Source organism: Lissotriton vulgaris, chromosome 5 (assembly GCF_964263255.1).
Source record: "Lissotriton vulgaris chromosome 5, aLisVul1.2, whole genome shotgun sequence".
Taxonomy (NCBI): domain Eukaryota; kingdom Metazoa; phylum Chordata; class Amphibia; order Caudata; family Salamandridae; genus Lissotriton; species Lissotriton vulgaris.
In genome coordinates this window covers 2,016,990,021-2,017,062,109 of record NC_141693.1, presented here as the reverse complement: position 1 = coordinate 2,017,062,109, position 72,089 = coordinate 2,016,990,021, and positions in this window count along the sequence as shown.

Below are 72,089 nucleotides of genomic sequence, written 5' to 3'. Positions count from 1 at the left end.
GTGGGGTGCAGTGCAGCCCTCTCTAGTGTGCTGTAGCCGCTCTGATGGGGTGCAGTGCAGCCCTCTCTTGTGTGCTGTAGCCTCTCTGGTGGGGTGCAGTGCAGACCTCTCTAGTGTGCTGTAGCCGCTCTGATGGGGTGCAGTGTAGCCCTCTCTTGTGTGCTGTTGCCTCTCTGATGGGGTGCAGTGCAGACCTCTCTTGTATGCTGTTGCCTTTATGGTGGGGTGCAGTGCAGCCCTCGCTTGTGTGCTGTAGCCTCTCTGGTGGGGTGCAGTGCAGACCTCTCTAGTGTGCTGTAGCCGCTCTGATGGGGTGCAGTGCAGCCCTCTCTAGTGTGCTGTAGCCGCTCTGATGGGGTGCAGTGTAGCCCTCTCTTGTGTGCTGTTGCCTCTCTGATGGGGTGCAGTGCAGACCTCTCTTGTATGCTGTAGCCTTTATGGTGGGGTGCAGTGCAGACCTCTCTAGTGTGCTGTAGCTGCTCTGATGGGGTGCAGTGTAGCCCTCTCTTGTGTGCTGTTGCCTCTCTGGTGGGGTGCAGTGCAGCCCTCTCTTGTATGCTGTAGCCTTCACGGTGGGGTGCAGTGCAGCCCTCTCTTGTGTGCTGTAGCCTCTCTGGTGGGGTGCAGTGCAGCCCTCTCTTGTGTGCTGTAGCTGCTCTGGTGGGGTGCAGTGCAGCCCTCTCTTGTGTGCTGTAGCCTCTCTTGTGGGGTGCAGTGTAGCCCTCTCTTGTATGCTGTAGCCTCTCTGGTGGGGTGCAGTGCAGCCCTCTCTTGTGTACTGTCGCCTCTCTGGTGGGGTGCAGTGCAGACCTCTCTGGTGGGGTGCAGTGCAGCCCTCTCTTGTGTGTTGTAGCCTCTATGGTGGGGTGCAGTGCAGCCCTCTCTAGTGTGCTGTAGCCGCTCTGATGGGGTGCAGTGCAGCCCTCTCTTGTATGCTGTAGCCTTTACGGTGGGGTGCAGTGCAGCCCTCTCTTGTGTGCTGTAGCCTCTCTGGTGGGGTGCAGTGCAGCCCTCTCTTGTGTGCTGTAGCCGCTCTGGTGGGGTGCAGTGCAGCCCTCTCTTGTGTGCTGTAGCCTCTCTGGTGGGGTGCAGTGTAGCCCTCTCTTGTATGCTGTAGCCTCTCTGGTGGGGTGCAGTGCAGCCCTCTCTTGTGTACTGTCGCCTCTCTGGTGGGGTGCAGTGCAGACCTCTCTGGTGGGGTGCAGTGCAGCCCTCTCTTGTGTGCTGTAGCCGCTCTGATGGGGTGCAGTGCAGCCCTCTCTAGTGTGCTGTAGCCGCTCTGATGGGGTGCAGTGCAGCCCTCTCTTGTGTGCTGTAGCCTCTCTGGTGGGGTGCAGTGCAGCCCTCTCTAGTGTGCTGTAGCCGCTCTGATGGGGTGCAGTGCAGCCCTCTCTGGTGGGGTGCAGTGCAGCCCTTTCTGGTGGGGTGCAGTGCAGCCCTCTCTAGTGTGCTGTAGCCGCTCTGATGGGGTGCAGTGCAGCCCTCTCTTGTGTGCTGTAGCCGCTCTGATGGGGTGCAGTGCAGCCCTCTCATGTGTGCTGTAGCCTCTCTGGTGGGGAGCAGTGCAGCCCTCTCTGGTGGGGTGCAGTGCAGCCCTCTCTTGTGTGCTGTAGCCTCTGGTGGGGAGCAGTGCAGCCCTCTCTGGTGCAATGCAGCCCTCTCTGGTGGGGTGCAGTGCAGCCCTCTCTTGTGTGCTGTCGCCTCTCTGGTGGGGTGCAGTGCAGCCCTCTCTTGTGTGCTGTAGCCGCTCTGATGGGGTGCAGTGCAGCCCTCTCATGTGTGCTGTAGCCTCTCTGGTGGGGAGCAGTGCAGCCCTCTCTGGTGGGGTGCAGTGCAGCCCTCTCTTGTGTGCTGTAGCCTCTGATGGGGAGCAGTGCAGCCCTCTCTGGTGCAATGCAGCCCTCTCTGGTGGGGTGCAGTGCAGCCCTCTCTTGTGTGCTGTCGCCTCTCTGGTGGGGTGCAGTACAGCCCTCTCTTGTGTGCTGTAGCCTCTTTGGTGGGGAGCAGTGCAGCCCTCTCTGGTGCAGTGCAGCCCTCTCTGGTGGGGTGCAGTGCAGACCTCTCTAGTGTGCTGTAGCCGCTCTGATGTGGTGCAGTGCAGCCCTCTCTTGTGTGCTGTCGCCTCTCTGGTGGGGTGCAGTGCAGCCCTCTCTGATGGGGTGCAGTGCAGCCCTCTCTAGTATGCTGTAGCCGCTCTGATGGGGTGCAGTGCAGCCCTCTCTTGTGTGCTGTAGCCTCTCTGGTGGGGTGCAGTGCAGCCCTCTCTTGTGTGCTGTAGCCTCTCTGGTGGGGTGCAGTGCAGCCCTCTCTGGTGGGGTGCAGTACAGCCCTCTCATGTGTGCTGTAGCCTCTCTGGTGGGGTGCAGTGCAGCCCTCTCTGGTGGGGTGCAGTGCAGCCCTCTCTGGTGGGGTGCAGTGCAGCCCTCTCTTGTGTGCTGTAGCCTCTCTGGTGGGGTGCAGTGCAGCCCTCTCTGGTGGGGTGCAGTGCAGCCATCTCATGTGTGCTGTAGCCTCTCTGGTGGGGAGCAGTGCAGCCCTTTCTGGTGGGGTGCAGTGCAGCCCTCTCTGGTGGGGTGCAGTGCAGCCGTCTCTTGTGTGCTGTAGCCTCTGGTGGGGAGCAGTGCAGCCCTCTCTGGTGCAATGCAGCCCTCTCTGGTGGGGTGCAGTGCAGCCCTCTCTTGTGTGCTGTCACCTCTCTGGTGGGGTGCAGTACAGCCCTCTCTTGTGTGCTGTAGCCTCTTTGGTGGGGAGCAGTGCAGCCCTCTCTGGTGCAGTGCAGCCCCCTCTGGTGGGGTGCAGTGCAGACCTCTCTAGTGTTCTGTAGCCGCTCTGATGTGGTGCAGTGCAGCCCTCTCTTGTGTGCTGTCGCCTCTCTGGTGGGGTGCAGTGCAGCCCTCTCTGATGGGGTGCAGTGCAGCCCCCTCTAGTGTGCTGTAGCCGCTCTGATGGGGTGCAGTGCAGCCCTCTCTTGTGTGCTGTCGCCTCTCTGGTGGGGTGCAGTGCAGCCCTCTCTGATGGGGTGCAGTGCAGCCCTCTCTAGTGTGCTGTAGCCTCTCTGATGGGGTGCAGTGCAGCCCTCTCTTGTGTGCTGTAGCCTCTCTGGTGGGGTGCAGTGCAGCCCTCTCTTGTGTGCTGTAGCCTCTCTGGTGGGGTGCAGTGCAGCCCTCTCTGGTGGGGTGCAGTACAGCCCTCTCATGTGAGCTGTAGCCTCTCTGGTGGGGTGCAGTGCAGCCCTCTCTGGTGGGGTGCAGTGCAGCCCTCTCTTGTGTGCTGTAGCCTCTCTGGTGGGGTGCAGTGCAGCCCTCTCTGGTGGGGTGCAGTGCAGCCCTCTCATGTGTGCTGTAGCCTCTCCGGTGGGGAGCAGTCCAGCCCTCTCTGGTGGGGTGTTAGTGCAGTCCTCTCTGGTGGGGTGCAGTGCAGCCCTCTCTTGTGTGCTGTAGCCTCTGGTGGGGAGCAGTGCAGCCCTCTCTGGTGGGGTGCAGTGCAGCCCTCTCTGGTGGGGAGCAGTGCAGCCCTCTCTGGTGCAGTGTAGCCCTCTCTTGTGTGCTGTCGCCTCTCTAGTGGGGTGCAGTGCAGCCCTCTCTTGTATGCTGTAGCCTCTATGGTGGGGTGCAGTGCAGCCCTCTCTTGTGCGCTGTAGCCTCTCTGGTGGGGTGCAGTGCAGCCCTCTCTAGTGTGCTGTAGCCGCTCTGATGGGGTGCAGTGCAGCCCTCTCTTGTGTGCTGTAGCCTCTCTGGTGGGGTGCAGTGCAGACCTCTCTAGTGTGCTGTAGCCGCTCTGATGGGGTGCAGTGTAGCCCTCTCTTGTGTGCTGTTGCCTCTCTGATGGGGTGCAGTGCAGACCTCTCTTGTATGCTGTTGCCTTTATGGTGGGGTGCAGTGCAGCCCTCGCTTGTGTGCTGTAGCCTCTCTGGTGGGGTGCAGTGCAGACCTCTCTAGTGTGCTGTAGCCGCTCTGATGGGGTGCAGTGCAGCCCTCTCTAGTGTGCTGTAGCCGCTCTGATGGGGTGCAGTGTAGCCCTCTCTTGTGTGCTGTTGCCTCTCTGATGGGGTGCAGTGCAGACCTCTCTTGTATGCTGTAGCCTTTATGGTGGGGTGCAGTGCCGACCTCTCTAGTGTGCTGTAGCTGCTCTGATGGGGTGCAGGGTAGCCCTCTCTTGTGTGCTGTTGCCTCTCTGGTGGGGTGCAGTGCAGCCCTCTCTTGTATGCTGTAGCCTCTTTGGTGGGGAGCAGTGCAGCCCTCTCTGGTGCAGTGCAGCCCCCTCTGGTGGGGTGCAGTGCAGACCTCTCTAGTGTTCTGTAGCCGCTCTGATGTGGTGCAGTGCAGCCCTCTCTTGTGTGCTGTCGCCTCTCTGGTGGGGTGCAGTGCAGCCCTCTCTGATGGGGTGCAGTGCAGCCCCCTCTAGTGTGCTGTAGCCGCTCTGATGGGGTGCAGTGCAGCCCTCTCTTGTGTGCTGTCGCCTCTCTGGTGGGGTGCAGTGCAGCCCTCTCTGATGGGGTGCAGTGCAGCCCTCTCTAGTGTGCTGTAGCCTCTCTGATGGGGTGCAGTGCAGCCCTCTCTTGTGTGCTGTAGCCTCTCTGGTGGGGTGCAGTGCAGCCCTCTCTTGTGTGCTGTAGCCTCTCTGGTGGGGTGCAGTGCAGCCCTCTCTGGTGGGGTGCAGTACAGCCCTCTCATGTGAGCTGTAGCCTCTCTGGTGGGGTGCAGTGCAGCCCTCTCTGGTGGGGTGCAGTGCAGCCCTCTCTTGTGTGCTGTAGCCTCTCTGGTGGGGTGCAGTGCAGCCCTCTCTGGTGGGGTGCAGTGCAGCCCTCTCATGTGTGCTGTAGCCTCTCCGGTGGGGAGCAGTCCAGCCCTCTCTGGTGGGGTGTTAGTGCAGTCCTCTCTGGTGGGGTGCAGTGCAGCCCTCTCTTGTGTGCTGTAGCCTCTGGTGGGGAGCAGTGCAGCCCTCTCTGGTGGGGTGCAGTGCAGCCCTCTCTGGTGGGGAGCAGTGCAGCCCTCTCTGGTGCAGTGTAGCCCTCTCTTGTGTGCTGTCGCCTCTCTAGTGGGGTGCAGTGCAGCCCTCTCTTGTATGCTGTAGCCTCTATGGTGGGGTGCAGTGCAGCCCTCTCTTGTGCGCTGTAGCCTCTCTGGTGGGGTGCAGTGCAGCCCTCTCTAGTGTGCTGTAGCCGCTCTGATGGGGTGCAGTGCAGCCCTCTCTTGTGTGCTGTAGCCTCTCTGGTGGGGTGCAGTGCAGACCTCTCTAGTGTGCTGTAGCCGCTCTGATGGGGTGCAGTGCAGCCCTCTCTTGTGTGCTGTAGCCTCTCTGGTGGGGTGCAGTGCAGCCCTCTCTGGTGGGGTGCAGTGCAGCCCTCTCTGGTGGGGTGCAGTGCAGCCCTCTCTTGTGTGCTGTAGCCTCTCTGGTGGGGTGCAGTGCAGACCTCTCTAGTGTGCTGTAGCCGCTCTGATGTGGTGCAGTGCAGCCCTCTCTTGTGTGCTGTCGCCTCTCTGGTGGGGTGCAGTGCAGCCCTCTCTGATGGGGTGCAGTGCAGCCCTCTCTAGTGTGCTGTAGCCGCTCTGATGGGGTGCAGTGCAGCCCTCTCTTGTGTGCTGTAGCCTCTCTGGTGGGGTGCAGTGCAGCCCTCTCTTGTGTGCTGTAGCCTCTCTGGTGGGGTGCAGTGCAGCCCTCTCTGGTGGGGTGCAGTACAGCCCTCTCATGTGTGCTGTAGCCTCTCTGGTGGGGTGCAGTGCAGCCCTCTCTGGTGGGGTGCAGTGCAGCCCTCTCTGGTGGGGTGCAGTGCAGCCCTCTCTTGTGTGCTGTAGCCTCTCTGGTGGGGTGCAGTGCAGCCCTCTCTGGTGGGGTGCAGTGCAGCCCTCTCATGTGTGCTGTAGCCTCTCTGGTGGGGAGCAGTGCAGCCCTCTCTGGTGGGGTGCAGTGCAGCCCTCTCTGGTGGGGTGCAGTGCAGCCCTCTCTTGTGTGCTGTAGCCTCTTTGGTGGGGAGCAGTGCAGCCCTCTCTGGTGCAGTGCAGCCCTCTCTGGTGGGGTGCAGTGCAGACCTCTCTAGTGTGCTGTAGCCGCTCTGATGTGGTGCAGTGCAGCCCTCTCTTGTGTGCTGTCGCCTCTCTGGTGGGGTGCAGTGCAGCCCTCTCTGATGGGGTGCAGTGCAGCCCTCTCTAGTGTGCTGTAGCCGCTCTGATGGGGTGCAGTGCAGCCCTCTCTTGTGTGCTGTAGCCTCTCTGGTGGGGTTCAGTGCAGCCCTCTCTTGTGTGCTGTAGCCTCTCTGGTGGGGTGCAGTGCAGCCCTCTCTGGTGGGGTGCAGTACAGCCCTCTCATGTGTGCTGTAGCCTCTCTGGTGGGCTGCAGTGCAGCCCTCTCTGGTGGGGTGCAGTGCAGCCCTCTCTTGTGTGCTGTAGCCTCTCTGGTGGGGTGCAGTGCAGCCCTCTCTGGTGGGGTGCAGTGCAGCCCTCTCATGTGTGCTGTAGCCTCTCTGGTGGGGAGCAGTGCAGCCCTTTCTGGTGGGGTGCAGTGCAGCCCTCTCTGGTGGGGTGCAGTACAGCCCTCTCTTGTGTGCTGTAGCCTCTGGTGGGGAGCAGTGCAGCCCTCTCTGGTGGGGTGCAGTGCAGCCCTCTCTTGTGTGCTGTCGCCTCTCTGGTGGGGTGCAGTACAGCCCTCTCTTGTGTGCTGTAGCCTCTTTGGTGGGGAGCAGTGCAGCCCTCTCTGGTGCAGTGCAGCCCTCTCTGGTGGGGTGCAGTGCAGACCTCTCTAGTGTGCTGTAGCCGCTCTGATGTGGTGCAGTGCAGCCCTCTCTTGTGTGCTGTCGCCTCTCTGGTGGGGTGCAGTGCAGCCCTCTCTGATGGGGTGCAGTGCAGCCCCCTCTAGTGTGCTGTAGCCGCTCTGATGGGGTGCAGTGCAGCCCTCTCTTGTGTGCTGTCGCCTCTCTGGTGGGGTGCAGTGCAGCCCTCTCTGATGGGGTGCAGTGCAGCCCTCTCTAGTGTGCTGTAGCCTCTCTGATGGGGTGCAGTGCAGCCCTCTCTTGTGTGCTGTAGCCTCTCTGGTGGGGTGCAGTGCAGCCCTCTCTTGTGTGCTGTAGCCTCTCTGGTGGGGTGCAGTGCAGCCCTCTCTGGTGGGGTGCAGTACAGCCCTCTCATGTGTGCTGTAGCCTCTCTGGTGGGGTGCAGTGCAGCCCTCTCTGGTGGGGTGCAGTGCAGCCCTCTCTTGTGTGCTGTAGCCTCTCTGGTGGGGTGCAGTGCAGCCCTCTCTGGTGGGGTGCAGTGCAGCCCTCTCATGTGTGCTGTAGCCTCTCTGGTGGGGAGCAGTCCAGCCCTCTCTGGTGGGGTGTTAGTGCAGTCCTCTCTGGTGGGGTGCAGTGCAGCCCTCTCTTGTGTGCTGTAGCCTCTGGTGGGGAGCAGTGCAGCCCTCTCTGGTGCAGTGCAGCCCTCTCTGGTGGGGTGCAGTGCAGCCCTCTCTGGTGGGGAGCAGTGCAGCCCTCTCTGGTGCAGTGCAGCCCTCTCTGGTGGGGTGCAGTGTAGCCCTCTCTTGTGTGCTGTCGCCTCTCTAGTGGGGTGCAGTGCAGCCCTCTCTTGTATGCTGTAGCCTCTATGGTGGGGTGCAGTGCAGCCCTCTCTTGTGTGCTGTAGCCTCTGTGGTGGGGTGCAGTGCAGCCCTCTCTAGTGTGCTGTAGCCGCTCTGATGGGGTGCAGTGCAGCCCTCTCTTGTGTGCTGTAGCCTCTCTGGTGGGGTGCAGTGCAGACCTCTCTAGTGTGCTGTAGCCGCTCTGATGGGGTGCAGTGTAGCCCTCTCTTGTGTGCTGTTGCCTCTCTGATGGGGTGCAGTGCAGACCTCTCTTGTATGCTGTTGCCTTTATGGTGGGGTGCAGTGCAGCCCTCGCTTGTGTGCTGTAGCCTCTCTGGTGGGGTGCAGTGCAGACCTCTCTAGTGTGCTGTAGCCGCTCTGATGGGGTGCAGTGCAGCCCTCTCTAGTGTGCTGTAGCCGCTCTGATGGGGTGCAGTGTAGCCCTCTCTTGTGTGCTGTTGCCTCTCTGATGGGGTGCAGTGCAGACCTCTCTTGTATGCTGTAGCCTTTATGGTGGGGTGCAGTGCAGACCTCTCTAGTGTGCTGTAGCTGCTCTGATGGGGTGCAGTGTAGCCCTCTCTTGTGTGCTGTTGCCTCTCTGGTGGGGTGCAGTGCAGCCCTCTCTTGTATGCTGTAGCCTTCACGGTGGGGTGCAGTGCAGCCCTCTCTTGTGTGCTGTAGCCTCTCTGGTGGGGTGCAGTGCAGCCCTCTCTTGTGTGCTGTAGCCGCTCTGGTGGGGTGCAGTGCAGCCCTCTCTTGTGTGCTGTAGCCTCTCTTGTGGGGTGCAGTGTAGCCCTCTCTTGTATGCTGTAGCCTCTCTGGTGGGGTGCAGTGCAGCCCTCTCTTGTGTACTGTCGCCTCTCTGGTGGGGTGCAGTGCAGACCTCTCTGGTGGGGTGCAGTGCAGCCCTCTCTTGTGTGTTGTAGCCTCTATGGTGGGGTGCAGTGCAGCCCTCTCTAGTGTGCTGTAGCCGCTCTGATGGGGTGCAGTGCAGCCCTCTCTTGTATGCTGTAGCCTTTACGGTGGGGTGCAGTGCAGCCCTCTCTTGTGTGCTGTAGCCTCTCTGGTGGGGTGCAGTGCAGCCCTCTCTTGTGTGCTGTAGCCGCTCTGGTGGGGTGCAGTGCAGCCCTCTCTTGTGTGCTGTAGCCTCTCTGGTGGGGTGCAGTGTAGCCCTCTCTTGTATGCTGTAGCCTCTCTGGTGGGGTGCAGTGCAGCCCTCTCTTGTGTACTGTCGCCTCTCTGGTGGGGTGCAGTGCAGACCTCTCTGGTGGGGTGCAGTGCAGCCCTCTCTTGTGTGCTGTAGCCGCTCTGATGGGGTGCAGTGCAGCCCTCTCTAGTGTGCTGTAGCCGCTCTGATGGGGTGCAGTGCAGCCCTCTCTAGTGTGCTGTAGCCGCTCTGATGGGGTGCAGTGCAGCCCTCTCTGGTGGGGTGCAGTGCAGCCCTTTCTGGTGGGGTGCAGTGCAGCCCTCTCTAGTGTGCTGTAGCCGCTCTGATGGGGTGCAGTGCAGCCCTCTCTTGTGTGCTGTAGCCGCTCTGATGGGGTGCAGTGCAGCCCTCTCATGTGTGCTGTAGCCTCTCTGGTGGGGAGCAGTGCAGCCCTCTCTGGTGGGGTGCAGTGCAGCCCTCTCTGGTGGGGTGCAGTGCAGCCCTCTCTTGTGTGCTGTAGCCTCTGGTGGGGAGCAGTGCAGCCCTCTCTGGTGCAATGCAGCCCTCTCTGGTGGGGTGCAGTGCAGCCCTCTCTTGTGTGCTGTCGCCTCTCTGGTGGGGTGCAGTGCAGCCCTCTCTTGTGTGCTGTAGCCGCTCTGATGGGGTGCAGTGCAGCCCTCTCATGTGTGCTGTAGCCTCTCTGGTGGGGAGCAGTGCAGCCCTCTCTGGTGGGGTGCAGTGCAGCCCTCTCTTGTGTGCTGTAGCCTCTGATGGGGAGCAGTGCAGCCCTCTCTGGTGCAATGCAGCCCTCTCTGGTGGGGTGCAGTGCAGCCCTCTCTTGTGTGCTGTCGCCTCTCTGGTGGGGTGCAGTACAGCCCTCTCTTGTGTGCTGTAGCCTCTTTGGTGGGGAGCAGTGCAGCCCTCTCTGGTGCAGTGCAGCCCTCTCTGGTGGGGTGCAGTGCAGACCTCTCTAGTGTGCTGTAGCCGCTCTGATGTGGTGCAGTGCAGCCCTCTCTTGTGTGCTGTCGCCTCTCTGGTGGGGTGCAGTGCAGCCCTCTCTGATGGGGTGCAGTGCAGCCCTCTCTAGTATGCTGTAGCCGCTCTGATGGGGTGCAGTGCAGCCCTCTCTTGTGTGCTGTAGCCTCTCTGGTGGGGTGCAGTGCAGCCCTCTCTTGTGTGCTGTAGCCTCTCTGGTGGGGTGCAGTGCAGCCCTCTCTGGTGGGGTGCAGTACAGCCCTCTCATGTGTGCTGTAGCCTCTCTGGTGGGGTGCAGTGCAGCCCTCTCTGGTGGGGTGCAGTGCAGCCCTCTCTGGTGGGGTGCAGTGCAGCCCTCTCTTGTGTGCTGTAGCCTCTCTGGTGGGGTGCAGTGCAGCCCTCTCTGGTGGGGTGCAGTGCAGCCATCTCATGTGTGCTGTAGCCTCTCTGGTGGGGAGCAGTGCAGCCCTTTCTGGTGGGGTGCAGTGCAGCCCTCTCTGGTGGGGTGCAGTGCAGCCGTCTCTTGTGTGCTGTAGCCTCTGGTGGGGAGCAGTGCAGCCCTCTCTGGTGCAATGCAGCCCTCTCTGGTGGGGTGCAGTGCAGCCCTCTCTTGTGTGCTGTCACCTCTCTGGTGGGGTGCAGTACAGCCCTCTCTTGTGTGCTGTAGCCTCTTTGGTGGGGAGCAGTGCAGCCCTCTCTGGTGCAGTGCAGCCCCCTCTGGTGGGGTGCAGTGCAGACCTCTCTAGTGTTCTGTAGCCGCTCTGATGTGGTGCAGTGCAACCCTCTCTTGTGTGCTGTCGCCTCTCTGGTGGGGTGCAGTGCAGCCCTCTCTGATGGGGTGCAGTGCAGCCCCCTCTAGTGTGCTGTAGCCGCTCTGATGGGGTGCAGTGCAGCCCTCTCTTGTGTGCTGTCGCCTCTCTGGTGGGGTGCAGTGCAGCCCTCTCTGATGGGGTGCAGTGCAGCCCTCTCTAGTGTGCTGTAGCCTCTCTGATGGGGTGCAGTGCAGCCCTCTCTTGTGTGCTGTAGCCTCTCTGGTGGGGTGCAGTGCAGCCCTCTCTTGTGTGCTGTAGCCTCTCTGGTGGGGTGCAGTGCAGCCCTCTCTGGTGGGGTGCAGTACAGCCCTCTCATGTGAGCTGTAGCCTCTCTGGTGGGGTGCAGTGCAGCCCTCTCTGGTGGGGTGCAGTGCAGCCCTCTCTTGTGTGCTGTAGCCTCTCTGGTGGGGTGCAGTGCAGCCCTCTCTGGTGGGGTGCAGTGCAGCCCTCTCATGTGTGCTGTAGCCTCTCCGGTGGGGAGCAGTCCAGCCCTCTCTGGTGGGGTGTTAGTGCAGTCCTCTCTGGTGGGGTGCAGTGCAGCCCTCTCTTGTGTGCTGTAGCCTCTGGTGGGGAGCAGTGCAGCCCTCTCTGGTGGGGTGCAGTGCAGCCCTCTCTGGTGGGGAGCAGTGCAGCCCTCTCTGGTGCAGTGTAGCCCTCTCTTGTGTGCTGTCGCCTCTCTAGTGGGGTGCAGTGCAGCCCTCTCTTGTATGCTGTAGCCTCTATGGTGGGGTGCAGTGCAGCCCTCTCTTGTGCGCTGTAGCCTCTCTGGTGGGGTGCAGTGCAGCCCTCTCTAGTGTGCTGTAGCCGCTCTGATGGGGTGCAGTGCAGCCCTCTCTTGTGTGCTGTAGCCTCTCTGGTGGGGTGCAGTGCAGACCTCTCTAGTGTGCTGTAGCCGCTCTGATGGGGTGCAGTGTAGCCCTCTCTTGTGTGCTGTTGCCTCTCTGATGGGGTGCAGTGCAGACCTCTCTTGTATGCTGTTGCCTTTATGGTGGGGTGCAGTGCAGCCCTCGCTTGTGTGCTGTAGCCTCTCTGGTGGGGTGCAGTGCAGACCTCTCTAGTGTGCTGTAGCCGCTCTGATGGGGTGCAGTGCAGCCCTCTCTAGTGTGCTGTAGCCGCTCTGATGGGGTGCAGTGTAGCCCTCTCTTGTGTGCTGTTGCCTCTCTGATGGGGTGCAGTGCAGACCTCTCTTGTATGCTGTAGCCTTTATGGTGGGGTGCAGTGCCGACCTCTCTAGTGTGCTGTAGCTGCTCTGATGGGGTGCAGGGTAGCCCTCTCTTGTGTGCTGTTGCCTCTCTGGTGGGGTGCAGTGCAGCCCTCTCTTGTATGCTGTAGCCTTCACGGTGGGGTGCAGTGCAGCCCTCTCTTGTGTGCTGTAGCCTCTCTGGTGGGGTGCAGTGCAGCCCTCTCTTGTGTGCTGTAGCCGCTCTGGTGGGGTGCAGTGCAGCCCTCTCTTGTGTGCTGTAGCCTCTCTGGTGGGGTGCAGTGTAGCCCTCTCTTGTATGCTGTAGCCTCTCTGGTGGGGTGCAGTGCAGCCCTCTCTTGTGTACTGTCGCTTCTCTGGTGGGGTGCAGTGCAGACCTCTCTGGTGGGGTGCAGTGCAGCCCTCTCTTGTGTGTTGTAGCCTCTATGGTGGGGTGCAGTGCAGCCCTCTCTAGTGTGCTGTAGCCGCTCTGATGGGGTGCAGTGCAGCCCTCTCTTGTATGCTGTAGCCTTTACCGTGGGGTGCAGTGCAGCCCTCTCTTGTGTGCTGTAGCCTCTCTGGTGGGGTGCAGTGCAGCCCTCTCTTGTGTGCTGTAGCCGCTCTGGTGGGGTGCAGTGCAGCCCTCTCTTGTGTGCTGTAGCCTCTCTGGTGGGGTGCAGTGTAGCCCTCTCTTGTATGCTGTAGCCTCTCTGGTGGGGTGCAGTGCAGCCCTCTCTTGTGTACTGTCGCCTCTCTGGTGGGGTGCAGTGCAGACCTCTCTGGTGGGGTGCAGTGCAGCCCTCTCTTGTGTGCTGTAGCCGCTCTGATGGGGTGCAGTGCAGCCCTCTCTAGTGTGCTGTAGCCGCTCTGATGGGGTGCAGTGCAGCCCTCTCTTGTGTGCTGTAGCCTCTCTGGTGGGGTGCAGTGCAGCCCTCTCTAGTGTGCTGTAGCCGCTCTGATGGGGTGCAGTGCAGCCCTCTCTGGTGGGGTGCAGTGCAGCCCTTTCTGGTGGGGTGCAGTGCAGCCCTCTCTAGTGTGCTGTAGCCGCTCTGATGGGGTGCAGTGCAGCCCTCTGTGGTGGGGTGTAGTGCAGCCCTCTGTGGTGCAGTGCAGCCCTCTATGGTGGGGTGCAGTGCAGCCCTCTGTGGTGGGGTGCAGTGCAGCCCTCTGTGGTGGGGTGCAGTGCAGCCCTCTCTGGTGGGGTGCAGTGCAGCCCTCTCTTGTGTGCTGTAGCCGCTCTGGTGGGGTGCAGTGCAGCCCTCTGTGGTGGGGTGCAGTGCAGCCCTCTGTGGTGGGGTGCAGTGCAGCCCTCTCTGGTGGGGTGCAGTGCAGCCCTCTGTGGTGGGGTGCAGTGCAGCCCTCTGTGGTGGGGTGCAGTGCAGCCCTCTCTGGTGGGGTGCAGCCCTCTGTGGTGGGGTGCAGTGCAGCCCTCTCTGGTGGGGAGCAGTGCAGCCCTCTCTTGTGTGCTGTAGCCGCTCTGGTGGGGTGCAGTGCAGCCCTCTCTTGTGTGCTGTAGCCGCTCTGGTGGGGTGCAGTGCAGCCCTCTCTTGTGTGCTGTAGCCTCTCTGGTGGGGTGCAGTGCAGCCCTCTCTTGTGTGCTGTAGCCGCTCTGGTGGGGTGCAGTGCAGCCCTCTCTTGTGTGCTGTAGCCTCTCTGGTGGGGTGCAGTGCAGCCCTCTCTTGTGTGCTGTAGCCTCTCTGGTGGGGTGCAGTGCAGCCCTCTCTTGTGTGCTGTAGCCTCTCTGGTGGGGTGCAGTGCAGCCCTCTCTTGTGTGCTGTAGCCTCTCTGGTGGGGTGCAGTGCAGCCCTCTCTTGTGTGCTGTAGCCGCTCTGGTGGGGTGCAGTGCAGCCCTCTCTTGTGTGCTGTAGCCTCTCTGGTGGGGTGCAGTGCAGCCCTCTCTTGTGTGCTGTAGCCTCTCTGGTGGGGTGCAGTGCAGCCCTCTCTTGTGTGCTGTAGCCTCTCTGGTGGGGTGCAGTGCAGCCCTCTCTTGTGTGCTGTAGCCTCTCTGGTGGGGTGCAGTGCAGCCCTCTCTTGTGTGCTGTAGCCGCTCTGGTGGGGTGCAGTGCAGCCCTCTCTTGTGTGCTGTAGCCTCTCTGGTGGGGTGCAGTGCAGCCCTCTCTTGTGTGCTGTAGCCTCTCTGGTGGGGTGCAGTGCAGCCCTCTCTTGTGTGCTGTAGCCTCTCTGGTGGGGTGCAGTGCAGCCCTCTCTTGTGTGCTGTAGCCTCTCTGGTGGGGTGCAGTGCAGCCCTCTCTTGTGTGCTGTAGCCTCTCTGGTGGGGTGCAGTGCAGCCCTCTCTTGTGTGCTGTAGCCTCTCTGGTGGGGTGCAGTGCAGCCCTCTCTTGTGTGCTGTAGCCTCTCTGGTGAGTAAATGTACAGGAATTTATATAGCGCAAATCACCACTGGTTTCTAAGCGCTTGCTTAGGGAACCCGTCCTGGTATTCCCCTGTGAGATAACCCTGGCAGGGTATCCGCAAGGTGAAAGCCAGGCATCCCGCCACGAGGGGCTGTTGTGGAGATTAAGCAAGCTATTGCCCAGAGTCGCAGAGTGTGAACCCGTGAGTCGAGTAGGCACCAGAGCGAGAATTGTCGAGTCCGTGGACATTTTAGGACTCAAGACCCCGCCGAGCCGGGAATTGAACCCTGGTCCCGGGCTGACCTCTGCTTCCAGGGCTGCCTCCTCTAACCAGTGAGCTACCCTGTATTTATTTATTTCTTTATTTATGCGTTTTTTTATGTAGCGCGGACTCTACCCGAAGGTGTCAGACGCTTCACAAAAGGAACAGTAATGATACAAAAGAACATTACAAGTGAACATGTTACAAAAGCAAACGTTACATTAAATGAAGCAAAAAAGACAATCGTGAGCAAACAAAATCCAAGAGGAGCAAACGGTGCATTACAGGAGGACAGAGTGACGTGTGTGCAGGTTACAAAAGCGAACAAAAGTACAAGTAGAGGTATAATACTGCAATAAGTGGAGGACACTCAAACACAAAAACAAACACTAGTACGTAACGTAGGCAATGGTGGCACTTGTGCAAGTATCGAAAGCAAACAAAATGTAAGAGGAGCAAACAGTGTTACAAGAGAAAAGAGACGTGTAGTTCAGCATTGCAGTGTCTCTTATGGGGTAGCCACGAGGGGGGCATTATTTGCTGTCTGGGCCCAGCCTGGGGGGCACCGGGCCACTGTGCACATTCCAGTATGGCCCCCTCGCCCCCTCCCTCCAGGAATAGGAAGGGTGTCTGGGCAGACACGGCCGTCGCCCTCCCCCACCCTAGAGCGAGACGCGTGGCTTCTGGAGGCCCCTGGGGGCCCTCTGGGGGGTCAGTGTGATAAACCCTTCTGCTCCGGGTCAGGGGGGCTTCCTGTGGTGTGAGGCGCGGCTGCTTTTAATTGAATCTGGTGATGAGATCAGGGCGCCCTATAGCGTTAATGCAAGGAGGGGGCGGGCTCAGACCCGGGGGTGTAACGCGGCCCCCACCCCGCGCCCCTGCCCTGATCTCTTCAGAGATGTGTCTCTGGGGGCAGTAATCCCACCCCGAGGCATCCATTACTGGCTCAGGCACTAATGCCAGCTCTAGGTACACACACACGTACATACACAGCCCACCCCTCACTCTCACACATAGCCACGCAGCCCAACCTCTCACTCTCTCTCACACACACACACACACAGCCCATCCTCTCACAATCTCTCCCTCTCACACACACACGCACACACATACACACGCACACAGCCCATCCTCTCACACTCTCACCCTCTCTCACACGCACACACACACACACACGCACACACATACACGCAGCCCATACCCTCTCAATCTCTCTCTCACACACAGGTCATCCTCTCTCCCACGCATTGGCGGCCCCTTCTTCTCTGATCCTCACCATTCTCATTTTCACGTACTCACAGCCTCGCCTTCTGTTTCTCTCACACCCCCCCCGTGAGGACGGGCTCTCCCGTCCACCGCACTGTGCTGTCACACCTCCCTGGGCTGACACGCTGCTGACTCAGCACATGCTTTGGAGGAGGGTGTGAGGAAAGGGTGTGACGGGCTCATCCCGGCAGGGGGTCCTCACGGTTTGTGAGTCTCACTGTCCCCCGTGAACCCAGGCACAGCCCTCAATCAGTCACGGGTCCGGGGTCTGCCTAGCTGGCTGCTCCGGGGCTGTGTCATTGAGGGGTGGGGGGGGGGCGCAGTCACTGCCCTTCACGGAGGGGAGGGGGGCGACGAGGAAGCGACGTTCACAAGGAAGGGAGTGCAGCGACATGTGTGAAGCAGCTGGTTTGAGCCCCCCAGAGCTCTCTGAAGGGCAGTCTTCTGGGGCACATGTATTTTTTTATTTATTTTATTTTATCATATACGTTTTATATAGCGCTAGCTAGACCCGGGGGTATCAGAGCGCTTCACATACCTAGGTGCATACCGTAGCATGACAGAGGGACGTATACAGATAAAAGCCAAACATTATAAGTAGTCGTACATTGCATAGCAGGACATAGCGGTGCATGAGGGTATAATGAACACATTATACTTTGGCATGCAGGGAAGGACAGCGGGGGAGCTCACGAGGTTGGAACAGTCCACTCTCCACTTATCCATGATGGACAAATGAGCAGGGAGTCAACTGGGTTACTGGAGCCTTGGTTCGTTGACTAGGAGGGTAAGGTATTTCTTGAGGAGAATGAGTTTCATGTCCCTAGTTGTTGTATGTGTTGGGTCGCGGTGGAGGGGACTATTGGGTGGTGTGAGAAGGTTGTACTGACGGGGGGCTCAGGGGGCCGCAGATGACTTTCGACAGACTTGAGTGCTGAGTTTGACTGGATATTGAGAGGCTCCAGCCGGTGTCCTGGAGCCTGAGCTGAGTCGGCGTCAAACTGGACATCAATGACGTAACTTTTGCCCTGACTGTGCATGTGTCGATAGATGAGGTGGGTATTGATATGTCGATAGATGAGTTGGGTATTGATATGTCGATAGATGAGTTGGGTAATGATATGTCGATAGATGAGTTGGGTAATGATGTGTCGATAGATGAGTTGGGTAATGATGTGGTGATATATGAGTTGGGTAATGATATGTCGATAGATGAGTTGGGTAATCATATGTCGATAGATGAGTTGGGTAATGATGTGTGGATAGATGAGTTGGGTAATGATATGTCGATAGATGAGTTGGGTAATGATGTGTCGATAGATGAGTTGGGTATTGATTTGTTGATAGATGAGTTGGGTAATGATATGTCGATAGATGAGTTGGGTAAGGATGTGTTGATAGATGAGTTGGGTAATGATATGTCGATAGATGAGTTGGGTAATGGTATGTTGATAGATGTTTTGTGTAATGATGTGTCGATAGATGTGTTCGGTAATGATGTGTTGATAGATGAGTTGGGTAATGATATGTCGATAGATGAATTGGGTAATGATATGTCGATAGATGAGTTGGGTAATGATATGTCGATAGATGAGTTGGGTAATGATATGTCGATAGATGTGTTGGTTAATGATAAGTCGATAGATGAGTTGGGTAATGATGTTTTGATAGATGAGTTGTGTAATGATGTGTTGATAGATGAGATGGATAATGATATGGCAATAGATGAGTTGGTTAATGATATGTCAAAAGATGAGTTGGGGAATGATGTGGTGATATATGAGTTGGGTGTGGCAACAGATGAGTTGGGTAGTGATATGGGGATGGAAGAGTTGGGTAATGACATGGCAAATGATGAGTTGGGTAATGATGTGGTGATATATGAGTTGGGTAATGATATGTCGATAGATGAGTTGGGTAATGATATGTCGATAGATGAGTTGGGTAATGATGTGTGGATAGATGAGTTGGGTAATGATATGTCGATAGATGAGTTGGGTAATGATGTGTCGATAGATGAGTTGGGTATTGATTTGTTGATAGATGAGTTGGGTAATGATATGTCGATAGATGAGTTGGGTAAGGATGTGTTGATAGATGAGTTGGGTAATGATATGTCGATAGATGAGTTGGGTAATGGTATGTTGATAGATGTTTTGTGTAATGATGTGTCGATAGATGTGTTCGGTAATGATGTGTTGATAGATGAGTTGGGTAATGATATGTCGATAGATGAATTGGGTAATGATATGTCGATAGATGAGTTGGGTAATGATATGTCGATAGATGAGTTGGGTAATGATATGTCGATAGATGTGTTGGTTAATGATAAGTCGATAGATGAGTTGGGTAATGATGTTTTGATAGATGAGTTGTGTAATGATGTGTTGATAGATGAGATGGATAATGATATGGCAATAGATGAGTTGGTTAATGATATGTCAAAAGATGAGTTGGGGAATGATGTGGTGATATATGAGTTGGGTGTGGCAACAGATGAGTTGGGTAGTGATATGGGGATGGAAGAGTTGGGTAATGACATGGCAAATGATGAGTTGGGTAATGATGTGGTGATATATGCGTTGGGTAATGATGTGGTGATAGATGATTTGGGTAATGATATGTCGATAGATGAGTTGGGTAAGGATGTGTTGATAGATGAGTTGGGTAATGATATGTCGATAGATGAGTTGGGTAATGATATGTTGATAGATGATTTGGGTAATGATGTGTCGATAGATGAGTTGGGTAATGATATGTCGATAGATGAGTTGGGTAAATATATGTCGATAGATGAGTTGGGTAATGATATGTCGATAGATGTGTTGGGTAATGATATGTCGATAGATTAGTTGGGTAATGATGTGTTGATAAATGAGTTGTGTAATGATGTGTTGATAGATGAGATGAGTAATGATATGGCGATAGATGAGTTGGGTAATGATATGTCAATAGATGAGTTGGGGAATGATGTGGTGATATATGAGTTGAGTGTGGCAACAGATGAGTTGGGTAGTGATATGGGGATGGAAGAGTTGGGTAATGATGTGGTGATAGATGATTTGGGTAATGATATGTCGATAGATGAGCTGGGTAAGGATGTGTCGATAGATGAGTTGGGTAATGATGTGTTGATAGAAGAGTTGGGTAATGATATGTCGATAGATGAGTTGGGTAATGATGTGGTGATATATGAGTTGGGTAATGATATGTCGATAGATGAGTTGGGTAATGATATGTCGATAGATGAGTTGGGTAATGATGTGTGGATAGATGAGTTGGGTAATGATATGTCGATAGATGAGTTGGGTAATGATATGTCAATAGATGAGTTGGGTAATGATGTGTCGATAGATGAGTTGGGTATTGATTTGTTGATAGATGAGTTGGGTAATGATATGTCGATAGATGAGTTGGGTAAGGATGTGTTGATAGATGAGTTGGGTAATGATATGTCGATAGATGAGTTGGGTAATGATATGTTGATAGATTAGTTGGGTAATGATGTGTCGATAAATGAGTTCGGTAATGATGTGTTGATAGATGAGTTGGGTAATGATATGTCGATAGATGAGTTGGGTAATGATATGTTGATAGATTAGTTGGGTAATGATGTGTCGATAAATGAGTTTGGAAATGATGTGTTGATAGATGAGTTGGGTAATGATATGTCGATAGATGAATTGGGAATGATATGTCGATAGATGAGTTGGGTAATGATATGTCGATAGATGAGTTGAGTAATGATATGTCGATAGATGTGTTGGGTAATGATAAGTCGATAGATGAGTTGGGTAATGATGTGTTGATAGATGAGTTGTGTAATGATGTGTTGATAGATGAGATGGATAATGATATGGTGATAGATGAGTTGGGTAATGATATGTCAATAGATGAGTTGGGGAATGATGTGGTGATATATGAGTTGGGTGTGGCAACAGATGAGTTGGGTAGTGATATGGGGATGGAAGAGTTGGGTAATGACATGGCAAATGATGAGTTGGGTAATGATGTGGTGATAACTGAGTTGGGTAATGAGGTGTCAATAGAAGAGTTGGGTAATGATATGTCAATAGATGAGTTGGGAAATTATGTGGTGATATATGAGTTGGGTAATGATGTGTTGATAGATGTGTTGGGTAATGATATGTCGATAGATGAGTTGGGTAATGATGTGTTGATAGATGAGTTGTGTAATGATGTGTTGATAGATGAGATGGGTAATGATATGGCGGTAGATGAGTTGGGTAATGATATGTCAATAGATGAGTTGGGGAATGATGTGGTGATATATGAGTTGAGTGTGGCAACAGATGAGTTGGGTAGTGATATGGGGATGGAAGAGTTTGGTAATGATGGGGTGATAGATGATTTGGGTAATGATATGTCGATAGATGAGTTGGGAAGGGAGGGTTGATAGATGAGTTGGGTAATGATATGTCGATAGATGAGTTGGGTAATGATATGTTGATAGATGAGCTGGGTAATGATGTGTCGATAGATGAGTTCGGTAATGATGCGTTGATAGATGAGTTGGGTAATGATATGTCGATAGATGAGTTGGGTAATGATATGTCGATAGATGAGTTGGGTAATGATATGTCGATAGATGTGTTGGGTAATGATATGTCGATAGATGAGTTGGGTAAATATATGTCGATAGATGAGTTGGGTAATGATATGTCGATAGATGTGTTGGGTAATGATATGTCGATAGATGAGTTGGGTAATGATGTGTTGATAAATGAGTTGTGTAATGATGTGTTGATAGATGAGATGAGTAATGATATGGCGATAGATGAGTTGGGTAATGATATGTCAATAGATGAGTTGGGGAATGATGTGGTGATATATGAGTTGAGTGTGACAACAGATGAGTTGGGTAGTGATATGGGGATGGAAGAGTTGGGTAATGATGTGGTGATAGATGATTTGGGTAATGATATGTCGATAGATGAGCTGGGTAAGGATGTGTTGATAGATGAGTTGGGTAATGATGTGTTGATAGATGAGTTGGGTAATGATATGTTGATAGATGAGTTGGGTAATGATGTGTCGATAGATGAGTTGGGTAATGATGTGTTGATAGAAGAGTTGGGTAATGATATGTCGATAGATGAGTTGGGTAATGATGTGGTGATATATGAGTTGGGTAATGATATGTCGATAGATGAGTTGGGTAATGATATGTCGATAGATGAGTTGGGTAATGATGTGTGGATAGATGAGTTGGGTAATGATATGTCGATAGATGAGTTGGGTAATGATATGTCAATAGATGAGTTGGGTAATGATGTGTCGATAGATGAGTTGGGTATTGATTTGTTGATAGATGAGTTGGGTAATGATATGTCGATAGATGAGTTGGGTAAGGATGTGTTGATAGATGAGTTGGGTAATGATATGTCGATAGATGAGTTGGGTAATGATATGTTGATAGATTTGTTGGGTAATGATGTGTCGATAAATGAGTTCGGTAATGATGTGTTGATAGATGAGTTGGGTAATGATATGTCGATAGATGAGTTGGGTAATGATATGTTGATAGATTAGTTGGGTAATGATGTGTCGATAAATGAGTTCGGTAATGATGTGTTGATAGATGAGTTGGGTAATGATATGTCGATAGATGAATTGGGAATGATATGTCGATAGATGAGTTGGGTAATGATATGTCGATAGATGAGTTGGGTAATGATATGTCGATAGATGTGTTGGGTAATGATAAGTCGATAGATGAGTTGGGTAATGATGTGTTGATAGATGAGTTGTGTAATGATGTGTTGATAGATGAGATGGATAATGATATGGCGATAGATGAGTTGGGTAATGATATGTCAATAGATGAGTTGGGGAATGATGTGGTGATATATGAGTTGGGTGTGGCAACAGATGAATTGGGTAGTGATATAGGGATGGAAGAGTTGGGTAATGACATGGCAAATGATGAGTTGGGTAATGATGTGGTGATAACTGAGTTGGGTAATGAGGTGTCAATAGAAGAGTTGGGTAATGATATGTCAATAGATGAGTTGGGAAATTATGTGGTGATATATGAGTTGGGTAATGATGTGTTGATAGATGTGTTGGGTAATGATATGTCGATAGATGAGTTGGGTAATGATGTGTTGATAGATGAGTTGTGTAATGATGTGTTGATAGATGAGATGGGTAATGATATGGCGGTAGATGAGTTGGGTAATGATATGTCAATAGATGAGTTGGGGAATGATGTGGTGATATATGAGTTGAGTGTGGCAACAGATGAGTTGGGTAGTGATATGGGGATGGAAGAGTTTGGTAATGATGGGGTGATAGATGATTTGGGTAATGATATGTCGATAGATGAGTTGGGAAGGGAGGGTTGATAGATGAGTTGGGTAATGATATGTCGATAGATGAGTTGGGTAATGATATGTTGATAGATGAGTTGGGTAATGATGTGTCGATAGATGAGTTCGGTAATGATGCGTTGATAGATGAGTTGGGTAATGATATGTCGATAGATGTGTTGGGTAATGATATGTCGATAGATGAGTTGGGTAATGATGTGTTGATAGATGAGTTGTGTAATGATGTGTTGATAGATGAGATGGGTAATGATATGGCGATAGATGAGTTGGGTAATGATATGTCAATAGATGAGTTGGGGAATGATGTGGTGATATTTGAGTTGGGTGTGGCAACAGATGAGTTGGGTAGTGATATGGGGATGGAAGAGTTGGGTAATGACATGGCAAATGATGAGTTGGGTAATGATGTGGTGATAACTGAGTTGGGTAATGAGGTGTCAATAGAAGAGTTGGGTAATGATATGTCAATAGATGAGTTGGGAAATTATGTGTTGATAGATGAGTTGGGTAATGATTTGTCGTTAGATGAGGTGGGTAATAATATGTCGATAGATGAGTTGGGTAATGATATGTCGATAGATGAGTTGGGTAATGATATGTCGATAGATGAGTTGGGTAATGATGTGTCGATAGATGAGTTGGGTAATGATGTGGCGACAGATGAGTTGTGTAATGATGTGGTGAGATATGAGTTGTATAATGATGTGTTGATAGATGAGTTGGGTAATGATGTGTCGTTAGATGAGGTGGGTAATAATATGTCGATAGATGAGTTGGGTAATGATATGTCGATAGATGAGTTGGGTAATGATATGTCGATAGATGAGTTGGGTAATGATGTGGCGACAGATGAGTTGTGTAATGATGTGGTGAGATATGAGTTGAGTGGAGTGGTGTGGCTCATTGGTTAGAGGCGGCAGACCCGGAAGCAGAGGACGGCCCGGGACCTGGGTTCAATTCCCGACGCGGCAGGGTCGTGAACCAGGGTCAGCGGACTCGATAATTCTCGCCTCGGTGCCTACTCTAACCAGGGGTTACACTCGGCAACTCTGGGCATTAGCTTGCCTCATCTCCACAACGGCCCCCCACAAACGCCGGGGATGCTTGGTTTCACCTTGGAGATACCCAGGAGGGAACATCTCCCAGGGAAAGCCAGGACGGGTTCCCCAGCGGTCTATAGCGCCAGGACACCTCCGGGTAGCAGTGCGCTTTACAAGACACACACATTTACATTTACATTTACATTTACAGTTGGTTAATGATGTGTCGATAGATGAGTTGGGTAATGATATGTCGATAGATGAGTTGGTTAATGATGTGGTGATAGATGAGTTGTCTAAGGATATTGTAAAAGATGAGTTGGGTAATGATATTTCCATAGATGTGTTGGGTAATGATGTGGCGATAGATGAGTTGGGTATGGATGTGGCGATAGATGAGTTGGGTTACGATGTGGTGATTGATGAGTTGGGTAATGATGTGGTGATAGATGAGTTGTCAATGGATATTGTGAAAGATGAGTTTGACACCCAGAGAGGATGAGTTGAGTTTTGTGCTGAGGGGATTGGAGTGAGTTTTTTGTCCACCCTTCCTGAGTTGAGTGACAAGGTGTTGATAGATGAGCTGTAGAATGATTTTGTGATAGATGAGTTGGGTAATGATATGTCGATAGATGAGTTGTGTAATGATGTGTTGATAGATGAGTTGGGTAACGATGTGGCGATAGATGATGTGGGTAATGAAAAGTCATTAGATAAGTTTGACAATGATATGTCGGTAGAAGAGTTGGAGAATGGTAATTTTATAGATGAGTTGGGTAATGATATGTCAATAGATGAGTTGGGAAATGATGTGGCGACACATGAGTTGGGTAGTGATATGGTGATAGATGAGTTGGGTAATGACATGGCAATCGATGAGTTGGGTAATGATGTGGCAACAGATGAGTTGTGTAATGATGTGGGGAGATATGAGTTAGTTAAGGATGTGTCGATAGATGAGTTGGGTAATGATATGTCAATAGATGAGTTGGTTAATGATGTGGTGATAGATGAGTTGTCTAAGGATGTTGTGAAAGATGAGTTGGGTAATAATGTGGCGATAGATGAGTTGGGTAATGATATGGTAATATATGAGTTGGGTAATGATATGTGTATAGATGAGTTGGGTAATGATATGTCAATAAATGAGTTGGGTAATGATATGTCGATAGATGAGTTGTGTAATGATGTGTTGATAGATGAGTTGGGTAATGATGTGTCGATAGATGAGTTGGGTAATGATGTGGTGATAGATGAGTTGGGTAATGATGTGTCGATAGATGAGTTGGGTAATGATATGTCAATAAATGAGTTGGGTAATGATATGTCGATAGATGAGTTGTGTAATGATGTGTTGATAGATGAGTTGGGTAATGATGTGTCGATAGATGAGTTGTGTAATGAAGTGTTGATAACTGAGTTGGGTAATGAGGTGTCGATAGAAGAGTTGGGTAATGATATGTCAATAGATGAGTTGGGTAATGATGTGGTGATAGATGAGTTGGGTAATGATATGTCGATAGATGAGTTGGGTAATGATATGTCGATAGATGAGTTGGGTAATTATGTGTCGATAGATGAGTTGGGTAATGATGTGTCGATAGATGAGTTGGGTAATGATATGGTGATAGATGAGTTGTCAATGGATATTGTGAAAGATGAGTTCAACACACAGAGAGGTTGAGTTGAGTTTTGTGCTGAGGTGATTGGAGTGAGTTTGTTGTCCACCCTTCCTGAGTTGAGTGACGAGGTGTCGATAGATGAGCTGGGTAATGATGCCGCAATAGATACGTTGGGTGCCCAAACAGCCTGAGTTGAGCTCTGTATTGAGATGGCTTCAGATGACTCAGGTGTCTGGAGAACCAGATTTGAGTGTTGAAATTACTGTTGATGGTTTGGGTATTGTTGTGGCTGGAGGTAAGTCTAAGGTGTCCATGTGGCCCGAGTTGAGTTTAGTTTTGAGATTGCTGAAAATGAGTTAGATAATGAGATGTCCACTGATGGGTGAATGTCTTGGTCAGATGAGGTCAGCGGTCCAGTTGTTAGAGTGATTTTCAATATCAAGGACTGTAGAGAAGTCTTTGGTGGTGAGAAAGACATCGATGAGTTGGGTACGAGGGTGGCCGGAGCAAACTGGGTAACTCGGCCAGGTTTGGGCAGAGAGAGTTTGAAGTAAATGGAACGAGGAGTATATTCAGGTGGACACTGATGAACTGGTTGTTAATCGAAGTCTATGTTGAGGACAGAAATTGTGTTGCCGTCAAGGCAGATGAAAGCAGTGTTAGAAGCCGAGGCAGCTAGACATGAGGAAGGAGGTATTAATAAGATATCCATCTGACAGGCTCTGCAAACTGCAGGCCCAAAAGACCCCTTTGACCCAGCTGAACCAATCTACAAACTCCAGCCCCTCAAAAGTGTAGAGGGCCTTTCACCCAGCTCAGGGTGTCTTCCAATTCCAACAAGAGGACCCACACTCATGTTTGAGGCTCTGCAGACTTCAGCCCCTCAAGAGGACCTTTGTCCCATTTCAAGCGTCCCACAGACATCAACCCCTCGAAAAGGCATTCGACCCAGCTGAAGTGGTCTCCAGATTCCAGCCATTAAGTGGGTCTCTGTTCATCCTATAGGCTCTGCAAACTCCAGCCCCTCAAGAAGAGGCAATGATAAGGGTCCCTTGGTCCCAGGCCCGTTCATGAGGTCACAGAGGGGCAGGAGATGCCGTCTGCATTCAGGGTCAATGAGCAGTAAAAGATAGCCATACCAGGGTCCCGGGTGCCACTGCACCTGCTGCATTAATGATACCTGCGCCATTAGACGTGCTGCCCACCCCGCCTGGCAGCGCCTTCTTTGTTCGCGCCTGTGCCCTCTGTCCCTAAAGCTGCCTGCTCCCACCTCCTTAACCGGGAAGCACAAGTGGAGAGATAACGCATTGGGGGGTGCGGGTAGGAAAGGCGTCTATCCCACCAGGATGTGTGTTGGGTGAGGTGGGTGGTGTGAGGCTTCCTGATCCCACCCTGTAACACGAGCTCCCCCACCCACAGAGGTTTTTATCCTGGCCCCTGCGGTGCAGGCGTCCTCAAACCTTAAGGGGACCTCTCAACCCTTCAGGGGACCCCCTCAACCCTTCAGAGTGGGCCCTTCAGATCAAGGCCAATGAATATCTGTGAGATATGGGGAACTAACACCTCTGCCAAGTGTCACTCATCAGGGGTTAAGTTAACACAAATCTGTTACTATTTTCACATTCCCGAAATACAATGTTTTGTCACTCAAATTAGCATTTCACCGTCATTCAAATTACTGTGCAAAAGCAAATGATTGGACAAGGGCGCACTGAGCACCGGGACTCACTCTATTCTCTTTGTTGACTGATGGTTCGCTTCCTCAGCTGCAGCTCTCTGACCAATCCCAGGCGAGGAGAGGCCAGGGGTGTCCTCATTACGCGTAACTCCTGGCGTAATGCGGGCAGGTCTGCCCACTGCTTCCAGGGGCCGGAAGCCCATTCCAGGCAGTTTTCAATGCCAGCTTCAGCCTGCTGGGCGGCCATTACTAGACCCGGGAGCAGCTCGCAGCAGGTGGCCCCCGCACCCGGAAGGACGCTGCCAGTGAAAGACTCGACAGCCTGGCACCGTGGCCGGCTGTGCCCTCTTGCATCAGTCTCAGGGTCAGCCACCCCCAGCCTTGGCGAGGAGCCCCTGACCTGCCACAGCACCCCGAGCTCTGCCCCCGGAGACCTCAGCGCCCACGACTGCCACCCTGGCTCTGGTAAAGGTCGAGACATAAACCCAGCAGCTGGCAGGGTGTGGGCGGACATCGAGCTCAGGGTGGGCATCACCTCCTTGGCAGCATCAGGTGTGGGTGTCACCCCTTTGGCAGCTCCACGGTGGGTGTCACCTCCTTGACAGCATCAGGGGAGGGTATCACCTCCTTGGCAGCATCAGGGGTGGGTGTCACCTTCTTGGCAGCATCAGGGGTGGGTATGACCTTGGCAGCATCAGGGGTGGGTATGACTTTGGCAGCATCAGGGGTGGGTATGACTTTGGCAGCATAAGGGGTGGGCGTCACCTTCTGGGCATCATCAGTCTGGTCAAGTTCTTAGGTAGGAAACAAACCTGCGATGCAAAGGACCCCCCACAGCCTACTTACCGCCTGCGCCCACCCTGTGGAGGGCAGTGGGCGTTCATTAATGCCCCTTCTGGAAGAGGTACCCGCAGGGAGGCCGAGTGGCTCAGCCAGAGCTGCCAGGCCGGTCCATCTGCCGCCTCGTGTGTATTATATGCACATGTACAGCGCCTTGAGCCCTTCGCAGGTTTCCATGTTCAGATCACTGGGGGGCGATGGAGGGTTGGAATGCATGTGTAAAGCCTGCACAAACCCACCATGAAAGCATTGAACGAAGCTGTTTACGAGTGGGATGTCTGTCTGTTGCATAAGTAATGTCTGCCCTGTGCACTACTGTTAAACGGGATGGATTAATTGTAAAGTATGCACAATTCATTTACCTTTATTGGAGATAAAATTTTTTAAAAAATCAGGTTTTCCAGGACTGGGCGTCAGACTCAAAAATGCTCCTTTGAATTGTATCTGCAGCACTTACATACTGACCTGTGAGGCCCATGCCTTGAAAGGGAACCGCAAAACTACGTGCCCCAGAATGCAAAGCGTCTTTGGCAAACAGTGTCAGTGAAGCAGGTGCCATACACAGCATGGGGTCAGCTGGGCAGCCGCTCTTCGGCTGCAGGACACACCAACGAGGTCGATGTTGCATCCCTTCTAAGGCAGGCTGGCCAGATTTTAACGCGGGTTCCCTGCAGAACAGGACGGGTGCCCCACGCGTGCCAGGGGTGCCCGTCCCAAGATGTGCACGGCTCTCTGAAGGAGACCTGTGCCAAGGCTGGGCGCGTCAGTCAGATTTGAGGAAATAGTATGTTTGAAAGATCGGATGAAAAAAGATCCATTTCTGAAACCTGGAGAAGACAAGTTTCAGATCTAGCAGGGCCTACTCATGCTTTCATCCGTCAGAGATTCAGCAAACTGCTAATCTTGATGAGACACTGACAGATGCGCTGAGAAATACCCGCCGCAGTCCTCAGTATTCATTTAACAATTTGCTGTGCTCTGTGATTGTGTTCCTGGATCATTCCTTTTGCTTCAAGGCGCTTTGGGTCTATTTATTTGAAAGTGATGCAGCGCAGAGAAGTCCCCTTGCTGCGCTGCATTCCTGGGAGAGGGCGGGAACGCGCCTCATGTATTACAATACAGCGCATTCCAGTCCTTTCCCCAGGGCTGGTGCCCCATGGGCTGCCCGGCGCCGAAGCGGGCACCCTTGCACCATGTGCTGCCCAGCGCCAAAGCGGGCCCCCTTGCACCATGTGCTGCCCGGCGCCGAAGCAGGCACCCTTGCACCATGGGCTGCCCAGCGCGGGCACACTTGCACCATGGGCTGCCCAGCGCCGAAGCGGGCACCCTTGCATCATGGGCTGCCCAGCGCGGGCATCCTTGCACCATGGGCTGCCCAGCGCCGAAGCGGGCACCCTTGCACCATGGGCTGCCCAGCGCGGGCACCCTTGCACCATGGGCTGCCCAGCGCCGAAGCGGGCACCCTTGCGCCATGTGCTGCCCAGCGTTGAAGCGGGCACCCTTGCACCATGGGCTGCCCAGCACCGAAGCACGCACCCTTGCACCATGGGCTGCCCAGCGCGGGCACCCTTGCACCATGGGCTGCCCAGCGTTGAAGCAGGCACCCTTGCACCATGGGCTGCCCGGCGCCGAAGCGGGCCCCCTTGCACCATGTGCTGCCCAGCGCCAAAGCGGGCCCCCTTGCACCATGTGCTGCCCGGCGCCGAAGCAGGCACCCTTGCACCATGGGCTGCCCAGCGCCGAAGCAGGCACCCTTGCACCATGGGCTGCCCAGCGCGGGCACACTTGCACCATGGGCTGCCCAGCGCCGAAGCGGGCACCCTTGCATCATGGGCTGCCCAGCGCGGGCATCCTTGCACCATGGGCTGCCCAGCGCCGAAGCGGGCACCCTTGCACCATGGGCTGCCCAGCGCGGGCACCCTTGCACCATGGGCTGCCCAGCGCTGAAGCGGGCACCCTTGCGCCATGTGCTGCCCAGCGTTGAAGCGGGCACCCTTGCACCATGGGCTGCCCAGCACCGAAGCACGCACCCTTGCACCATGGGCTGCCCAGCGCGGGCACCCTTGCACCATGGGCTGCCCAGTGTTGAAGCAGGCACCCTTGCACCATGGGCTGCCCGGCGCCGAAGCGGGCCCCCTTGCACCATGTGCTGCCCAGCGCCAAAGCGGGCCCCCTTGCACCATGCGCTGCCCGGCGCCGAAGCAGGCACCCTTGCACCATGGGCTGCCCAGCGCCGAAGCAGGCACCCTTGCACCATGGGCTGCCCAGCGCGGGCACACTTGCACCATGGGCTGCCCAGCGCCGAAGCGGGCACCCTTGCATCATGGGCTGCCCAGCGCGGGCATCCTTGCACCATGGGCTGCCCAGCGCCGAAGCGGGCAACCTTGCACCATGGGCTGCCCGGCGCGGGCACCCTTGCACCATGGGCTGCCCAGCGCCGAAGCGGGCACCCTTGCGCCATGTGCTGCCCAGCGTTGAAGCGGGCACCCTTGCACCATGGGCTACCCAGCACCGAAGCACGCACCCTTGCACCATGGGCTGCCCGGCGCCGAAGCGGGCCCCCTTGCACCATGGGCTGCCCGGCGCCGAAGCGGGCTCCCTTGCACCATGGGCTGCCCGGCGCCGAAGCAGGCACCCTTGCACCATGGGCTGCCCGGCGCCGAAGCAGGCCCCCTTGCACCATGGGCTGCCCAGCACCGAAGCGGGCACCCTTGCACCATGGGCTGCCCAGCGCCGAAGCAGGCCCCCTTGCACCATGTGCTGCCCAGCGCCGAAGCGGGCACCCTTGCACCATGGGCTGCCCAGCGCCGAAGCAGGCCCCCTCGCACCATGGGCTGCCCAGCGCCGAAGCGGGCACCCTTTCACCATGGGCTGCCCAGCGCCGAAGCGGGCACCCTTGCACCATGGGCTGCCCGGTGCCGAAGCATGCCCCCTTTCACCATGGGCTGCCCAGCGCCAAAGCAGGCCCCTTGCACCATGGGCAGCGCCGAAGCAGGCCCCCTTGCACCATGGGCTGCCCAGCACCGAAGCAGGCCCCCTTGCACCATGGGCTGCCCAGCGCCAAAGCAGGCTCCCTGGCACCATGGGCTGGCCAGCACCGAAGCGGACACCCTTGCACCATGGGCTGCCCAGCGCCGAAGCAGGCACCCTTGCACCATGGGCTGCCCGGCGCCGAAGCATGCCCCCTTGCACCATGTGCTGCCCAGCGCCGAAGCGGGCACCCTTGCACCATGGGCTGCCCAGCGCCGAAGCAGGCACCCTGGCACCATGGGCTGCCCAGCGCCGAAGCAGGCACCCTTGCACCATGGGCTGCCCAGCGCCGAAGCGGGCACCCTTGCACCATGGGCTGCCCAGCGCCGAAGCAGGCCCCTTGCACCATGTGCTGCCCAGCGCCGAAGCAGGCACCCTTGCACCATGGGCTGCCCGGCGCCGAAGCGGGCCCCCTTGCACCATGGGCTGCCCAGCGCCGAAGCAGGCCCCTTGCACCATGTGCTGCCCAGCGCCGAAGCGGGCCCCCTTGCACCATGGGCTGCCCGGCGCCGAAGCAGGCACCCTGGCACCATGGGCTGCCCAGCGCCGAAGCAGGCCCCCTCGCACCATGGGCTGCCCAGCGCCGAAGCGGGCACCCTTTCACCATGGGCTGCCCAGCGCCGAAGCGGGCACCCTTGCACCATGGGCTGCCCGGTGCCGAAGCATGCCCCCTTTCACCATGGGCTGCCCAGCGCCAAAGCAGGCCCCTTGCACCATGGGCAGCGCCGAAGCAGGCCCCCTTGCACCATGGGCTGCCCAGCACCGAAGCAGGCCCCCTTGCACCATGGGCTGCCCAGCGCCAAAGCAGGCTCCCTGGCACCATGGGCTGGCCAGCACCGAAGCGGACACCCTTGCACCATGGGCTGCCCAGCGCCGAAGCAGGCACCCTTGCACCATGGGCTGCCCGGCGCCGAAGCATGCCCCCTTGCACCATGTGCTGCCCAGCGCCGAAGCGGGCACCCTTGCACCATGGGCTGCCCAGCGCCGAAGCAGGCACCCTGGCACCATGGGCTGCCCAGCGCCGAAGCAGGCACCCTTGCACCATGGGCTGCCCAGCGCCGAAGCGGGCACCCTTGCACCATGGGCTGCCCAGCGCCGAAGCAGGCCCCTTGCACCATGTGCTGCCCAGCGCCGAAGCAGGCACCCTTGCACCATGGGCTGCCCGGCGCCGAAGCGGGCCCCCTTGCACCATGGGCTGCCCAGCGCCGAAGCAGGCCCCTTGCACCATGTGCTGCCCAGCGCCGAAGCGGGCCCCCTTGCACCATGGGCTGCCCGGCGCCGAAGCAGGCACCCTGGCACCATGGGCTGCCCAGCGCCGAAGCAGGCACCCTTGCACCATGGGCTGCCCAGCGCCGAAGCGGGCACCCTTGCACCATGGGCTGCCCAGCGCCGAAGCAGGCACCCTGGCACCATGGGCTGCCCAGCGCCGAAGCAGGCACCCTTGCACCATGGGCTGCCCAGCGCCGAAGCGGGCACCCTTGCACCATGGGCTGCCCAGCGCCGAAGCAGGCCCCTTGCACCATGTGCTGCCCAGCGCCGAAGCAGGCACCCTTGCACCATGGGCTGCCCGGCGCCGAAGCGGGCCCCCTTGCACCATGGGCTGCCCAGCGCCGAAGCAGGCCCCTTGCACCATGTGCTGCCCAGCGCCGAAGCGGGCCCCCTTGCACCATGGGCTGCCCGGCGCCGAAGCAGGCCCCTTGCACCATGTGCTGCCCAGCGCCGAAGCGGGCCCCCTTGCACCATGGGCTGCTCGGCGCCGAAGCGGGCCCCCTTGCACCATGGGCTGCCCGGCGCCGAAGCAGGCCCCCTTGCACCATGGGCTGCCCAGCGCCGAAGCAGGCCTCCTTGCACCATGTGCTGCCCAGCGCCGAAGTGGGCACCCTTGCACCATGGGCTGCCCAGCGCCGAAGCGGGCCCCCTTGCACCATGGGCTGCCCAGCGCCGAAGCAGGCCCCCTTGCACCATGTGCTGCCCAGCACCGAAGCGGGCACCCTTGCACCATGGGCTGCCCAGCGCCGAAGCAGGCCCCCTTGCACCATGTGCTGCCCAGTGCCGAAGCGGGCACCCTTGCACCATGGGCTGCCCAGCACCGAAGCAGGCCCCCTCGCACCATGGGCTGCCCAGCGCCGAAGCGGGCACCCTTGCACCATGGGCTGCCCAGCGCCGAAGCGGGCACCCTGGCACCATGGGCTGCCCAGCACCGAAGCAGGCCCCCTCGCACCATGGGCTGCCCAGCACCGAAGCGGGCACCCTTGCACCATGGGCTGCCCAGCACCGAAGCGGGCACCCTTGCACCATGGGCTGCCCGGCGCCGAAGCGGGCACCCTTGCACCATGGGCTGCCCGGCGCAGAAGCGGGCACCCTTGCACCATGTGCTGCCCAGCGCCGAAGCGGGCACCCTTGCTCCATGCTGCAAGGGTGCCTGTGATGCATGGAGGGTTGTTTTTGTGCAGGTAGGTACTTCCTGAGACGCCTTGTCCTCTTTCTATGTGTGCTGCAGAATGAGGAGAAATTAAGGTATTTCTCCTCCTTACGCCTCACCTGCGAAGACCTAGCATTTTGGAATGTTACCAGGTCTACCAAGTCAAAAGATCTTTATTTCGGCAGTGTGCCATAAAAGAAAGCAGTGATTACTACAAACAGGGCAAAAATAGATGACAATCTAAGTTCGTTCTATAAATAACAATTTCAGCAAAATTGAACGACATAGATAGTTATTCAGACTTCATAGGTATTGGCCACAGTTAAGATTATTAAAACAATAAATCATTTCATTTGACAATTTACGAACACGTAAAAGAGAACACTATGCCTCGGGCTAAAAGTGCAGTCTTAGGTTCGTTCAATTAATAGTGCGCTTAAATCACATAGCAGCCAAAAATTTTGAAACAGCAAATACTGTCGGTCCAGTTGTGTCCGTTTTAGGTATTCTAAATGCATGCATGCATCGTCGGAAACCTACGTCTTTGCATCGGGGAACACGCCAATGGTTCCTGGCCTTGAGATAACCTGGGCAAAAAAACAACACATGCAGCTCATTCTCAATGTCATGTTAACACGCTGGACAGTTAGTCGGGGCAGAGGGCGACCACTTGCCGGTGACAGCTCGCAGTGGTAGAGCACCATGCCTCCACTGGACATATTATTTCTTTGCCAAAAGAGGATAAATGTCATCTAGAAATTGCTCAAAAAGTTAAAAATCTTTAACCAAGAGGAAAGAGGCTGTTATGGAGCCAGTTTGTGGATTACGTTGAGCAGCAGTGAGTCTGTCTACACGGAATGCATTCGTGAGCTGGGTGCGCGAGAGTATTTTACACCCGCGTACCGGATCTGACCAAAGCTCGGGAAATTCTAACCTTATGGATTCTTTCCTTATGTAGGCAAGCCAGGGAAATTTCCCCGAGCCTGAAAAAGACAGGATCTCCTTGGGTTCTTTTCTGTATTGAAGCAGCTCCGGGGTGACCCAGAGTCTGCGCCAAAATCTCACCGGTTTGCGTGCTAGCTCTTCATTGATCGGTCTAATGCCCAGATTAAGCCTTAGGGGAATGAGTGGTGTACTAGATGGTAGTGCTATTAACCCTCTTAGAAATTTATTTTCGGTCGTAATAATTTCAGACCTGGCAGAGTAACCCCACAGTTCACCCCCATGCATGATGGCACCCCTGGCTTTTGCCTTATAGACCTCGATAGGCGGTCTCAGAGGTTTAATTGTAGATTTATTAGATATTTTAAGGATGCCACCCGAGAGTTGGGCCAATTTTAACTGTGATGTTATCTGCTGGGGGCCCATGTAAAGCTTTCATTTATTGTGACCCCGAGATAATCAAAGGTGGTGACCCTTTCCAAAAATGTCGGCCCTAGACTGGGGTTTGCCCTGGTGGTTCTTGGAGGATTGAAGATCATATATTTAGTTTTTAAAGAATTGATCTCCAGGCCTCGAATGGTGCAAAAATCCTTAAAACCATCCAATATTCTCTGTACCCCCATGGGGGTTTTTGACAACAAAAAGGTATCGTCGGCAAACATAATTGCTGGTACCCTATTGCCAGTCATCTTTGGGGCATCGTTGTGAGGGACTCCGTTAAGGTGCTTGATTACTCCGTTGACATAGAGGCAGAACAGGGTTGGTGCAAGGACACAGCCCTGCCTTACCCCCCTGTGTTTTTTCCACATCTCACTTGCCCAAAGTTAGCCTCATGTAACCTCATCAAAATGGACAGGAGGTGCGCGGGAATACCAGGATCAAGAAGAATGTTGTACTCAAAAGGAAGCTGGATCTGTAGGTTTTTAAGTTACTTTATTAAGATGTTAAGTTAAGATGATAACCCCATCAGGAGCAGCTGTCCTGCTGCTCAGCCCTCACTCAACTGACATTCATAACATACTAACATTCCACTCATCCAACATTCTACAACACATGCATTCTAGCTGAGCAGCAGGGAGACTCAAGATACAACAAAGAACAGCCCAGAGTTTGTCCCTGGGAACAAGGTCAAAGGCGGAGCAAAGGTCGACGAATACCATATAGAGGCTGCCACCCTCTATACTCACTGTTTTCCAGTATAAAAGTTGTAAACGGAAAATTTGGTCCACAGTGGAGGTATTCTTCCTAAACCCCGCCTGATAGGGACTAAGAATTGCAGACTCGTCCATCCAGTTCTGTAACTGGTCCAGAATGAGACTTGCAAAGATGTTCTGGGGGACATCAAGGAGGCTGATCGGTCTGTAGTTGGATGGGAGCAGAGGAGAGCCCTTTTTAGGTTTCGCCTAAGTGAAAGCCTGCGCACTGCGCAGGATTTTCACGCAGGTGAAAACTAATGAGAATAATATGTGGCTTTGGAATACGCCCTCTGTTCCATTGGCTAGCTCCATAAATGGAGGCTAGCCATTGGAACAGAGATCTGTCCGTCATGGCCGGACCAGATTCGTGGGCGTTCCCGCGATTTCTTCCCTCTGCATCGTCATCGCGGCCGTGGGCGGGGTTTATTTTTTTTTGGCGTCCAGTTTTGTTTTGGCCATTCCGCGGCCGACCGCTGCCGGAGGAAGTCCAGGTCCAAGTGAGTGCTGGCCGTTCTCACCGCCCCCCCACCCGCTGTCCGTGCTCCGCTCCCACCCCTCTCCCGCTGTCCGTGACTGACCATCTGTTTGTGTTTTAAGACCCTGCAATAGCCCGAACGCGAACGGCCAAATTCTAAAGGCGAAACCGTTGCATTGTAAATGCTTGGAGAGCAGCAGCAGAGTACTTTCAGCCGTGCAGCATGGACTTTTGAGGACACGCGCTGTAACCTGTGATCGAGCGCAGTTGTCAGTTTCCTGCCTCTCCGTTTTTGCATTTTTGCGCAAAGGGAAGACTTTCTTGGTGCTTCCCGATGCCGAGCGATGGATAGGGCCGGAGAGATGGTGGAGCGGCGGCATTGCCGGTGCCCGAAGTGGCCGAGACTGGCTGCAGGAATGGTGGGCAGGGTTCGGCGGCGGGGGCCCCGGGTGCATGATCGACATCTCCATCTCCAACCTGCGGGGGCTCCGCACCCAGTGCGCTGCCTCCAACAACCTGACCCAGCGGGAGATCCGCACCGTGAAGGTAAGAGCGGCGCTAGATGGAGTGGGGTGGGGTGGAGGGCAGATCCGCACCGTGGCAGTAAATCGGGCGTTATAATGAAGAGCTAGGTTGGCACAGTGCATGCGCCTGCGAGAGATGCGCGCTGTGGGGGTAAGGGCAGCGGTATACCAGGGGGCGTTATATGGAGGGGTGAAGGCTGCACTGTATATGACCCTGCTAGACATACGCAGTATTAATGTAAGGGCAGCTGTATACCCGGGGCGTGATAGGCAGGGAGGGGAATTCCATCCGTTGTGGACTGGTCCTGCGGCAACTCTGCGATGTGGACGTAAGGACAGCGCTATATGGAGAGTGATGGTATATTACATAATCCTTCTCTGGTCAGCACTGTGGAGTTATGGGCATTTATATCAGGACAACAATGTGCAGCGAGGTGGGTCTGGGGAGGTCCGCAATGTGGAGGTGAGGGCAGATTTATATAGTGCGTTATATGGAGGGGCAAGTTCTGCACACTGTATGGTGTGACTCTGCAAGATATTTGCACTGTGGATGTAAGAACAGCGTTATAAGAGGGGTGTCTGGCTGCACACTGCATCGCCCTACTGGAGATCCGCACAGTGAAAGTAAAGGCAGCGTTATATCAGGGTCGGCATAAGGGGTGGCAATGTCTGCGCTCTCTGTATGGCCCTCCGTGAGATCCGAACAGTGATAGTAAGGGGGGGGGCGTTATATCAGGGGTGACATATTGGTGGGGGGAGGAGGGAGTTCCTCACGCTATGGCCCTGCGGGAGATCTGTGACGTGGCTGTGATGCAGTGTTATATAGGCTACGGACGGGTGGTTTGGTCACATTGCACGGCCCTCTGAAGATGAGCCCTGTGGAAGGAAGGGCAGCGTTATATCAGAGGGCGCTGCATGGGAGGGAGGTGAAGTCTGCACACTGGCCTGCCGGATGAGCACAGTGGATGCGACGGCAGCCAGCATTATATGGGGGAGGCGGTTCTGTAAGTTTCAAGGCCCCGCAGAGATTACTACTGTAGTAGTAAGTCTGCGATATATCGGGGCTATATGTACAGTGATGATCAGCTGTACACTGTGGCCCTGCGGAGATCGGTACTGCGGGATACGGGCCGCGGTGTATCGGGTGAATAATGGCGGGATGTTGGGTTCTGCACTGTACCTGCAGGAGACGAGCACTTTGGGAGTAAGAGCAGCGTTACAGCAGAGGGGTCTTATATATAGGGTGCGGGTCCGTAGTTGCATAGTCCAGCGGCAGACCGGCATGCAGAGGTAAACGAGCAGACAGACTTACATCAAGGGGGGGGGGGGGCATTGGGTCTCCCACGGGACAGCAGCTTTTTGTCCTGGGGGTGGCGGGGGCATGTTAATATGAGGGGGTCGGATATTGAGCATATATTGATAGATACCTACTACGAAGTACCTACTACTGAGGTAACTTGTGGTCCGACCAGCTTTGTATCATGTGGGGCCGCTCCGTACATTGATCCGCCAGGTGTACAGCCCTCCTCTGTGGAAAAAGTCAGCATTATATCAAGACCCGTACGTAGGTTGGGGTTGGGGCATGGATAGTGCCGCCCAGAGGCACCTGCGCTCCATGGAGGTAACTTGGGAGTGGGGCTGCCTTATGTCAGTGATGCGCAGCAGGTGGTGTCTGCTCAGAGGGAGAGGGGGGGCCATACACATGGAACCTGTCCTGACGTCATATCCTGGCGGACGACCCTCAGGTGAAGGCAAGAGATCCCTTGTGCTGGGGGTGCCCTCCGTCGAAGTTCTACAAAGCGGGTCTGTCTGTTGTTTTTAATTTTGGGGGGTTGGCATTGTAAATGTCAAAATTAGAATTTATGTGTTTTTTTTGAGAATAGAAAATAGATGGCATTGTCACTTACATTGCCATTAGCTCTAACTTTTCCAAAGGCGAAACCATTGCATTGAAAATGCTTGTTAAATATGGGCACTATCTCTGCGCCCAGCCAAGTACAGGGAACCGTCATGCCTCTCAGAGGCGCATTGAACAGGATCTGAAAGTAGGGGCCCCAGATTTCCCGTTCCTGCTTAAAGAGATCCCCTGGAAGTTTGTCCAAGCCTGGGGCTTTACCTGAGGCAAGTTTGGAGATGGCATTACAAACTTCAAGCACCGTAAACTCGGTCACCTCAGGATGCGATGTTAAGGCGGCCTGGACAACTGAGTCCAGTGTATGGTCAATAAGTCCCTTGGGAGAATATAAGGCCCGATAATGACCTTCCCAAGCTTCAGTGGCTATATTTGGTTCTATTGCTGCTTTCAGCTCACCACTACCGTTGTTTATTATGGTCCACAATTTACGGAAATCTTTGGCTTCAAGCGCCAGAGATAGACTAGACCATTTTTCATGGTCCCGTCCTTCCTTGGCGCATTTAATCAGCCATTTATAGTGCGCCCGGGTAAATCTGGCAGCGCATCCAAATCGATGGGAGTTGAAAGGGACACCCACGCAACGCCTTCTCAGGGCAGCTGCGTTCATTTGCTCTGAATTTATGAAACCACTTAGAGCCACGCAAGGTGGCCATTCTTGGCTTCATAAATTGCCTTTTGGGCCTGCATCGCTCATGCACCACATTGCGTGCTGCAAGCTCGATGCAACACCACACAACACTAACATTTATCCCACAACATGGGCATAACAGCTTTGTTTTACTCACAATGAAGTCTCACTCTAAGTGTCACACATACGGGATGGCAGAAACTGAAACCTTGGCGGCTAAGCAAGAGCCCCTTTTCACATCCTGCAGGGAGTCCCGCCATTTAGTGTTTCCTGACCGCCCTCCCACCGAATGGGGAACCGGTAAACGCAAGGGGGCTGCAAGTAGTCGACTCAGGCAAATCTTGTCTCAGGATCCTTCTGGGCCTATCGGCAGCCTTTGACACTGTCAATCATATCACTCTTCTGAACACATTAAACCATAGAATGGGGTTTGAATCATACCTCTCAGGCGGACCTCAGAAGATTAAAATAGCAAACTGTCTCCCTACATCGAAGGCTGTGGATCAAGGTGTCCCTCAAGTCTCAGTCCTCGCACCCACCCTTTCCAATCTTCACTGGAACCACTGGGAAACCTTCTAAAAAAGTCTGGGATCCAAGATCCCCTCTATGCTGACACCCAACTCTACCTAAAGGTGTCCTCCGTACACGACATTTCAATCCTCGACACCACCATAAACTCCAATCAAGACTAGACGTCATCTCATCATCTAGTTCTGAATCCAACCAAAACCGAATTCCTTCTCATTTCAACCTCTAACTCTCTACCGCCTGTTCAATCATTGGATGGATAGTCAGAACATTCTTAACATCAAACCTACCATGGTTGACAGGGCCAAATCCCTAGGTGTCACCCGGGACGAAAGACTCTGCTCGCATTCCCAAATCAACACCATGGCCAAGAATGCACGCTACCAACGGCGCCTTCTATGGGGGGTTTGGCCTTTCATTCCTGGGTAAGACCTAAAAACTCTTGTCGAATCTTTGGTTCTCGGAGACTGAAGTACTGTAATTCTCTTCCTGCTGGCCTCTCCAAAACCCACCCATCTCCTCTAAAATCCATCCCCCATTCAGCGCCGCGTTTCATCAATGGGGCCAAAAGAAAGGATCATACTACACGCATACTGAGTTCTCTTCGATGGCTTCCCATTGAAGCTGGGTCTATTTACAAGACTGCCTGCATCACCCATAAAGCCTTGCACACCTCCACCCCTCGCTACCAGGCCAACAATCTCCAAATATCAGGCACCTGCAGATCTGCACACAATGCTGAAAATGCACCGCTCGAACCTCCAACTTTCAAAAGGGAGACACTCACGGTGCGATCCTTCTCAGGAAATGCCACTAGAATTTGGAACTCGCTGCCTCCAAACCTTCGGACCACCGCCTCCTTCCGGACTTTCAAAACAGATCTTACAACTCTTCACTTCCAAAGACGCTTCTATTAATTCACCTCATCAAAGGTCATGACCCTGATTGCCACCTGACACTCACGAGAGCTCAATTTTGTAAATTTGTCTTCATATTTGTATAAACCTAATTGCGCCACCGTTTCATACTTTGTAATCTTGAATGTATCTGAAACTCCTTCTCCTCAACCAATACTTTACCGACCAAGTCAACCAACCCAGGCATCAGTGACATTATGGTTCCCCCTTCGCTGTGACCTTCAAGGGTGGAGGTTGACTGTTTCAACCACCTGTGTCTTTCCCCCGCTGCTGTACATAAGTATTATGTTTTGCTTTTATCTTTATGCATCCTTATATCCTGCGATGTTATGTAATTTTTCTTTTCCTCTGTGTATGTAAAGCGCTCTGATACCCACGGGTCTAGCTAGCGCTATATAAAACTTTATAAATACATACATCTATAACTTGTTAATATGTAACTTTCACCACGAGTACCTATAAGTAGTTTTACCTACTTTCTTGCTACTTTCATTCCTTATGTAATTTACTTTGTAAAGGGCTCTGACACCTCGGGGTAAAGTTTGCGCTATACAACAATATCTGAATAAATAAACAGATGGAGGAGGCTGGCCGGGGCTTGGGGCAGGCTATCCTGACAGGGTGTGTGTCGGATGGGGAGGGGGGGGGGGGGTCTGGAGAGGGTGTGGGGGGGAGCCGCTGATCCCTTCCTGTAACAGGAGCTCCCCCTGGCCTCGACCTCCCTGGAGCTGGAGTGTGAGGAATGTGAGCTCAGAGAGGGGGCGTGAGAGGGTCGCACAGAATTTTTTTATTTATTTATTTATGCATTTTTATATAGCGCGGACTTTACCCGAAGGCGTCAGAGCAGCTCTGTCACCACTGCTCGCCAGGCATGAGGGGGGGGGGGTAAAGGGGGGGGCGTAAACTGGCTCTCGCAGCAGCTCTTACACCACTGCTCACCCGGATCCTGTCACCCGGATCCTGTCCGGGGGCGGGGAGGGGGTTTAGGAGGAGGGATGAATGCCTCGGGGGTGGGGGAGGATGTAGGGGGTCGGAGGGGGGGATGCCTCACTTATTATTATTATTATTTATTTTTATTTAAAAAGTTTTATATAGCGCTAGCTTGACCCATGGGTATCAGAGCGCTTTACATACACACAGTAAAGACAGATCACCTCCATCCAGGTTTTCAAAGCTGACCTCAAATCTCTTCTCTTCCAAAGACACTTTCAGAACTAATACCCTCATTCTCAGACCCCTCTAGGAAGTTAGTTCATCATTGTAAATTTGTAATATCTTCTTGTACATTCCCCACCCTTGATTGCTGTGTTTGTTGTTATTGCCTCTATGGTTTTACCCTACCTCTTCTGTTTATTTTTGTAACGTTCTATTTTGTAAAATTTCTCTCATGTAACTTTTTATTTAGTTTTACAAAGATTTATATAGCGCGAACAAGATCCCGAGGGATATCAGAGCGCTTTACAAGAGAGGACATGAGTGTATTAACAGCAACAATTGGGAAAACGAAGACCATACAAGAAGCAGAAGTAAGCGGGTAACGAAGGAGGCAATAATACCCAGAATAGAAGAACTATTTAAGGTTTCGGTTTAAGTGTGTCAGTGTGATGGAAAACTCACTTGAAATGATTGTGTAGACAGAATATTTTCCCCAGGGAACATCTTTATTCCGACCCCCATGGATGGTAAGCCACGTGTCTCCATTCCATTTAGATTTCTAGACTTCACTAAATTAAATTTCAAGTCCTAGGTGTCTTTCTCAGCATCTCGGTTGCACTCTGGTATGTATAAATGTTTGTGAATCTAGCTTTTCCTGAGGTCCTGCTGAGGATGATCAAGGAAGAAGTGACAAGTGGTACAGGCTTGCTCCATTTGCAGGCTGCCTATTACAGACCTGTTGAGGGACGACAGATGCAGCTATGAAAGTGAACCTTGTATTCGACCCCACAGCCACAGCACAGACATGCTGAGCTAGCCACAACAAGAAGCTCCTAGTACTGGTGCTAAACATTAGAACTGTGTTAGGTTTAAATAGACACAATATCCCAGTTCCATTAGTGTTCTCGTTCTCGTTCAGTTCAGTAACAACCTTATTTCGGTCAATATGACCTTAAAAGTACAATTAACATTGCATAGAATTCATTTATTTTAAAAAGATATATTTAAAACTGAGAGAAAAATTGGATACATACGATAAAATGATGAACTAAAACATACGGAAGTTTGGCCTGGCGCGAGTTCATACATGAGTATGGCCTGCCACAAGTTTGTGGTGTGCTCTATTCAGGCTACTTCACCAGTAAGGCAGTCATGTCAAGTGTAACAATAAATTAATCAAGGTGGAAACAATGCTGGCATTTAAAAGTGCATTGGGCAAATTGAATAAATAAGTAACAGTTCAATTTTTCCCAGAACATGATCACAGTTACTACCTACAGATCTCGAGTACAACGAGCCAATATACAATCTTCTGAGAGATTGAGGGTTAGGCAACCTCCGGGTCACCCCAGAGTCCACCCCGTTCCAAACTGGGTGTCGTGTGTCGAATGTACGAGAGCCATGGTAGTTTGCCCACCCCCGATAGATTCATCACCTTTCTTAGTTCTTCCCTATATTCTGCAAATTCTGGAGTAACCCACAAGCGCCGCCAGTATGGGAGGGGTCTGAGGTTGGATTTTTCGGCAATAGCCCTTATGCCCAGGTCTAATCGGAGCGGCGTGAGACGGGTACTCTGTGGGAGGTTGAACAGTTGCCTGAGGAAAATGTTTTCTGTCTGAGTGAGGCTCTCAGAGCTACAGTGTCTTGGACCTTGTATATTTCGATGGCAGGACTCACAGGTTTGTGGCTGGATTTTCGAAAAACCTTCACTAGGCTCCCTGAAGATTGCGTCAGTTTCAAGCTTGATTTTTTAAATTTGGGCCCCCCAGTCCATAGACTCTGTAATGGTGATGCCGAGATAGTCGAAAGAGGATACTGTCTCTAGGTGTTTACCATTTAAAGATGGATTTGCACGGGTACTTTTGGTGGTGTTGAACGCCATAAATTTGGTTTTCTGAAGATTGATTTCGAGTACGCTTTCCCTAAGAAAAGCATCAAATCTGTTTAGTACCCTCTGTATCTCCATGGGTGATTTAGATACTAGTAGGGTATCATCGGCAAACATCATTGCTGGGATTTTGCGTGATGCCAACTTAGGGACATCTAAATCTTTCTCTGTGAGCAGAAAGTTAACTAAACCATTATGCAAAGTCTAAAAAGGGTAGGGGCAAGCACGCATCTTTGTCGGACGCCTCGGTTAATAGGGATGGGGGCCGTGAGATTTCCTTCCTTGCCGAATTTAATTTGGGCATAGTTTTCATCATTCAATCGCTTTATAACTTGGGATAGGTACGTTGGAACCCCCATCTCATGAAGGACTGCCCACATCTTTTCCCTTGGGAACAGGTCGAATGCTGACCTCAGGTTTACAAATATTAGGTAGAGGCTGCCACCCTCCAAACACACGATCTTCCAGTGTAAGATTTGTAGCCTGAGGATTTGGTCCAATGAGGACATTTCTTTTATAAACCCAGCCTGAAAGGGGGTGAATATCTTGAGTTCCTCCATCCGGCTCTGCAGCCGGAGCAGCAGCACACGAGCAAAGATATTTTGAGTAATATCTATGAGGCTAATCGACCTGTAATTTGTTGGCAATAACCGTGAGCCCTTTTTGTGAATGGGGATTATTTCGGCTCCAGCCCAGCTAGCAGGGATCTTCATACCTTGGAGTATGGCATTAAATAACACCCAAAAGTATTGTAAAAAGCAGCGAGTCTTCTTAGACCCCTAATGCTGCCCGGTGCAGGGTTCACCTCTAATTCGCTTTGGGTTCGCTATCAAAATAATGAGGCAAGCGCTGGTAACTGGAAGACAAGTAAAAGGTTTATTTCTCATGAGGAGACCCCATCAACTGCAGACACCAGGATGTCTGAGGGAGGTGTTCTGCTGGTATCTCCTTTGGCCCTTCCTTTTGTACAGGTTTGACACAATGCATTTGTTTCATCAACATGGTTGCACAAGCTTGGAGTCCCCGCCCCGGGCAGGTTGTCACACAAGCCCAACATTAATTCTCTTCCCACCCAGGTCAAACAGACAATCTTATCTTGCAGCTGGACCTTGCTTCAGGGTCTAAAACATGTTAGACCGGCCAGATCTAAGAGTCTGTTCTGTTGATAAAAACAGGTTGCATTGTTGGTAAAAACAAGTCTTGCTGTTCGCAGTGCAATAAATCATGTTGCAAGGGTCGTTTTAGTGTCTGGAACCTGTTTGTGTAACTAGGTGCGGTGAGGGGTGGAGTGTCCAAAGGTTTGCCTGCAAACAGAGCTGAATGGAAAAACGAGTTTGTAGCAGCAAGTTGCGCAGAGGTTTGTCGTGACAATAGGGTTTATAGCCTCCAGCACACATAACAGGTTTGGTCAGAGGGTCAGAGGGATGCTAGTAAGGGCAGGGTGAAACAAAGGTGACCAACAGAGTACAAAATGGCTGTGATGTATTAAAAGGACTGCAGCTTTTATGCACATGGAAATTTCCACCAGACAAGATGGCGCAGGCAATGTTCACGATTGTCATTTTGCTTTTACCAGTATGGTGTCCAAACAGTCGGTTCACTGTAAAATAGATCTTCAGGGATCTTGTCTAATCCAGGGGCTTTGCCCGGAGCTATTTTAGAGAGAGCGCCAGTTATCTCATTTAGGGTTATGATGGGGGTGTCATCTTCAGCTCCATTAATGTACTTTGTTACGATTGGGTGATTAGTTCCCACAGAACAACCCAGTCATCCAGTGTCTCCCCCCCTTGAACAGAGGGACTCAAAATGGTCCCAACAAACGTCTGTCTCTAAGTTCGGCTCTATCGGTGCTTTGACCCCCGAACTACCTGTTTTGACAACTTTCCAGAAGGTCCTCATGTCCCGGGCACCAAGAGAACTTCTCAAGGTGTCCCACTTTTCGCTCTCCCACCCTTTTTTTGTCTCAATGACAGCGGCCGCTCTAGCTGTTTTAATTCAAGTGTGGTCATTGGCCTTAATAGACGTTATCAGGGTTGTTTTGGCTTTACCGGATTGGTCGTTATACCAAGGGTGGGGAGGCTTCCTATTTGGCCTAGTGGATTATGTAGGATAGACAAAATCTGTTGTGACTTCCGTTAGCTTGTTATGATTCTGGGTGACCGTCTGAGGGTCGACTCTGGCGCCATTGGTGGGAACAGAATTAATTGCGGTCAGGAGCACCGGGAAGATGGATTCATACAGAGAACCTAATCTATCTTGGGACTGGCTTATATCTGACCATCGCAATCTTCTCCTACAGTTTGCAAGCGTCAGCCTATCATCAGTGGGGGCATATACACCTGTGGCACTCCCGGGATTAAGCTCATTAAATTCTAATACAAGGGCATTATGGTCACTATCGTAACGTAGTGTGACTATAAGTCGATTAACATGTGCCAGGATTTGGAGTCAATTAAAATATAGTCCAATAAGGATCCTCACCTGTTTCTGGTAAAAGCGTGATTACTAGATGTATCAGACTATGTTATGCCATTACTAGCCCTTAAAGAATGTTTTAGGACAAGGCAGTTCATCTGCATCACCAGACAGACCCCCCAGGATATAGCGGCATGGATTAGCAAATTTAGCGGCACAAAAATGGAAATTTAGCGGCACAAATATGGAAATTTAGCGGCAATTTTGCGGCATTTTATTTGGCAGTTTTTCCTACAACAAACACAGATATCTTAGTGGGCACTTTTGTAAAAATAGCTGCATTTTTACAAAAGTGCCGATTTCACGACAAACCGCGAAATCACGAAATCCTGGAGCGTCTGACTAGTGGAGAAGTTACTGACGTCATGCCAGGTGAGCGTTGTGGGGGAAGGAAATCCTTTAAAGAGTCTTTTTTTTTCTGGATTTCCCTTCTTTTCTTGAAACGCAAGAGCAGCAACATTGTGTTGTCACCAGGGCTTTAAGCGGAAGCTTTTTCAATATTACATGTAACAAGCCATAGTTGCAATTATTTAACTTATGCAACTAATAACCTATGACAAAGCGAATAGTCCGGACTTGTTGTAGGTATGATGTTACTTGTTGTATCACATATCTGGATGCAATGACAGAAACAGCAAAATACAAGGCGGGCGGCACACTATGCTAAGCACAGATTTTTAGCGTAAGTGTTTTAGTTGCGGGTACTCAGAGCAAAGGATTCTATGTGCCAGGTCCACAAACCCTTAAAATATTGGGTGAGCTGGTGTTAGTTTCATGAGGTCGTGACATCCAACTGGAGGTCCTCCATTCAGCCCGCAGGCACCACTTAGATGGTGTTATGGAGCGGGGTTGAGTTCCTCTCCACCCTTAGTGGCCACTGCAAGCCCCGATCCAGAAGATTTGTGCGGCCCATCAGTCCCTGGACTTGGGAATGAAGGGCTTGTCTATGGAATACTGGTGCATGCAGAGCACATGTAAATGCTCCTCAGAAGGCAGCCTGGCGTCGGTCATGGGTGAATGAGGGTGGACGTGCATGATTCTCAATTCTCTTTAAAAATGGGACGCCCAAAAACAAATACAATAGAACGTGCAAAAAAGATTGGCAGCCACCTTTGGGAAAAGTCTAATAACCCTATTGAACAGGATTAATATTACAATTTGAGCAAATGTTTCCCTTCAAAAAGCTATTTACAAACTGCTAATTTATCACACAGAAACCTACACATCAACAGAATATATAGAACAATAGCAAGCAAAAGAATGTAACCACTGTAGTCAACCTTGAATTGTGGCAAAATTACAAGTATTGTGCTGGTTTGTACACAATTGAAGAGGCTATCCACTCGCACAAATCTGAAATGCAAATACTGCCCTGGGCAACGCAAACTCTTAAAATTCAAAAATAGAAAGATGGATTTCCACGCCGATAAGTCCTATGCAGGAAAGCAATAAACCACTTTAACTGGAAAGTTGATATTTTGATTAAAGCCTTGCTTGCTCCTTTCTAAAATCACGGAATACAATTCTCCCACTTCTGCCCCAAAATTTCCCTCCCAAAAGTGTACCCATCCATCCTTCAGTCCCACAGCTTCATCTCTAGTCGACCTACAGCTCTCAGTTAAAATGACTTGGTCTGCCCATAAACCAATTGAAACTCAGTTGTATTATCGCCCTCGGAAGGATGAAAGATTGAGCTGGAACAGCTCACAGTAAAATCTGGCCACGTACATACCTGTTTCTCCTGTACTGGCCAAACCTGCGACCTGCTCAGCCCCCGTATACACATCAGAAGGCGAGAGCAAGGTCAGGCTGCCTGGATCCAAGAGGAAGCAGTTCCGGTTATACTCCGTTTTACACATTTTGAAAAGGTGTTTGTGCCGACTTTGAAAACATGATTGCGTGCAAAAGAGAAGCTTCCTTGGATGCCGGTCGGATTGTTGGTGTGATGCACTTGTTTCAGCTATGCTGGCTGTGCGTTTTTTTTTAAACAGCTATCATGGTATGTCAGGGGAGTGACTGATGCCCCTAAATGTAGAAATACATCATTCCGGAGCACGAGGACCTCATTGAAATCGGAATGGGTGGACTTACAAGGGAGTCACACTTTGCACCAAAGGGAAATCCACCTTCCACAGAGATGGGTGCAGGGCAGGCTGCTGCAATCGATCTTTGTGTCTGATCCCCCTTCATCAATGCCCCCACTCACAGGTGGCAGTCTTGCTGGAGCCATGAGCAGTCCTGGCCTCTCTAATACACAAGGCGTGTACAATTACTCACCACCTCTAAATTAGCTAGTACGGCACGACGTAGTGACGTGTGCCCGTACAGCCAATCAGAGGTCACCATTTTGTGAGCTGTCTGTCAAGACCTTTTTTTGCGGCAAAAAACATAAATATCGCGGTCATTGCGCTATTTCGCTGATTTCGCGATTTTATTGCGAATCGCGAAATACTGGAGGGTCTGACCAGAGGGCACCATATTTTGACTGGTGGGCATGTGGTCTCCGGGATAGCCCAATATTTACCTTCATCATGAAGGCTGTCCTGAAGCATGCCATCGAGTGGCTCGAACTGACAATTAAAGTCCCCTCCTAAAATCACCATGTGATTTTCTGCAATAGTAGCTACAAAAATAATTAGATCCTCTAGTGTTTTTGACTCCTTGCCCTGACTAACTGGTCTAGAATACACATTTACGAGGGCTATGGAGGTCTTTGGGGAGAAATGCAAAAGGACACACAGAATATCGTTTGACGCTGAGTCAATCTGTTTAGCTGTACAGCCTAGGTGGGCTCCCACCCATATGCTTAGCCCTCCTGATGGTCTCCCTTTTCCCCCTGATGTTGCTGGAATATTAAAAGTCAAGTCAAAAGTCAAAGTCAAAAAAAATTTGTATAGCGCACTACATACCCAGAGGGTTTCAAGGCGCTTAGGAAGGGGAGGAGGATTATTTGTCAAATATCCACGTTTTAAGCTGCTTTCTGAATGCTAGGTGGTTCTGGGTGAGGCGAAGGTAAGCGGGGAGTGAGTTCCAAGTCTTAGCAGCCAGGTATGAAAAGGATCTGCCTCCCATGGTGGTCTTGTTGATGCGAGGTACAGTGGCGAGGGCTTGGCCGAAAGAACGTAGCTGGCGGGGGGGGGTGTAGAAGGACAGTCGAGAGTTGAGGCAATCTGGTCCGATGTCGTGGAGTGATTTGTGTGCGTGGGTAAGCAGTCGGAAAGTGATTCTCTTATTGACGGGTAGCCAGTGGAGGTCTTTAAGGTGACCAGAGATGTGTTCGTTGCGTGGGATGTCTAATATGAGCCTGGCTGAGGCGTTTTGGATTCGTTGGAGTTTCTTCTGGAGTTTAGCGGTGGTACCTGCGTAGAGGGTGTTTCCGTAGTCCAGTCGGCTCGTGACCAGAGCGTGGGTGACTGTTTTCCTTGTTTCGGAGGGGATCCAGCGAAATGTTTTTCTGAGCATGCAAAGAATGTTGAAGCAGGAGGAGGATACGGCGCTGACTTGTCTGTTCATTGAGAGTGAAGAATCCAGGATGACGCCAAGGTTCCGTGCGTGGTCTGTCGGGATGGGTGCTTTTCCGAGGGCTTCCGGCCACCAGGAGTCGTCCCAAGCAGAGGGGGATGTACCTAAGATGAGGACTTCTGTTTTGTCTGAGTTCAGTTTCAGACGGCTTTGTTTCATCCATTCGGCAACTTCTTTCATTCCTTCGTGTAGGTTAGTTTTGGCGGTGCTGGGGTCATTGGTGAGAGAAAGGATCAGTTGAGTGTCGTCCGCGTAAGAGATGATGTTGAGGTTGTGTTGGCGTGCGATGGCCGCGAGGGGGCTCATGTATACGTTGAAGAGGGTGGGACTGAGTGAGGATCCTTGGGGTACGCCGCAGATGACTTCAGAGGCCTCGGACTTGAATGGAGGAAGGCGGACTCTCTGGGTTCTTCCGGTGAGGAACGAGGTGATCCATTCAAGTGCTTTTCCTTGAATTCCGATGTTATTGAGGCGTTGTAGAAGGGTGCTGTGGCAGACTGTATCGAATGCTGCAGAGAGGTCGAGGAGGATGAGGGCGACTGTGTCTCCATTGTCCAGTAGAGTTCGAATGTCGTCTGTTGCTGCGATGAGGGCGGTCTCAGTGCTGTGTTTTGCTCGGAAGCCAGATTGTGAGGGGTCGAGGGATTTGTTGGCTTCGAGGAAGGCGGCGAGCTGGTTGTTGACGGCTTTCTCGATGACTTTGGCCGGGAATGGAAGAAGCGAGATGGGGCGGTAATTTTTGAGTTCGGTGGGGTCCGCTGTTGGTTTTTTCAGAAGGGCGGTGAGTTCAGCGTGTTTCCAGTCTTCTGGGAAGGTAGCGGAGTTGAAGGAGCAGTTGATGACGTCTCGGAGGTGCGGTGCTATGACGGAGTCTGCTTTGTTGAAGATGTAGTGAGGGCATGGGTCTGTGGGTGATCCTGAGTGGATGGAATTCATCAGGCGGATGGTGTCCTCAGTGGAGATTGGGTTCCAGGCGTTAAGGGTGTTCACGGGGGGAAGATGGTCAGCAGATGGTGGGGTGGGATGGTTTCCGGGTTGGTTGTCAAAGCTGTTGTGGATGTCTGCAATCTTGTTGTGGAAAAAAGAGGCTAGGGAGTCGCAGAGGGTTTGAGAGGGGGTGATGTCGTTGGAGTTGGCCGAGGGATTGGAAAATTCCTTGACGATGTTGAAAAGTTCCTTGCTGTTGTGGGCGTTGTTGTCAAGTCGATCCTTGAATGCTGTTTTCTTGGCTTTTCGGATCAGTTGGTGGTGAGTGCGGGTGGCGCTTTTGAAGGCGTCCTTGGTGCTGGTGGTTGGGTCTTTTTTCCAGGCCTTTTCGAGGGAACGGCAGAGTTTCTTGGACTTCTTGAGATCATCGTTGAACCATGAGGCCTTCTTGCTGCCAGGTTTACTTTGACGTTTTTTCAGAGGAGCTAAGGTGTCGGCGGTGTTGGATAGCCATAGGGTGAGGTTGGCGGCGGCTTCGTTAGCGTTAGAAGAGAGGGCTGGGGAGTTTCGAAGGAGCGATGCGGAGATTTGGTCCGTGGTGATTTTGTTCCAGTTTCTTTGCAGGGTAGGTTGGAGGTGGATGTTGGGTTTTGGTTTGTTGTAGGTGAAGTGAACGCAGCTGTGGTCAGTCCAGAGGAGATCCGTAGTGTGGCTGAAGGAGACATGATTGCTGGATGTAAAAATGGGGTCGAGTGTGTGACCTGCGATGTGGGTGGGGGAAGTGACTAGTTGTTTAAGTCCGAGGTTGGCGAGGTTGTCCAAGAGGGTGGTGGTGTTGCGGTCGTAGCTCTTTTCAAGGTGAAAGTTGAGGTCTCCCAGAAGGATGTAGTCTTTGGAGGGGAGCGCGTGTGGGGTGATGAAGTCCGTGATGTCTTCACTGAATTTTGCGCGGGGTCCTGGTGGTCTGTAGAGGAGGGTGCCTCTGAGTGTGGTTTTGGGGCCGATGTGGATCTGGAAGTGGAGGTGTTCGGAGTTGGCGAGGTTGGCGTCAGAGCTGGTTGAGATGCGGATTGATTTCTTATGGACGATAGCGATTCCTCCTCCTGTGTGGCTGGTACGGTCTTTGCGAGTGATCTTATAGTCTTCAGGGATGGCAATGGTGATGTCAGGTGCGGAGGAAGCATTCATCCATGTTTCCGTCAGGAAGGCGATGTCCGGAGAAATGGTGTCTAGTAGATTCCAAAGGTCAATGGCATGCCTGTGGACTGATCGGGTGTTGAGAAGGATGCATTGAAGGTGATTGGGGTCGGGGATCTGTGCTGTGGGCGTAGCGGAGATGTTGACAGTGCCGACGAATTTGCAGGAGTAGCAAGAGAAAGGTCCATGGGTGTGACCAGGAGCGGCTTGGACGCAGTTGGGGGCGCGACCGGGGTTAAGGGCTAGGAGGGTGGCGGCATCATGGGTAATACGGGGGGGCTGGGCAGCGCGAGGGGCAGGGGGTCTGGCGCTGGGCGCGGTCCAGGCGCGGACGGGCGTAGACGGGCTTACCTTTGGCGCACCTTCGGCGTGTCCGAAGCGCGTGGACGCTGCGCGTTGGGTCATTGGTCATAAATGGAGAGAGGGGGGGGGCGGAGCGTGGGAGGGGCAGCAGGGAGGCGGTAGCGAGGAGGGTAGGTGGGCCAGGGGAATGAACAACAGGGAAATGGAGGGCGGGATAGAAAGTCAAGAAACGGGGGGGCAGGAGGATTAAGGGTCCGAGCAACAGCAGGGAAATATTATCAAAGTAGTACAGATAGCTTAGAAATTAAGCATTCAGAGACCCTGCGCACAATGTATAATAGTCAAATGCAGCAATTACAGACAACAGCAAACTCGCGCTATTAAGGGTGATTGCAGCGCGATGCTAGGCGCTATAATCTGGTGAGGAGCGCTAAATAGGCTGAAATGCACACGATACCAGACACCAGCGTGGTCGAGTCAATGGCCAGTGAGGGAGCGTGGGGGGAGCGGCCGCTTCGGATCAGATCCGGACGGTCACAGCTGTAGAGAGGAGGAGGTGATCTCTCTGTTTGTGGGTGGGAGGGGCAGCAGGGAGGCGCTAGCGAGGAGGGTAGGTGGGCCAGGGGAATGAACAACAGGGAAATGGAGGGCGGGATAGAAAGTCAAGAAACGGGGGGGCAGGAGGATTAAGGGTCCGAGCAACAGCAGGGAAATATTATCAAAGTAGTACAGATAGCTTAGAAATTAAGCATTCAGAGACCCTGCGCACAATGTATAATAGTCAAATGCAGCAATTACAGACAACAGCAAACTCGCGCTATTAAGGGTGATTGCAGCGCGATGCTAGGCGCTATAATCTGGTGAGGAGCGCTAAATAGGCTGAAATGCACACGATACCAGACACCAGCGTGGTCGAGTCAATGGCCAGTGAGGGAAACAGTTCCTCCAAACTCACAAAACTCACGACGCGACACCGCTCTGAAGATTGCGGCCTATGATAGCGCTTGAAGCCGGGGACTAAAGTGAGGATCGAGGCCCAGGGGTGTAGAGCTCGGATCGGCGGCACCGCAGCGGCGGAGTTTGCCTACAAACAGCGACCAGGGATCCGGACTTGAGAGGACCGGAGCGGACACCCCGCCGCGCAGCAGCCCCGAACAGCACATTGCACAGAAGGATTAGACCCCGGCGGCTTGTTTCTGTGCGCTGCTAGCTCTGGGGAGTAAGGGCTCGGGTCCGCGACTTGGGACGCGGCCGACGTGACCTCATCAACGCCCTCACCGGCCGACCTCACGGCTCAGAAGGTACTCGAGCGCACCGGGCTAAATAGACCCCTGGACTAGAGCACTGGCGACGCGCAGCCGCCGAGAGGATCGCGGCCTGCTGCAGAGCCTGAAGCCAGGGACTAAAGTGCACGCAGAGCCCGGGAAGGTGGAGCCCAGACTAGCAGACACAGCAGCGACAAGATTATAGCACCAAATGACGCGGGGAGTTAGGACTTATGAGAGTCGGTACAGACCGACCACCATTCTTTAGGTAACAGGCTAACCCATATACCCAACTAAGAGGAAGGGCTGAAAACTGGCGGCTGGGTTCTGCTGGGTTCGGCGCAGGGGACAACGTCTCACATCCAGCGATCATGGTGGTGCCAGCGTGCTCTCAGCAACGCCTGCATCAGAGGACACTGGTGATAAAGAGGCACTCTCACGCAATTCACTCTGCAATAAATCACACTGTGAAATAACCATAACGGGCCAGAGGGCACACCTCGACCGCTATAAGCGGAGAGAGCAGGACCGATATAACGCCCCATACGAACAGCTATACATACTGGCCACATTACAACACGTGGGGTGCAGACACAAAGACTGAGCTGTAGAGCCGGGTGGGGGAAGCATACCCTGCAGCGCACGGAAAAACGCCGCCATAACATATTGCTCACCTGCCTCAACGCCATACGAACTGCTTCACGATCATGTACGACCAGCTTGTCATCCAACAAACGGTACAGGGAAAAATTTGAGCGGTCGAGGGCAACGAGCCCAACAGGCCCCAAAAATGACAAATATGCATACCACAAAGACCCACCGGACACCTCGAGGGGTGAGGTGTCACGAACGCCCCCACGGAACAGTGACCAGACTACAGCTGAAAGAGTTACTCTAGAGGACGTAATGGCTACTCTAAAATCCATGTAATCCTCGATGGGAACTATCTCAACGGACATCTCTCTACTGAGGGCAGACTTTACGAAGATGTTGGATCGCTTCCTAGACGTTGAAAAAACGACTACGACACTCATGGGAGACACAGCGGATCTTAAGCGAAAAGTAAAACGACTAGAAGACGATAACAGCATGTTGAAGGCCAAACTCGACGAGCAAGAAGTACGCTCAAGGCGCAATATTGTACGCGTGGTAGGAGTACCGGAATCCGAAGGAGGCCCAGCATTGGACCTCTTTGTAGAAGACCTCATCCAACAGCAGCTCAAACCAAAGGGACTGTCAAACTACTTCTCGGTAGAGCGGGCCCACCATGTACCTGGAGGTTGGCCAAAACCAGGAGCACCGCCACGTCCCATTTTGGCACGAATCTTTAACTTCCAAGATCGGGACGCTATCTTGCAGGCTGCACGAGTTACCCCACCACTCAAAATAGACAACTCGAAATAACTTTTTACCCTGATTACACAGCGGCAGTGGCACAACAACGCAGAAGCTTCACAGACATCAAGAAGGAACTCTGAACCCGTGAGCTGAAGTACTCAATGATTTTCCCAGCGAAGCTGCGTGTCGAAGCTGAAGGAAAAACATGGTTCTTCGAGTCGCCGAAGGATGCACAAGATTGGCTAGAAGGCTGGAGACCGGCTAGAGGGCCCAGAAACCGAGAAGAGAATCGGAACAACTGAAGGAGAATTTCAACTATCACATCGGAAGAGAAATGGCTGTCCTGAACCGCACTAACACACTACTACCATCTCCAAGGAGACCAACTGGATGGGCATGCACAACCTACCTCCGCTTGACTACAGATATCCTGAAAAAGGTACTGAGCTATGAGACAAACATATGAGGACAAACCTGCCAACAACCTGACATTCCGGTCAAGTGCACAGAGGTAAAACACAGCGGAGAAGGGGTGAAACTCCTGAAAGTAGGGCGCAAAAGATCCAAAAAGCACTGAACAAACAATGACAAGTGGGGGAGGGCTCACGAAAGGATACAGAACTCACACCCTCACGTACAATACAGTTGCTTTGGGACAGTAAGCACTATGCTCAGTTGGGGAGGTGGACGGTTCTTGATCCACCGGGCAGGGAGGCAGGGAGGGGGGTAAGGGTTTTAAACTTCAAAAGTTGTATATGGTTCTGTTATGAGTTGAAGGTTTTTCCATGTCTCCATGATTGCATACTAACGAAACAATGGGATAGACCCGAACACGCGCACAGATTAGATCAAGCACACCGCTCTCGCCCTACACAATTCTTATTCTCGATATCACGTTCTGCCAGACCAACGAATCCATTACTAGACACACAGATATGCCCACCGGGGGCTGACATGCGTTACACTTCGACCCAGAATAGTGGTACAGTTACGAGATTGCACTCACCCCTCACTCACTATGACAGGTAGCGGACCACCGGAACAGAGTTTCCAAACACCACAAATGATAACTCCCCCCCTAAAAATCATCTCATGGAACGTAAACGGGCTCTGGCACAAAATCAAGAGAGGACTGGTCCTGCAATTCCTAAAGCGAAGGGCCCCGGCTGTAGCACTTCTCCAGGAGACACATTTGACGGGCATGGCCTGCAGGGCGTTGAACCGCTGGGGTTTTAAAATGGCCGTACACGCAGAGTTCTCCTCAGGATCACGAGGGGTTGGTATACTGATACACAAAAGCTATCCACTCCTAATCAAAAACACATGGACGGACGAACAGGGACACTTCGCTGCAATCGCCTGCCAGTGGGAGGGGATCAATTACAACATACTTTCAGTATATATTCCCCCGGCACTACACCAAGGTGCCTTCCAAGATCTTGGTAAGCTCCTGCTCGATCTCCCTGTTGGAGAACTAATTATAGGGGGAGATTTTAACGCAGTACTAGACACATCCATAGATCGCAATCCTCCCATGGAACCCACTAGACCCGACCAAGCCTTTAGGGAATTCCTGGATGCTATAGGACTGACAGACATATGGAGACTTGAACATCCTGCTGAGCGTCACTTTAAGTTTTACTCGGGCGCACATAACAGTCTCTCCCGCATAGACCACATGCTGACACTAGCAGTCTCCCTGGAAAAGGTAACAGCAATAGAACACCTACCGAGAGGGATCTCGGATCACTCACCGATTCAGCTCACTTATACCACACACCTCCCTAGACGGCAGAGACTCTACCCTATATACCCAGGTTATCGTAAGAATCCAAAAATAGCGAAAACACTAGCAACAACTGCTGATCACTACTTTGAGGAGACTCTGGCATCAGTGGACTCACCGTCCGTCCTCTGGGAGGCGTACAAAACAGTAGTTAGGGGACAGGCTATCTCAACGATCACTAGGCATAAGCGGGAGCATAGAGAGAACCTCGACTCACTAGAGATGGCAGTTCAGAGAGCAGAAACTGCCCACGCTTTAGATCCCATGGTTGATACCACACATACTCTAGCAATGGCAACCCAAGAATACAAAGCATACGCAGAAGTTATGACAAAAACTAGACATACAGACACACTGCACAGAATCTACGAGCTGGGAGATAAAACAGGAAAAATGCTCGCATGGTTGGAAAGAAGGGATAAGGCAGACAGATGGATAGCCCAAATCATGCTATTAGACGGCTCCAACACCACAGATCCCCAACTGATAGTGGAAGAACTAGCTACTTACTATGAAAAGATATACACTCCACGGGGCACAATAACTGAAGAGGACTGCATGGAATTTTTAGACAACATACCACTGACCACGCTGTCGCCAGACGACATACACGCCCTCGAAGACGACTTAACGTCGGAGGAGGTGGGGATGGCACTGACAGCACTCCACACTGGGAAGGCATTGGGGCCAAATGGTCCTCCGGTAGAACTATATAAAAGACTCGCACAGAAGGTAACCCCCATCTATTATCCATGTATAATGACTGCTTCACACAAGGCACACTCTCGAGGGACCAAAGACTAGCTACTATCGTGGCCATTCATAAACCAGGAAAGCCGCCAGAACTGACGTCCTCATATCGTCCGATATTATTAATAAACGCAGACGCAAAAATATTGGCAAAAATGTTGGCACTCCGGCTGCAACCGCATCTAACAGCATTGATCCACCCTGACCAGTCCGGCTTTATACCTGGATGGAATACCTCCCTTAATTTAAGACGTCTTAATGGGGTGCTTCACTGCATCCCGCAACTGCAAGAGGATGCAGCCATTCTCTCCTTAGACGCCACCATGGCATTTGATCTAGTAGAGTGGCCATTTCTATATGCGGTGCTGCAAAAGATAGGATTCGGACCTAAATTCTGCGGCTGGATTAAACTACCATACACGGCACCTCTGGCCCAAGTGGTAGCCAATGGACATATTTCGAGAGAATTCGTGCCGGGACGTGGGACTCGACAAGGATGTCCGCTATCCCCGCTCCTTTTTGCGCTTGTATTAGAACCGCTGGCGGCAAGAATACGGACCGAGACCAAATCTCACTTGGATAGTACCTGTTTGTCTCCCATCCTCTCTGCTTTGAATTTCTTGGGCCATCAAGGGGTTTCTAAAATGAATCACTATGCAATCTCCGTGCAAGTCCTTAGGTCTCCAACCTATCCATCCCACTCTACGTGTGGTTAAAATCTCTCCTACATGGCCGTAGCGGAAGTGCCTATGATTAGCGAGCCAATGTTTACATTTTTTTTTAAAGTTCCTGATGTGATTCGTGTTGGACCTTTCCAAGTTCGGGAATGCCTGCGAGGATTAAAACATATGGGATTGAGGCCAGTGGAAGGTTTATAACTGGGGGGGGGGGGAGTCATTGGCTTCTGTGCGTGTGGAGGAATCGGCCCCTGCCCATTGTTTATTTGACTGCCATTGTCTACTGGGTTGTTGGAGTAGGGGGGGTCTGTTAGCTCGGTTGGTTGTGGCAGTGGGTGGCCTCTCATTACTGTCTCTAGTAGGAACTACTGGTTGCTGACTCTCTGTGTTTAATACTTGGATGCGAGGGCAAGGATTGCATTTGGGGTCGGGTGGCCCTTACGTTGTGTAGTAGCCTGCTCTCGTGTTGTGATTACAGGACCGACGTTTCTGTGTGCTTCCCCCTAGTGCTTATCCAGTCATCAAAGAGTGAGGCCAACTTATCAACCATTTATACAAGTGGTTTGAGTTCGTCCTTGACTATATCCCTCATTTGGATCAGCAGGTCCACCACTAGCTTAGTAACCCACACTGGCTGATCACTTGTTATTACAGTACTATTTGCTAAATCACCTATGCCAGAGTTCCCATTGACTATTTTCCATCCTGTGGGTTTCTTCCTTTCCAACATCCTATCGATAGAGGTCGGTTTGGTGTTGGATTTGGGCATACGAGGGGCCTCTTTCTTTTCTATGCAGACTCCTCTTCCCATTCTGCTATAACTCTAGGTAATTTAATTTGGGCACTGGTGGTTGTCAAGGACCTGGGTTGGGAGTAAGACTGGTTGGGGGTAAGTGGCATAACAGACAGTGTGTGTGGGTGCTCAGATCTCAAACACAGAGTATAGATGTAATGTACCAGGCATGAGAGACATTAGTGTAAAAGCATGAGTGCATGTAAAAATGGCCCCACTGTGCGTCTACCAAATAAGGATACCTATGGTAGAAGGCTTTATCTGCAAGATAGGCACATAGAACACCCAAGTGGTATAAACAAATTAATTCAAGTACAGTATAGAGAATCAATGATAAGAAGGTAAAGCCCATGTAATACTAAGTAAAAAATAAAACTAAAACATATTCAATCCAATGCTTAATCGTTAGCTCCAAGTAAATAGTAAAAAAAAAACATAAGACCTTATTTAAAAATTTCTTTCAATCAACCCTACAAAAGGTTAATAAAATGTTTTTAAAAAAAACCCTACAAAAGGTTGCTCCCATTGGTTAAGGAGTCTGTTATTAGTTACTGACAGTCTGACGCAATTGCAGTCCCCCAGGGGCAGCGGCTAGAATAGCATAAAAAATGGGGGTATGAGAGACAAATCTCACCGCTTAGCCCTCCTGGGTGCTTGTAGTGTCGATTCCATTGTTTGGGACTGTAATGCTTGAATTCCAATGGAGCAGCCAAGGGGGGTGGCCCAGCACAGTCTCCAACGGTCTCTGACGGGCGCAGACTCACATCCTGCCACTGCTCACCAGGGCCTATCTGTGGCAAGAGGTGGGGGGAGGATGTTGGAGGTAGGAGGAGGGATGCATGCCTCACATATTGTCACTGCTCGCCAGGTCCTCTGTGGGGCCCTGGACTCCATACCTGGGGTGGGGGAGGGTGTTGGGGTAAGAGGAGGGATGAATGCCCCACACCCTGCCACTGCTCACCAGGGCCCACATGGGGCCCTAGAATCCATGCCTTGGGCCTGGGGGTGGTAGAAGGAGGAGGAATGGAGGCCCACATAACAACTGATGATGAGGTAGCACTCTCATTTGGGATTTCACTAAATGGGCGAACACCTGGTGTTAGATTTGGGGGTCTCTAGTTGGCACAGGTAGATACTCGTGACAAATAGGTACCCTCTCCTCTAGTCAGGATAAGGGGGATTACACTCCTAAAATAACCCCTGCTCACCCTCTAGGTTGCGTGGCGCGAGCAGCAAGGCTTTACTTCAGAGGAGTTGTAAGTTAAGCAGTTGTGACCACATACAGTAACCCAGTGACAACACTACAAATGGACACCACACAGGTTTTATATAAAAAATAAGTATACTTTATATAGAATTACCACAAGACCATAAACAACAAAAATACACACTATGATTACTTTAAGATGGTAGATTTAAGCTTAGTTCAGTTCAGTTCTTAGATGTGACACTCTGCGTCAATATACCTTAAGTTGCGTTGCGCTTCCACGACAAGCAATGTCGCAGCGATGGGAAACGTGGCAAAGTTCAGGTGCAAAGAAATAAAGACGCGAAGATCTTCCAGATGCGGCACGCTTCTCGGGGATGCGAGAAGTTCTCGGTTCGATCCGTGGACTACAGCGGCGACATCCAAGATGCGACAGCAGAAGCTCCAGCGGCGACGCTCTTCTCCCACAATGCATGAAGCTTCCGCTCGATGCGACAACTACAGCGGCGACATCCAAGATGCGATGGCAGCAGCTCCGACGGCAGCGCGCTTCTCGGGGAAGCGAGGTGCTCTTGGTCAATTCGGTGCAATGCGACAGTTCCAGTGGCGACACCCTCCTTCGGAGTTGCGACGGCAGGCACAGTGACAGCGACACGCTTCGACATCGTTGCGAGATTCTTCTCTTGATGCGGTGCAATGCGACAGTTCCAGCGGCGACACCCTCCTTCGGAGTTGCGACGGCAGGCACAGTGTGACGATGACACACTTCTTCTCGTTGAGTCCCGCTTCCACCTTCTTGCGACACGCAGTCCCTCAGAAGGCCCAAAACAGCAGCAGGCACTTCCACAAGAATTCTAGGGAGCTTGGGGGTGAAGTCTGTTGTCCCTGAGACATCAGCAGGAGGCAGGCTCTTTTCCAAGCCCTTGGAGATCCTTCACAAGTTGAAAGTAAGCATGGGCGAATTTTGCCGAACTGCTGTCCGCGAATTTGCAAAAAAATCTGCGAATGGATTTTCCCGTGAAATCGCAGATTTTTTTGCGATTTGCATCATACTTAACTGGAGTACTTTCTACTGGTTAATCAGTAAGTGCTACCTCGTTGGGTAAATGTATAGTGCTTTTCCTACACTGCAGCGCCGTAAAGGGCCAGATGATTTGTCCCCAGTGACCATGTATGCCTGTAGGCGCCGAGGTCCCTTGAGTGAGCTGTCCATCATAGTTCAGAAAGGGCAGGAAAAACATTTGATACTGCTAGTGTGTGGTGGGGGGCTTCTATGCGTGTGCACATGTCTCTTGTGTAAAGGGTCGGAGAGCGAGCAGGGCAGCAGGGGAGGAGAAAGCAGCCTCCTGGCCACAGGAACTACAAGGGGATCGCGCTCGAGAAACTCATGGATGCAAAGACCTCCCTCGAGTATTACAACTAATTTTCAACGGCAGATATGGGGTTAAAGCACACTTGCCCAGCCTCGACCGTGCTCACTAATGTTTTGGGATGATTAAAAACTTTACTGAATTTGAACTTCAACTTGAGCACCAGCTATATCTGTAAGTGCTTCCTGTTGAGGTTTAATTTTTGTGACAGGAGCCTCGTGCCAGAATGAATCCTGCCCTGCATGGTTATCCATGAAGATGCCACAGTTTTGTGGCATACCCATCCCACATGTCTGAAGTGGGGTGGTGTGGAGTGCAAAAAAACGATGGATTTAGGCCCAGATCTCTGTACTGGGGTGAATGTATGACATTGTTCTGCATTCTGTCCATCAACTGTTGTTTTTGCATTTGTCACCCCGAGTGGGACATGTATGCTCAGACGTGAGTCCCAGGCTCTCCACACCACTGGAGTCAAGCTATCCTGGCTGAAGACGGCTGATAGCCAGAAGCCGGTCCTAGGATGCTTGATTCCGGTCCAGGAAAGACATGGCTTGGCAGTTCGGGCTGGACTGTTCCCATGAGGCACAGGGTCAAGGCTGATTTGCATCTGGCCATGTCTGAACTGGGGTGTTGTGGAGTGCAAAAAAACGATGGATTTAGGCCCAGATCTCTGTACTGGGGTGAATGTATGACATTGTTCTGCATTCTGTCCATCAACTGTTGTTTTTGATTATAGGTGTAAGTCAGTGTTTGTATTGTGTATCTGGATGCAATAACAGAAAGTGCAAAGAGGCACCAAACACAGGCCAGAGAGCACACCATGGAAATCAAATCTGGCACCGACGCAACATCAGTTTTTGTGGCACTTTGGAGACGCGAATTACAAAATCATATTATGAGGTCAAAGAAAAGCACTTTTGTGGCATTGAATGGCCTCTTAGGTATGGAGTAAGGCGAGGCAGCGCGAATCTCTGCCTTGCCGTACTCTGACTAGGTGTCCCTTCCTGCACAAAAGAATCCTGGCAACAACAAACTCACTCTTGCACCAGGATGCAAGAGTGCCCGTGTTGAAGCTGGGCTGTCAAAATGGCGCCGGCACAGGGGGGAGGACAGGAGTGCACCGGATTGGATAAATACGGTGCATTTCTGCCCTTTCACTTTGATGTAGGACAGCTCAGCAGGGTGACTCGTAGCACTGCCCTACGCCAAAACCCCAAAATGAGGCCCTGATCCTACTGCAAGTACTGCAGGGTCACCGAGGACTCACCTAGGAGCTCACTCGGGGGAGCCCTGTACATGGGGCATCTGCAGTGACTGGAGGGCATGCCGACCACCTCCCTCCTGGTCCCTGAGTGTCACTAAGAGGTTGGCAGAATTATCCAAGAGTGATTCCACCCCCGACTGTGCATTGGAGAAACAGTTGTGCATATCCAACGCCAATGCCAGCGTTAGAGGGGTTTGATCCTGACGGCCATGCCACACATGAAGTTCCTGGATAGAAATATCTCCAAATGTCTCCCTTGAACATGGTTAAAACCCTTTGTGGAATAGCCCCCCCCCCCCCCCACTCCACATCAGAGCCGCCTCCTCTCTTCTTGAATTCTGCAGGAAATGAAGACCTGGTTTTCAATTAAGCATCCTACCCTAGGCATGGATAGGCACACACAGTTGCGTAGCGCCTGGATACCGTTGCAGGATATTGTAATTGGATTTATATAAAGCTTACTACCCCTGTCGAGGCATCAAAGCGCTTTTTCAGCGAGTAGCACGCTATGCCAGAGCCCAAAAAGGATTTGTGGTGAATTAGTATAGGGAAATATGAAATGAATTTGAGAGGTGGACACGTCAGTCTGTTATTTGGATTGAAAAGGAAAGTGGAGGGATAGAAGATGGAAGGGTTTGCATTTACATAGCGCTTGCTACCCCTGATGAAGTGTTAAAGCGCTTTATGGCGAGTAGCACATTACTCCAGTACCCAAAAAGGATTAGTGGGGAATTAGTGTAGGGGAATGTAAAATTAATTGAGCGGTGGACACGTGAGTTTGTTATTTGTTTTGAAAAAGGATAGTGGAGGGATACAAGAGGGAAGGCTTTGCATTTATATAGCGTTTGCTACCCCTGATGAAGTGTTGAGGGGTTTCTCGGTAGGTAGCACGCTACTCCGGAACCCAAACAGTATTAGTGGGGAATTAGTATAGGAAATATTATATTAATTTGAGCGGTTGACATGTTAGTCTTTATTTTGGATTGAAAAGGATAGTGGAGGCAAAGAAGATGAAAGGGCCTAGAAAGGTGATAGTGTGCTTTACACATACAGATAACATAACATAGTGCATGGGGAGACATTGTTGCTTCCTTCTGCAGAAAGACACCCCCAGACACATTTTTGGATCTCTCGTTAGACACAAGTGCTGGAATGGAGAACCTACCGACCCTGTTACCATCACCCCCTTGCCTCTGAAGTGGTCTCACCATTGCGACCCTTTGGCAGAAAGCCCAGCTGCCTCTCATGGAGAAAGCTCTGAATGGTGGGAAGTGGTATAGCAATGCTTCCTATAATTTCGCATTCATTAAGGTACGGTCAACGCAACGAGGTACACCTGAGGTGGAGGACAGAGACCCTTTTGTTGTTCTGGGATTTGAAGCTACAGACACCCACCTAAGTCAATTGTTGCTGCAGCCTCTTGCAGCCACTCTTCCTCCTGGTGGGCACCAGGATGATGTGCCCAAAAGAACCAGAGTGAAGTTCAGTTGTCACCACCAGGCACAACCCATCAGTGCCTGTGGCATGTATTTGACCATGGTGCAGCGTCAGTTCAGGACAGCTGAGCCACAATACTGCTTGGCGGACTGTCTCCCCTGAGCAGTCCTCCATGAGGTCTTTGTCAGGGTGTCTTGTCTAGGATAGATACAGTCCTCATAGAATAGTCCTTCTCCCTGTCTTAGTACTGACAATAGCTTCACCCTTCTCTGATCCAAGGTGCACCATATACCCCCTGTTTTGAAGTGGTATAGTCCGCACACAGAAGCCTTACCTGAACCTCGCTCAGCTGGAAACGGTGGGGTAGTCAGTGATGCGAAGAATATCTGTGGCTGGAGAAGCTTCTGCTGGTGAAGGAGGAGCCTCTCAGATGGACTGACGGAGGTCAGGATACTGCTGAAGCTACGTTCACTCTGAGGGACGACAGAAGCATCCTGGCAGGCATCGAGCGCATATGGAGCGTAGGACAGCAGGTAGTGCTCCCACTCGGTTCTCACTACTGTGCAACCAGGGAGTACGCTCACAGTGTGAGAGCTCGAATGAGTACACTGAGTTTATTGCACTCGTTTCCCCTGATTGCACTCGTTTTTCGTGCCTTCTGCTCCCCTGATTGCACCCGTTTTTCGTGCCTTCTGCTCCCTTGACTTCACTCGTTTTTTAGGTCTCGTCCTATTCCATTCCGCAAGGAATGAATAGGACGAGACTATTGGGGCGAAACTAAGAGCTAAACTAAGCTCTCAAAAATGCGGATTTCCAGAAGTGCATGTGTCCCGTGCACGTGCTTCTATCCCCCTACCTGCCTGCCTCACATCAACACATAAAAGCCAGCCATCTGTTGCTTCCCCAGAGTGGTGCCGCCAGCAGCTTCACTTCAAAGGGATCCGCTCCATCCCCTGCTGCATTAAAGGCTTTCATTTCGCGGCCGCGTTTTTTTTACCGTTTCCGTGTATGGATTCCATATTGACTGACAAAGAAATACATTCAAGAAAAGACTGCAAGTACCGGTTCTCCAAGTGTCCCCTGTGATTCTGGGCAAATCAAAAATCTCCCTGTGGCTACCAAAAGGAAAATAAATTCATTAGAAGCACGTGTTGAAAGCATATTTGAAGGGTTAGCACATATTTGAAGGGTTAGCGGAAGGAGAGTCAAATATACAGAGTTCGCTGTTTTATTATAAGCATCCTTTGTTTTTTTTACCGTTTCCGTGTATGGATTCCATATTGATTGACAAAGAAATACATTCAAGAATAGACTGCAAGTACTGGTTCTCATGTAAAAGCCTTAATATGTCCACAATGTGGGAAAGCAGCTTCTCGGACAGCTTATGACAGTACCTATCTTGTGGATCTCATTTGCTAAATGTTATTCTTTATACCAAATTCAGGTTTTAGGTACACACAATTTTTGGGCCACTTTTTTATTCAAGTGCAGCAGTTCTTGTTTCTAAGCTCTTTTTTAAGGTTTGAACTTTGACACTTTATAGACATTTGTAACTAAAATGCTCTACTAATTATTAGACCTGACATCTTTGGTGTTATATTCCTCCAAACGTTGTGCTTTCATACCTCCTGTTTATTGAATTGTTTCTGTGGACTTAAGGACTCTATGCAGTTCTGGCCTCTGTTAGACTCATTTTTGGTACCTTTCTGCCCTCTGTTAGACTCAGTTTTTGTGCCTTTCTGCCCTCTGTTAGACTCGATTTTCTGCCCTTATGCCCTCTGTTAGACTCGTTTTTTGGGCCTTTCTGGCCTCTGTTACATTCGTTTTTCCCTTGTTTTTCTGCCCTTATGCCCTCTGTTAGACTCGTTTTTGGTGCCTTTCTGCCCTCTGTTAGACTCGGTTTTTGTGCCTTTCTGCCCTCTGTTAGACTCGTTTTTCTGCTCTTATGCCCTCTGTTAGACTCGATTTTTGTGCCTTTCTGCCCTCTGTTAGACTCGTTTTTTTATGCCTTCCTGCCCTCTGCATCACCACATCATCACTCAGCACTACCCCAGCATTACTCAGCACCATTACATTATCACTCAGCACAACCACAGCACCACTCAGCACCACCACAGCATCACTCAGCACCACCACAGCATCACTCAGCACCACCACAGCATCACTCAGCACCACCACAGCACCACTCAGCACCACCCCAGCATCACTCAGCACCACCACAGCACCACTCAGCACCACCACATTATCAGTCAACACCATAACATTATCACTCAGCACCACCACAGTACCACTCAGCATGACCACAGCATCACTCAGCACCACCACAGTATCACTCAGCACCACCACAGCATCACTCAGCACCACCACAGCACCACCACATTATCACTCAGCACCACCACATTATCACACAGCACACCACAGTACCACTCAGCACCACCACAGCACCCCTGAGCACCACCACAGCATCACTCAGCACCACCACAGCACCACTCAGCACCACCACATCATCACTCAGCACCACCACACCACCACTCAGCACCACCACAGCATCACTCAGCACCACCACACCACCACTCAGCATCACTCAGCACCACCACAGCACCACTCAGCACCACCACAGCATCACTCAGCACCCCCACAGCATCACTCAGCACCACCACAGAATCACTCAGCACCAACACAGCACCACTCAGCACCACCAACTTATCACTCAGCAACACCACATTATCTATCACACAGCACCACTCAGCACCACCACAGCACCACCCAGCACCACCTCGTCGCCACTCAGCACCACCACAGCACCACTCAGCACCACCACATCATCACTCAGTGCCACCCCAGCACCACTCAGCGCCACCCCAGCACCACTCAGTGCCACCACAGCATCAGTCAGTGCCACCACAGCATCACTCAGCGCTGCCACAGCATCACTCAGTGCCACCACAGCATCACTCACCACCACCACAGCACCCAGCATCACTCAGCACCACTCAGCATCACTACAGCACCACTCAGCACCAATACAGCACCACTCAGCACCACCACAGCATCACTCAGAACCACCACAGCATCACTCAGCATCCCCACAGCATCACTCAGCACCACCACAGCACCACTCAGCACCACCAAATTATCACTCACTAACACCACATTATCTATCACACAGCATCACTCAGCCCCACCACAGCATCAGTCAGCACCACCACAGCACCACTCAGCACCACCACAGCACCACTCAGCACCACAACAGCACCACTCAGCACCACCACAGCACCACCACATTATCACTCAGCACCACCACATTATCAGTCAACACCATCACATTATCACTCAGCACCACCACAGTACCACTCAGCATGACCACAGCATCATTCAGCACCACCACAGTATCACTCAGCACCACCACAGCATCACTCAGCACCACCACAGCATCACTCAGCACCACCACAGCACCACTCAGCACCACCCCAGCACCACTCAGCACCACCCCAGCATCACTCAGCACCACCACAGCACCACTCAGCACCACCACATTATCAGTCAACACCATCACATTATCACTCAGCACTACCACAGTACCACTCAGCATGACCACAGCATCACTCAGCACCACCACAGTATCACTCAGCACCACCACAGCATCACTCAGCACCACCACAGCACCACCACATTATCACTCAGCACCACCACAGTACCACTCAGCATGACCACAGCATCACTCAGCACCACCACAGTATCACTCAGCACCACCACAGCATCACTCAGCACCACCACAGCACCACCACATTATCACTCAGCACCACCACATTATCACACAGCACACCACAGTACCACTCAGCACCACCACAGCACCCCTGAGCACCACCACAGCAACACTCAGCACCACCACAGCACCACTCAGCACCACCACATCATCACTCAGCACCACCACACCACCACTCAGCACCACCACAGCATCACTCAGCACCAACACAGCACCACTCAGCACCACCAACTTATCACTCAGCAACACCACATTATCTATCACACAGCACCACTCAGCACCACCACAGCATCACCCAGCACCACCACGTCGCCACTCAGCACCACCACAGCACCACTCAGCACCACCACATCATCACTCAGTGCCACCCCAGCACCACTCAGCGCCACCACAGCATCAGTCAGTGCCACCACAGCATCACTCAGCGCTGCCACAGCATCACTCAGTGCCACCACAGCATCACTCACCACCACCACAGCACCCAGCATCACTCAGCACCACTCAGCATCACTACAGCACCACTCAGCACCAATACAGCACCACTCAGCACGACCACAGCATCACTCAGAACCACCACAGCATCACTCAGCATCCCCACAGCATCACTCAGCACCACCACAGCACCACTCAGCACCACCAAATTATCACTCAGCAACACCACATTATCTATCACACAGCATCACTCAGCCCCACCACAGCATCAGTCAGCACCACCACAGCACCACTCAGCACCACCACAGCACCACTCAGCACCACAACAGCACCACTCAGCACCACCACAGCACCACCACATTATCACTCAGCACCACCACATTATCAGTCAACACCATCACATTATCACTCAGCACCACCACAGTACCACTCAGCATGACCACAGCATCATTCAGCACCACCACAGTATCACTCAGCACCACCACAGCATCACTCAGCATCACCACAGCACCACCACATTATCACTCAGCACCACCACATTATCATACAGCATACCACATTATCACTCAGCACCACCACAGCATCACTCAGCACCACCACAGCACCACTCAGCAGCACCAAATTATCACTCAGCAACACCACATTATCTATCACACAGCACCACTCAGCACCACCACAGCACCACCCAGCACCACCCAGCACCACCACATCACCACTCAGCAACACCACAGCACCACTCAGCACCACCACATCATCACTCAGCGCCACCCCAGCACCACTCAGCGACACCACAGCATCAGGCAGTGCCACCACAGCACCACTCAGCACCGCCACAGCATCACTCAGCACCACCACAGCATCACTCAGCACCACCACAGCACCACTCAGCACCACCAAATCATCACTCAGCAACACCACATTGTCTATCACACAGCACCACTCCGCACCACCACAGCACCACCCAGCACCACCACATCACCACTCAGCACCACCACAGCACCACTCAGCACCACCACATCATCACTCAGCGCCACCCCAGCACCACTCAGCGACACCATAGCATCAGTCAGCACCACCACAGCATCACTCAGCGCCGCCACAGCATCACTCAGCGCCACCACAGCATCACTCAGCAGCACCACAGCACCCAGCATCACCACAGCACCACTCAGCACCACCACAGCACCACTCAGCACAACCACAACATCACTCAGCGCCACCCCAGCATCAATCTGTGCAACCATTCAACAACAACTGGTTCAAATATGTTCTCTCAATGTTTCAAGCTTTATTACAAATGTCACAAAAAGATGTTAATATTTCACTTCTGTTCTTGGATTTTCATCACAATAAAATACACTGAACATAATCTTCACAAAAGTTATTTACAAAAGTTTAAGCTATTGCCATTATAAATTACAATACCTTTTATTTAAGTATTAATTTTTTTTAAAAATTAAAAGCCATTGTAATTTGTAATATCAATACATCTAAGTCACGTAAATACAAAACATGTTGCATTACAAATGCTATAGGTGTCACATTTGCAAAAGTTATAACTATTGGCATTGTAAATGACAAAGCTATTAATTCAGCTATTTTCAAAACCAAAACATAAATAAAAAAATTGTCATTTACAAGACCAATAGCTCAAACTTTCCTAATGCGAGACCTATTGCATTGCAAATGCTTGTCTTGCCTTCTGCTCCCCTGATTGCACTCGTTTTTTAGGTCTCGGCCTGCGTAGGCTGCGCTTGCCCAGTCTCGCTGGCAAGAGATTTTGTTTTTCAGTATGGGTGCTGGAACCCGCCCCTCTTCTCCATTGGCTGGCTTCCTAAACGGAGGCCAGCCATTGGAGGAGAGGGGAGTCACTCTGTTGAAGACCGGATTCGGAGGTGTGTTTTTTAGCTTTTTTTGTATTCTTTCTGTCCTCTTCCCATTGGCTGGAATTTTACATTCCAGCCAATGGGAAGAGGAGAGAAAGAAAACCATGCCCCCGAATCCAAAAATAACGCTAGTTTCTCCGAGGCATTCCTGCCTCCCCTCGGAGAAACGTGGTGGTGTCATGGCTGGTCCGCTTTCCAGCTGGAGCTCGCTTGTCTATCTTTGTTTACCACAAACACATAATCAATCTTAAACCTTGGCACTATGGTAGCTTTTCAAACCTTGTTTGAATTCATTAGGAAAAGAACATTTGGTCGGAGCTAATGTCCTCTGTTCACGGGGCAGCCAATTTGAGCGCAGGGAAAGGGGGGTCCTGAGGAGCTGCAGGGGTTGCTCTAACCCATGGCGGGACATTAAATACTATACTTCCGCGACTAGCACTCCAGCCTCCTATAGTGCCTCCTGTATCCTATCAGTCAATTTTGAGCTGGCATTCCGATTGGCTCACCATACTCAAATATTTCCAAATAGTTCGAGTCTGAACGAAAGTAGCTGCCGTCGGACCGCAATGCTACGCCACTGGGAGGTAAGTGCCACGTTCTTGATTTGTAGTCTGTTGACATACAAGGTAGGTAAGTGAATCCAAATATAAACGCGTGCAGCCCCGGACAGCAAAATGGAGGTTTAGGTAGGGCTGCTGAAATCCAAAGCACGTATGAATACGCATGAGTGGGGTGAAGTGCGGCGGCCATCTTACGTGTGGCAATGTTGCAGCAGGAGCTGATGGGGCCGACAGCCTAAAGCGGGGCAATTAAGGCACCAATGTATTGTCTTGATTTGTATTCTAACATTTACGCAGCGCTTACTACCCCATTACCATAGGAGGTTATACTGTGGTTTAGGTGGTTACCACTAGGCAATTTTAAGAACTTTTGGTTTCCGAGGCAGTAAATATCGACTACTCTCTACATTCTTGCCGCCCCCGGTGTGTCTCCAGTCTATCAACGCTTCTCTTTGTTTCAGAAGCCGCATAGGACAGCTCTAGCAGACCAGGCAACATCATACAGTAGCAGTGGGTCCGATAGAGTCCGACACCACGATTAAATAGCAGAAAAGCAGCTCGTGAGAGAGACGACCAGCTTCGGTCAATGGAAAATGTGGGGATCATGTCGCTCTCCGAAGAGGAAGAGGATGACCACCTGCGCAGGGCAGTCGGAGAGCTCGGCTATGCTCCTGGACTTTGCTGGATATCCCTGGCTTCCTGTTTCATGTTGGCCTAATCCTACGTAGGCAGCCTATATTTGTGGAAGAGCGACCTGCCCAGGTAAGGGCCCTCCGCCTCTGTACATATATACATTCCGTGCTCGCTATTTAAAGTTGTATTAAAACACTCTCTGCTTACTCTGAGATATTAAGCAAGCTGTGGGCATATTACATAATTGTCAATCCACGCTTGATTGCATTATTCGCTTTGCTGTGACCTTTGCTTTTGCACTTCAGCCTCGGTTAACAGCTTGCTGTGTAATCAAATTGATCATTTAACTATGCGACCATGGTTTTCAATACCTCATAGTATTGTTTGTTTTTCTTTCTACAGAAAAAAACGAATAAACTGCTAGAGCTTAATATGGAATTTTGTATTACATACATGGAGTGTCCCTTGCCCTATGTCACCGAATCTAATGTATATTTTCCTTGGGTTACCTTCACTTAAAGAACTTCTGTAGGTGACGAATACAGGCCTCAGCAAGGCCTGCGAATGCAAAGGGTTCGCCCTTCTGTGCACGGAGTCCTCAGACTACACAAAGAAATTGGCACGGAAACTGGAAATACAAAGACATAGTTTAATAAACCTTTAAAGGTGGTACTACAGCCCACACAACACTCTACAGTATTGTACAAGGTAGCACACAGAACTCAGACATGCGGTCCCCTTTTATACACAAAAGAAGGGGCTCATAAGTAGGCGGTTACAGCTCAAAACATGATTTACGACCATATATGGACATTTCTTGAACATGATCGATACATGGGTGGAGTTAACGGTTCTTGAGACCCGCCGAAATGCACATTCCTATCTACGCTAATCAGAGACAGATGTGACTCCTACTGAGCATGCGCTAAACGCACAAGGAACTATTTGTAGCCTGTTGCTGGGCAAACTCCAGGGGTGACAATCAATGAGGTAGGACTCGCCTCGTGGCGAGCACATGGCAATGTATGGCACACAAGATGGACGCCAGAAAACAAAAAGGAGTCTGGCCGTATTTTAAGTACGGACGGGAAAACTAGAACAAAGACGCAATAGCATGTCTTCAGCTAATGCTTAATACTATTGCTGTTTTATTTACAACAGACGACCCTTTCAGCATTTGCTGAAGACATTCGGTTTTCTTGGGTAATCTAAATACTCATCGTTTATATCGATGCTCATCATTTTGGCTATCTCTCTAGTTTAGTTTTCTGATGGGCAGCCTCTGCAACGGATTGTTTATTAGGCACACAAAACGAAGCACATAAAGGACATATCATTGGACTACATTGGATACATACACAACACGTAAATAATGTGGCAACAACTATACAAAGTCCAGTGAGAACTTTCCAACCCCACGTGGAGATCAGGGTCTAGAACCAGCTTGAAAAAGTCCAAGACCCATTTTCTTTTTTTTTGTTTTGGGAAAACCTTTATTTAACATTTGCAATCAAATACAGACACAGGCCTACAACCCCCAGGGCTGGCCGCTAAGCATTTCAGTACGTTATTGCAATCCAACTTCAGATCCAGCCTCCCTGGGGAGCACAGGAACTCCATCCACAAAGCGCATCGGTTGCAAAGGCAGTTCAATTCGGAAACAGGATAAGAGGCTTTCATTTTACATATAAAAAGTTGAAAGGATCAGGTGTCGTACAGTGTCTCGGATCACAAAAGGGGGGCGAGCAAAAGAACAACGTGTCCAAAATAAGTTTTTCTATCATGTAGGTCAGCGGCGTTAAGACAT